General features: G+C 38.5%; 2 pseudogenes; both read left to right on the forward strand.

The window, feature by feature from the left end:
* The first annotated feature begins 2198 nt into the window (after nt 1-2198).
* LOC143546722 (uncharacterized) lies at nt 2199-14340 on the forward strand (annotated as a pseudogene).
* Nucleotides 14341-22492: 8152 nt separating this feature from the next.
* Nucleotides 22493-59622, forward strand: LOC143546723 (F-box/LRR-repeat protein 12-like; annotated as a pseudogene).
* The last annotated feature ends 12467 nt before the right edge of the window (nt 59623-72089 follow it).

The following is a 72089-nucleotide window of genomic DNA, read 5'->3' on the forward strand; positions in this document are numbered from 1 at the left end:
ATTATGATTTCCTCGGTTTTGGAAAGGTTTTCTGGGTTGCCTTCGCTCAGATTTTGACTTAACAACAAAGTTCTCAGTGTATTTCTTGTTGAAAACATTTGAAGGGCTCTTTGGCTTTTCAGCTTCCAAACCCTTTGCCAACCTTTTTCTTTCTCTTTGGGTTAGCCAAAATGGTTTCTTTGGTTTCTCAATTCTTTTGGACTTGAAATCCGGCTTACTGGCAGTGGAGTGAGTTTTGCGAGACATTTTCTTAGGATGACTCTTAGGAAATGTCTGACCAAACTGACTCTTAGGATGACTCTTAGCAATGTCTTGCAAGATGAGACGGATTTCCACAGACAAAGCAGCACTTTCTTTGGTTGCATTTATAGGCATCTTGCTCACTGAGATATGAGGGATAAGGTGATGTAGTTGGGTTAACATGTTGATGACCTCTATCTGACTGATAATTGTAAGCAATTGAATGATGAGTTGCAAAATGATTTGATTGCCTTGGTTTTTGTCGAGAGTAGTAATAGGCACTATCAAATTGATCTTGATATTGAGAACTATTGTTATAATTTGTATTTTGAGAAAATGAAGTTTTCTTAGGTGGTATGTATTTACAGGAAGTGCTTGGTTTTTCATTCACAAAACTATTTTTTCTTTTATCAAGTTATCAACCTTATTATTAGTTGATAAGTAGCTTTGACTAGTCTGTTCATTAACCTTGACTTCAATGGTTTCATCAAAAACAGTTTCACATTCTGAATCAGAAGAGGAACATTCACTTTCATTGCAAACATTTATACAACTGTAATCACTTGATGATTCACAAAATACATCCTTTGATCTAGACATTAAACTTCCTATCATTGATTCACACACTTTGTTACAAACAGGATTGTTAATTGATTTTGTTAGACCCACACGGGATTCAAAACGGGGTTCTAACTCTCCCTTTGGTTTACAACCCTGGTTAACCTTCCCACAATCACCACTTACATCACCTGCTACACAAGACACGTTGACGTTAGACTTAGCAGATGATGAAATTTGAGCTGTTGATGGAGAGACAGCTGAAACAAATTTCACTGGTTTTGGTAGTTTACCAATACTATAGGCCATCTCTCCATCAGGAGAAGTATTATAGCTAAAATGGGGTAGGCAATTGTAATTATCATTCATTGGTGGAGGCACCGTTGAATAATCATAACGTAGTCCCGGTTTAACTTTAGTAACTTCTCTGAGCTCTGATAAGATCATCTAATTGTTCAGATGATGCTTCAAATCTTTCAACTTGTTTTTCCTTTTCTCTTTTATCAGAAAGATCAGGTTTCAACTTTTCAATTTCATCTTTTAGTTTATTTATTATGTCTTTGTAATAGATGATATTGTGCTCTCCTTGAAAGATTTTAAGTTTAAGATTTGCTACATCATCGTGATGTGTTTTGATCTTTTCAACATATATCTTATCAGCCTTTACATACTCAGCATTTAGTTGACGAATTTTTGCATTTTCTTTCAAAACTTCGTCTTGAAGATATTTATAATATGTTACCTTATTTACGCAAGCTTGAGTGCACAGATTTCTTTTTACCTCATCAGATGGTGTCACATCAGAACTTGTAGTAGCAGACGAAGAAGCTTCGTTGTTTATGAAAGCCATGCCAGCCATGTTGAGAGGATTTTGCAGCTCTTGGAATTGGTCATCCCAATCCACACCAACTTGGACCTCTGATTGGGAGACAAGGGCCTTTGAGTTTGAGCTTGAGTTGCCCTTGTGTGGATGACCTCCAATTCTTTGAGATGAGCTGCTTTGTAGAAACACCTCATGCCTTTTTCCTACAGCCTTGCTGTTCTCTTCCTTTGTCACCTCAGTCACACGAATATCATTGGCAAGTTTTGATGGATTCGTGCATTCTCGAGAAAAATGACCCATTTCACCACAGTTGTAACATCGCAGCTTCGACTTGTCAAACCCAATCCTTTTTCTGTCAGAATCATTGAAGCTGTCTTTCCCGTACGTCTTCATGAAGTTTGTAGCTCTCTGCACCGCCATTGCCATTTGGTACTTGATATCCATCTTTTCAAGATCCTTTTGATTGATATCTCTTAAATCTCCAGCTTCAAATTGTGGTGGCAATAGATTTCCTTGCATCAACTCTTCATGGCTTGACAGAAAAGCGTGAACTATTGCATTGTTGGAGTCATTTAACATGGGTAGTGCTTCACAGAAACTTGAAGGTTTGCTTGGTTGAGGTTTTGAAGATGAGGAAATCCCTTGATCTTTTAAGGCTTGGGCAACTGCACTGTCGACTGCCTTTTGAAATGAACTTGTACCGGAAGAATCTGATTGATTACTAGTTGAGATGAATGCTGTTGGTTGTGAAGGCACACTTAGGGAGTACTTAGGAGTGGTCACAGGATACACATTCTATTGAGTCTTGCTTAAGAAAGCAGTTGGCATTGAGGAAGCAGAACTCACTCCAGCTTGATTTCTAATGCACAATGTACAAATTCATTATATTGATCTCGAATGAGAAGCTAATGATTAAACATTTGCTTTTCTCTCTCCCATTAGCTTTTTTATTTCTAATGCACAATGTACAAATTCATTATATTGAGCTCGCTGTATTGCGTCCAGGGTTTAAAAGTGTTGTGATTTTCATTTTCTCGTTTCCTGTTTCCAATATTACAAGCCCTAATTCCCGAGGCGTCTGAGAAGCAACTTAATTATTTTCTGGGGTGGAGTGATGTAAAGAAATCAAAATCGAATCAGGTGCTCTTTTAAAATGGATCTGGAATGTCTAGTTTCTTGTGGGTGAATTAGTGCTGCACTTACAGAATTGTTTGTACGCACGTAGCGTGATCCATAATATACATTGTTTTAAAGCTGCTCGATAAGGATAAGTACCGAACGGTGAATCAATTGAATCATTTGGGTGACTCTGGGTTTTATTCCTGCTCTCATTTCCCACCTAAGCCCAATTGACCAAGAAAATTCGTAGGAGAAAACGTAGTGGGGCTGTTGAGCCCAGATGCCGCTAGCTATCGGTAGTATTATTTGTTCATGCTTTTCTTTTTGCTAATATCGATGTTTTAATTTTCTATTTAATTGTATTGTGCTTTGAAGATTTAGCCCGTCTCGAAGGTGGCTCTATCTCTTAATTTTCCTATCCCGTTTCCATCATTTTCGCTTCTTATAAATTTGCTAATTTGACTCTTTAGTATTTGCAAAATTTCATAGGGCTTTAGCATATTGAAGATAAAACATACATGATAGTAAGAGAAAATAGGAAGTTATGTGCATTAGTGTATGTGCTGGATTTCTTCTTTAGTAGCAGGGTTGATTTATATAATATCCGAGAAAATTTATATTTCAATTTGAATTTTATCGCTAATTATTATCTAATGCATCCTCTTGTTTGTTGTAACAGATCACGTGGATACGTTTCAGTTTAGCATCTTTTGGTTTTAATTTCTGCATTAGGTTCTGAATGTCTTAAATACATTCAAAACGGGTTTTTACTTGGTTAGTTATTTACTTTCGTCCATCTAAAGGCTTAGAGGTTGTAGGGCCAATATTCTATATTGTTTTTAGGATTGTGTATGTCGTTTAGGTTGGTTTAGTCGGTGTATTACGTACTCGGTACGTTTATTTTGTATGTATTGAAGAAATGGGGACCCTATAAAAGGGGCACTTTACCATTTCTTCAATGACTTCAACAACTCCAACAACTTTAAGAAACCCTTTGGAAATAAAACTCTCTCAACCCACTTATCACTTTTCTCTCTTTCATGATAAACAAACTAAGATCCGAGATCCGAGTGTCGTTGGTGATTTCCACTAACCAACAACACGGATTGATCCGAGTCAAGTCTTGAAATCCATTTAGAGAACCTACAAGTGGTATCAGAGTTTTCGGCTTGACTTTTTGTGGTTTTCGGGTCAAACTTTTTGGATTTTGATCTTAGTTTTTGTTGGATTTGAGGTTGATTCCGTGTTACTCAACTCTTTTGGAGTCCCTTTCACCTTATAAATATATGAGAATCACCAAATCTAAGTTTTTAGTATTTTAAATTTTTGTGTCTGAGCTGAATATTCGGCTTAAAAACTCAGATCTAGGCCGATTTATTGATTTTTAGACTAAAGTCTTTTTGACATTTTGGAAGTTTGGGTGTTATATTCTCAAAAAAAAATAATAATAATAATAATTGCATCGGGTACTGTAGCAGTCGCTTCCGAGGTACTGTAGCAATCGCCGGGGGGGGGGGGGGGTACTATAGCAATCACATCGCCGAGGTACTGTAGCAATCGCTTCGCATGGGTACTATAGCCAATCGTTTCGCTTCGCACGGGGGTACTGTAGCAATCGTTTCGCTTCACACGGGTACTGTAGCAATCGCATCCCCGAGTTACTGTAGCAATCGCTTCGCATCTGGTATTGTACCATAAAGTGAACCACAAACCGGTATATCATGACACTCTCAGAGTTGGCTTCTACCATCAAGTCTTTTGAAATAATGGAAGATAAGCTCCAAATAAACAATCGTCCAAAGAACATAAAGTTGGGACAAGTGTTGCAGGTGAAAGCAGTCATCCATGTCCTATCATTCCCAACACATCACCTTGCGATGAGGTAAACCACAACTTATGCACGCATGCTTACATTGACAAGGTTACATATTATAGATATCATCAAAATGAAGTCTTAAAATAAAATGCAAAACTTCGACAGTTAAATGCTGAATATGTAAAAGCTGACAAGATTTACATTGAGAAAATAGAAACTCATCGTGATGATCATGCAAATCTGAGGATTAAAATTTTTCAAGAGAAGAAAGAAGTAATATATTATAAAAACATAAATTCTAAATGAAAGATGAAATTGAAAGCTTAAAACTTGATGCTTCTAATAAAATAAAAGAAGAAAAAGTAATCCAAGGATTTTAATCATCATCCGAGAAGGTGAATTATATCATTGGAGCCCAGAGAAGTACTAAGCTGAAAGCGGGGCTGGGGTATGATTATACTGCTGTGCCTCCACCTTTAAATGATAATTATACCATCTTACCCCACTTCAGCTATAATACTACTCCCGAGGAAGAAATGTCATATGGTGTTGGTAGAATACCAAAACCTGTGAAATTTGTCCCTCCAGTTTCTCAAACTGCTGCTCCAGTCCCATCATCTGATAAATCTAACATCAATGTATCTTTTGAAGCTGGTTGTGTAGAAGAAAGTGGGTCGGTGGAAACGAACACGAGTTATGATTATGAAACCGTTTGTGATGAAACTTTTGGTGAAAAATGTGTCAACGAAAGTAGGCCTGTTGAGGTGAACATATCAATTTTTTCATCATCAAGTTGTGAGACTGAGGATAATTCAAGTGAAAATAAAGTTTTTGAAAATGAAAAGGCAAGTACTTCGTGTAAATATGTTCCACCAAGTAAACGATCATTTTCACAAACAAATCAATTAAGAAACCCCAGTCATACAACTTCTGTGATAACAACTAGTATGGTCATTATCAACAAACTTTTGATGATCCATATTATACAAATGTGTTTTATAATCATGTTCCTTTCCAAGGATCACTTTTCCCACCGCACACACCACATTATAGTTTAGATGAGTTCTATGGCACTTCTAGGAGAAAGTGTTGTTTTGTGTGTGGTCACTCTTCTCACCTTGCAAGACATTGCAAGCACTGGGTTCAAACAACAGCTTGATATTCAAAGGCGGCTTAGTCAGTCCCCAAAAGGAGCTTTTAGTAGCCCTGATTCAAGGACTGATCAAACTGATAGTGAACCTAGTGAAATGGATGTGAGATCCAAAGTAAATAAAGTAAGACACAAAAAGAAACCTTTTTGGAAAACCAAGAAGGATAAAATCCAAAAGGATCCAAGACTGTAAAGTCTGAGGATTCACCAAAAATAGTTTCAAAATCAAGAACAGAAAAGTCCAAAATTGACAAAACAAGGAACAAGTTTTTACTTGGATTCTTAAGGACTGTTCTTCATCATGTGAAGCTCCACCAAGAAATAAATGGTTCAGGAAATAAAATCAAGTTTGGTAGGTATACAGTCAACCTTCCCGGGATAAAAGTATCCCGAGAACCCATGTCTATTTGAACGCTTAGTGTATGCAGGGTCAATCAAGAAGGACTATCAATAGTATTAGGTACTTAGATAGTGATTGCACCCGGCATATGATGGGAGACGAACCCTTTCTATTTGATGCTAAACCATTCGATGGCGGATTCAAGTCTTTCATAAGCGACATGGGAGGACAAAGTTCAAGGAAGGGAAGCCTTGTTTAAATGGTTCAACAACAACTTTTTGAGCGTTTCTCAAACTAACCTCGTCCAACTGTATCTCTCAAGTGATGGATCCAGCATCAGCTGTTGGGTCTCTGTTTGAATCTCTTCAACTTTGTTATACAATGTGATAATGCATGCTTAAGATAGTCCATCTGACAATAACTTTGCTGACCTTTTCACTAAAACCATCTATCATGCTCGATTTGACTTTCGGGTCGAATAGATCGGCATGATCGATTTTGATTAAAACAACCTATTTATCTTTTTGTATATAAAATTGTAAATATTTTTCAAATATGTCACAATTTTAGAGGGAGAAAATGAGTTAAGTTTAACTCACCAAAAAGATTTTCAATTCATCTTATGAAAAGCAAAAACAAGTCATTTGATTTACCAAAAATATTTTATATTACTTTTAAGAAAATTTAAAAGGAACTGTCCCGTTTAGAGGGAGCTCCTGCTTAGAGGGATTTGGATAATTAAAATTTTCAAATTTTGAGAAATTGATCCGACCTTTGGAAAATGATAGTACATTGATATACAATAATCCTAGCGCATGAAAAGAGTAGATCAAAAGTCTACAAAATCACTCACAGATGTATAGATAGGCTTGACAAACAAGTAAGTGTCGGGTGATATAAACCTAAATTCCTCCCGGTACTAGTAGATACACGATAATGAAGCGGTTGCATGATTCTGTGAAGTCATATTCATGAAGGGAGAATGTAATTATACATGTCATACCCAAGCCTCTCTTTACCTTATCACAGTTGTCTTATGAAATAAGTGTCAATTTTTAATTTCTATTGAGTCAAGTGTTAAGAAAAGAAAAAAGAAAAACAAAAAGAGTCAGAAAAGAAAAAGAAAAATCAAGAAAAAGAGTAGAGAAAAAGTCAATCTTAGGGATTTTAATTCTGCTTTATTTCTTAATTTTTTTTTATTCAAGCCTTGGACTTTCTCTGTTTGTAGTCATACAAGATATGATTGTTAAGTCCCTGAATCTTCTGCTTTATTTTAATCTTTATAGATCGAGTCGGTGTGCAAAAATAAAGAATAAAGTGTCAAGTATGTTAATAAGTTTACCATGGTTGAATAAGACTGGTTTAAGTCAAGTTGAGGTGACATGTTAACACAAAGTAAGCTCGAGATATGATGGAATAAGTAACATGTCTGATTAAGTGGGGACCACATAAGCACCGTGCCTAATTGTACATTAAACATATCACTTTAGCATCAAAACACTTGTCAAGTTAAACAAACGGACAATATCTACAGTCGGTGATGAAATTGTGACATAATAATATCAAAATGGAAACGCGATATAGGGCTTTGCAAATCCATATGATTAGATGTTGTGATCTTTCTCACAAAAATATTAAAATCATTAGGAAATTTTGTAAATATTATTGATATATAATATTAATTTCATCTTTAGTCCTATCTTTTATTGTTTATTTTATTTTGTTTTATTTTAATTTCAACTTCAAAATGTTATGTATATATTTTCGTTATTTTGAAAATGTATGAAAATGCCAAAAAGATTTTAAGTTTTTATTATGTTCGTACATATTTTGTTAAACTTTGTTTCATTCAAAATCATGTGTTTTGTTGTCAACGTCATTCATGCAAAGTTCGTTGGAAATCTGGGAGTTAAACAAATCATTTACAAGTTGATGGACTGAAATTGGGAGGGCCTATGAACGATTTCTTTTTGACCCACGAGAGGGTCTGTGAACGAATCTTATTCGTTTTAGCTTTTGTGCAGTTGTACATGGACATGTGGATCAAAATCAAGTCTACTTGAAGTTACAAATGCTGAAGCGCTTAAAGGAAAACGAGAACGTGAAAGTTGGTGATTGAATCTAAAAAGTGAACTGAATTTATCTGAATACAAGGAAAGAAACTAATCGGCACAAGAAAGTCAACAAGAGAAAATTAGATGTCTAGCCTCCCCCCTTTGATCCAGAATAAAGTGAGCCTTAAATAAGAACGTAACAGCATCAACAACCCATTTTGCTGTTAATCATCAGTATCATCATTAGGAACGTATCAACAAAAGTTACAGTAAATGATTAAGACCAGCTTGCGATGAACATTAACCTCCTAACTCTGACCTGGCCGTTTTTAGTAATCAAAATGCTATATATAAAAAGAAAAATTGATATTTAACTAATTAAAAAACATGGCCTATCCATTCAGGAAAACTATGTCTTTTTATCTAAATAAAACTTATTTAGGAATTAGAAATATCTTGTTAACAAAACAGTATATAAATTTCATAATGAATAGTTAAGAACTTCACTAAATTTACTCTCTAAAATGTTCCACATAATATTCTTGATTCCTGGATTAAAGTAAAATATCCAATCTTAATCACAAACCCTCACTCATGAGGAGTCTAAGAAGCAGCTTTCCGCGTCAATTGATGTCTCAAAAAGGTATCAAAATCGAAGCATGTGCGTCTTTCACTGTCGATGGGTCCATGTATCATTAATATATATATACATATTTTTTTGAATTTTTACTTGATTTTCGTACTTGTTCTTAGATCGATTTCAGTATTAGCACTTTAAAAATTTATAGATCTAGAATGTTTAATTTCATCTGGATGGATTGGTAGCGTGATACGTAATGAGTTGCTGTTAGAAACAATATTTCAGTGTGGGTATATTCTCCATCGATCTTGATTTACCAAAAAAATTTTATATTACATTTAAGAACATCTAAAGGGAATTGTCCCGTTTAGAGGGAACTCCTGCTTAGAGGGAGTCGGATTATTAAATTAATAAATTTTGAGAAATTGACCCCACCGTTGGAAAATGATAGTACATTGATATGCAATGATCCTAGCGCATGAAAAGGGTAGATCAAAGGTCTACAAAATCACTCACATATTTGTAGATACGCTTGACAAACAAGTAAGTGTCGGGTGATATAAACCTAAATTCTTGCCGGTACTAGTGGATATACGATTATGAAGTGGTTGCATAATTCCGTGAAGTCATATTCATGAAGACAGAAATGTAATTATACATGTCATACCCAAGCCTCTCTTTACTTAATCACAGTTGTATTATAAAATAAGTGTCAATTTTTAATTTCTATTGAATCAAGTAAAGTGTCCAGAAAAACAAAGAAAAGAAAAACAAAAAGAGTCAGAAAAGAAAAAGAAAAATCAAGAAAAAGAGTCGAAAAAAATTCAATCTTAGGGATTTTAATTCTGCTTTATTTCTTAATTTATTTTGATTCAAACCTTGGACTTTCTTTATTTGTAGTCGTACAAAATCTGATTGTTAAGTCCCTGAATCTTCTGTTTTATTTTAATCTTTCTAGATCGAGTCAAGTGTGCAAAAATAAAGAATAAAGTGTCAAGTATGTTAATAAGTATACTGTGATCAAATAAGCAAGGTTTAAGTGAAGTTGAGGTGATATGTTAACACAAAGTAAGCCCGTGATATGATGTAATAAGTAACATGTCTAATTAAGTGAGGACCATTTAAGCACCGTGCCTAATTGTACTTTAAATGTATCACTTTGGCATCAAAACACTTGTCAAGTTAAACAAACGGACAATATCTACAGTCAGTGATGAAATTGTGACATAATAATATCAAAATGGAAACGCGATCTAAGGCTTTGCAAATCCATATGATTCCATGTTGTGATCTTTCTCACAAAAATATTAAAATCATTAGGAAATTTTGTAAATATTATTGATATATAATATTAATTTCATCTTTAGTCCTATCTTTTATTGTTTATTTTATTTTGTTTTATTTTAGTTTCAACTTCAAAATGTTATGTATATATTTTCGTTATTTTGAAAATGTATGAAAATGCCAAAAAGATTTTAAGTTTTTATTATGTTCGTACATATTTTGTTAAAATTTGTTTCATTCAAAATCATATGTTTTGTTGTCAAGGTCGTTCATGCAAAGTTCGTTGAAAATCTGGGACTTAAACAAATCATTTACAAGTTGAGGGACTGAAATTGGGAGGGCCTATGAACGATTTCTTCTTGACCCTCGAGAAGGTCTGTGAACGAATCTTATTTGTTTTAGCTTTAGTGCAGTTGTACATGGACATGTGGATCAAGATCAAGTCTGCTTGAAGTTACAGATGCAGAAGCGCTTAAAGGAAAACGAGAACGTTAAAGTTGGTGATTGAATCTAAAAAATGAACTAATCGTGTTTGAAGACAAGGAAGAAAACCAGTCGGCTCAAGAAAGTCAACAAAAGGAAAATTAGATGTCGAGCCTCCCACATCTGATGTTTCTAAAATTTGCTGTTGATCTCAACCCACCGCAGGTCCGAGTGTGGCCGTGCGTGCTGAACGGCTTGTAGTGTCTGAAGGCGAGGCAACTGTTGGTCGGGTTGTACAACAGACTGGCCAAGCCGGAAGTGGAGTTGGAACTAGCTTGGGTCCTAAACATAAAGTTCAACCTTAGGTCCAAGCCGGTGGTGGTGACGAAGGAGATGATGGTGATGATAAAGAAAGTGATGATGAGGACGAAAACGAGGAGGACAACGTCCATGAAAGCTTTGATGAGGATGATGATGATGATGATGCAGGTGGAGATGGAGGGGCTGGTGCAGTAGGAGGTGGAGGTGGAGTTAACACTCAATCACCTCCACATTCTCAAGAAACTCATCAAGACCCTGCTGAACACGACTCAGCAACAAAAGTTAGGCAGGATGACTCGCGAATTGACGATTTATATAAAAACTTTTTTCCTGCAGGTAATGTTACAGGGATGATGGATGCTTTTATTGAAGCTGGAATAAGCTTGGAAGACTTCATTACAGGAATGCATGACGATTACATCAATTACTCGCCAAATCCTGACACTCCACCAGCTCAAGCTTCAGAGGCTCCCGCAACAGATCCCGTCTCCGAACCAGCCGCCGACTTGACACAAGAACCACCAAAGAAAAAGAGAAAGACTCACATAGTGTCAAGTCGTGCTAGTGCCCACATGCTCAACGACCTTTATCATGATGATACACTGATCGTCTATGCAAAGTATGATAAGAGGAGTAGCTGTTGGGCCATCAGAAGATATAGCGGAGATCTTATCTACCTCGACCACCACGAGCTGAAGTCATTACCAGAACTTGACATCAACTATCTGAGAAAAGCTATGGGCCGAGGAGAGTGTGAGAATACACTGGAAGGCTGGGTCAAAACTCATTTGCATCATCAATCGAAGGTGGACTACAAGGACTTTGAAGTAAATAAGGGTCGCAGGTTCAGGAACCCAAGAGAGATAGTTCAGGAACCCAAGAGAGATAGTTCCAGCCACGGACCATGTGGAGATATAGGGCACCAAAAGACTATCACGAGATATATCATGGCAAGCCCTATCTTCCCAACACTCTCCGAGACTTCATTGGTTGGGAGTTTGATAATACTACAAGTGAGGCCGTCATCCACTGCCGTGATATGCACGAGATTCGAGTATTTGACGAGCACGAGCTTATGGGTCTACACATTGAGGATGTGAAGAAGCTCTACAATTCACCGCTAGGGACCGTTGAGGATTTGTGTCGTTAGACCGGATAGTTGAAGCCTTTAACAAGTTCGTCCGAAGACTTGTTGATCTTCCACTAACCGAGGACGAACATTTGGTCTACGACACCGACGGGTTCCAATACTAAAGACTAGAGGGAGATTGTTAGGTCCCTTTTTGTGTATTTGGTTTTTTGTATTGGTTCGTTTATGTATTTAGGCTCTAGATGTTCACTTTTGTATGTAATTGACCCAAGGGAAATGGCCCAAGGAAAATTGTAATCAAGCCCTTTGGGCACTTGGAAATAATATAACTTCTCATGCATGCTCCTCTATAAATAGGGAGCATGCCATGAGAAATAAGAACCTTTTGCTAAAACCATCAAACTTTCACACACTTACTCTCACTGTAGTTTTCTCTCTCTCTCTCTCTCTAAACCTGAACATAAATATTCTCAAGATCCGAAACCACTTAGGTGACTTTGAGTGATTTCTGCTAGCACTAAGTTTAGTTGATCCAGAGATAGTTGTTAGATCCACCCTCCACGGGACTTACAATTTTATTAATAGAAATCACACAATTTGATGGATACAATCATGCCACATATATTCATACATGGAGAAGGTTAGCTATTAAACAACGCAAATTTAATTAACCCAATTTTAACTTAAAGGAATTATCTGGATTAACAAAACGATCAACACTTAATGTCGATATTTTTTAGTAGATTCTTGATAGCCAAGAGCCTTTACTATTGTAGTTCATACTTCATACGACTTCCTTAATTGTTATGGGGATACTTCTTCTGCCATTTGTGACCGGATCCTTTTATGACATAATATATATTTGTTATGAATCTAATGGACCAATTGGACGGCTCCTTCCATGAAGCTCAACAAGTAGACAAGCCCATGGGATTGATGAAAGAATCCTCGTCGAATATAATGCTAAAGAGAAGGAAAGCAGAGGTTCATGGATAATATTTAATGTGAATTTTATCGCTAATTATTATCTAATGCATCATCTTCTTTGTTGTTACAGATCATGCAGATACTTTTCAGTTTAGCATCTTCAGATTTTAACTTCTGCATTTTGTCCTGAATGCATAAATCTACCCTAAAAGGTTATGGGAAAACCTTTTTGCGCAAGTGTCATGTTCTATACACATATGCTGATTCACATCCTCTACAATTGCTGAAACCAATATGTCTTGCAGATTTCATCTTTAACAAACAATATCGATATAGATTCAAACCAATATACGAACAACGTAGCAGCTATATATAGAAATGGGTGTAGGTTCTCGATGTAGAAAAAAAACGCTCATGTCTTACAAACCTCCCTGATGACCCTCTGTATCTAATCTTTAAAAAACTAGACTCTATTCATGATCGGAAATCTTTTGGTCTAACGTGTCATCGTTTTCTTGATATTCAAAGTTCAAGTCTTGAACACTTGGAAAGCCATCAAATACTTTGGTTAGGATACCCGTATACTATTCGTGTATGTATTGTTTCCTTTGTACTTGATAAGTTGCTTAACCATTTTAGGCAATTAGTCATTGTCCCTGACTGAATGAAACTTTGTCACAGATTCAGGTTTAGTTCTCTTGCAAAAATATGGTGTTAAATTACGTTCTTTGCATCTTGAGTTTTGTTGTCAAATCACCAATGTAGAATTTTCTTCCACTGCCTCTGGCTGTTCATCTTTGTCGGTTATTTATCTTTCATGTGGCTCTATTGAAGACAGTGGATTAGAAATCTTAGCAAAGTCATGTAAGTCTTTTAAAGAAGTGAGCCTTGTTTGGTTTTATAAAATAACTGACTGTGGAATTCAGTCTCTAATCCAAAGTTGCCGTCAATTTTAGAGCACTCAGAATAACAGGCTGCAGAAAAGTTAATGGTAAAGGCTTTAAAGGGTGTTCTTCCACATTAAAGGCTTTAAACGTTTAGAGGCCAACTCTTGTGAGCTAATTTTTATAGGTTTAGCAGATGTTGTAAGTGGAGGGGGGCTGGAATATCTAAATCTTGGTAGTTTTTGGCAAAATAGTAACACGGGACATGCACTTGCGGCCATTGGTTCAGGACTTGCTGCAAATCTTATAATCCTTAGCATCTGGGGGAGCCGTTTTGTTGAGGATGATGCAATCATAAGCATCTCAAAAGGATGTCCGTTGCTTCAAGAATGCGACTTAACATATTGTAAAAATATTACAATCTCTGGTAGGGAGTTGATTGGATTGTATTGTCGAAGTTTGGAGTGAATCCATGTGAGCGGTTGTTCGATGCTCTGCGATAGAGGATTACTAGCTCTCGGCGGCGGCTGCAAACACCTAGATGTGATATACATGGGAGACTTCCCGCTAATCACTCCATCCGGGATCCAACTTTTTAATATACAACGTGCGAATGTGGAGATTAAGATGGAGCCAGGTGTGAAGAGTATTCTCCCTAGTTGGGCTTTTAAAGTAACTCCCTGTGCAGGATGAAGGAATATCAAGTTTGGAGGAAGGCAGGCAAAGGAATTACAAGACACAGACGTCTTTATGTTATTGTAGACATTAAAAATTGTGTTATGATTTCTTAAACTTGAGTCTTTTGTGAATAAAAATATTGAGATCAAAAGTTAAATATTGCGAGCAAGACACTGGGTGTTTAATATTTTGTTGTGTTATATGGTTTTCTTCATTTGGGTCGCAGTTCAATTGATTACCCATTATGCATGTAATACTAGATCAGATTTGCAATCAACACAATGTTATATATAAGAATGTAATATGCACTTGTGTTATTGTTATTATAATTATACTTATTAATTAGGATGCACGTCAATGGTTACTCTAACCGCCGCACCCTTTCGCAAAGGATACAACATTTAGGATTAGAATTATATAAATTCTTCTCATATGTAAATAAATACGTACTTTCAGATGCATTCCTGGATATGATCTTGATGTAGGTTCCGAAACTGGATCCGACAACGAACGGCTTTGTTCTTGATAAATGCTCGAGACGGGTACGGTAAATCAAACAACCGAACATAAATATATAAAGCGATAAAATAAATGAACGATCTCGTTATCTGTTGAAAGATTTGATATATGATAAACGAACCGACCCACCCAAGGTGAGCTCCCCTTGGGTGGATGACTTACACCATGGAAAACACAGACATACATATGACAACAAATGGCTATATATAGCCAAATAAAACATAATCTAGAAGCTTTCTGATGTGTTGTAAAACACACGTATTTTCCGCACGTTTTATCTACATATTATATTATATTTTATATGTTTTAACTCGTTTTCTATAGGTTTTACATACATTTATTAATCTTGTAGGTTTTGGGTGAAAGAAAGAAAGAACCCGAGATTTTGGAGCAGTTTACGAGCATTTTACGCATACGTTTTCAAGTAAACAACTCAAGGCCTGACCCGTATGCATCATGGAGGCCCAAGACCCTATTATATTATAACATAAAAAAAATTAAAAAACCCTAGGCACACAGCAGTTGGCCGATCGCAGCTGTTCCAGCAAGGGAGGAAGGAAGAAAAAGTTTTTTCAGCTTAGGGTTTGATCGTGTGACGGCTAGGGAAGGAAGAAGACACAAGAACCAAGCCTCGGGGACGTTTCTCATCAGTTGTAGCAGCCAAGAACAGCCCGGAATTCATCCATATCCTTTCTTTTCATAACATTGTTCATCATCTTTTTATACTTGTTCAATTGATTACTAGTTTTGCGATTGATTGAAAGATTGAAGTGTTTATGAGTAGGATTGATTGTTGAATGATTTTTGAGATGATTGGTATGAGTTTTATGGTGTTTTTATTGAGTATATGCTACTGTCCAAATAATATGTTAGGCTAATCTTGTTAGTTCTACCTAGGAATGATGATTATTGTTAGGTTTTGATAGGTTTTATGGATTGTTTGATTGATAGACTTGAATTGTTATTGTAAAGTTTGATTTAGACATGAAATAGGTTGTGTTTAAGGGCTGGAAATTTTGGTGATTCATTGCATAAACCCCGTGCGTTGATTGATTAGTTTTGTATTGATTGATCGGTGCATTGTTTGATTCTAGACTTGGTGTTTAGGGTTTGTTTGCGATAGGAACAACCGTAGGGTTTTGTTGCATGATTATTTGGTTAAAGTATAGTGGTTAGGCACCTTCTTAGAGACCGAGAGGTGATAAGAAGTTAGGGTTGTCTCATTGCCTTTACATGCTAGAATAAGGATTGCGCGAGAGGGAGTTTGTTTCTTGTCAGGTTTAGGTGTTTTGAGCGACTAGTTGATCTATTTTGGTTTAAGTTGAATTGTTCCTCTATCCTTGGTTGTGTAGTATTCATTTCCATTAGGGTCGAGTGTTGGTGAGATCGAGAGGTGATCCTTCATTAGAACATGTTAGCAATTGTTTCCCGGTTTGGTCGTTTTAGCCGATTTTGAGTAGTTTAGGCTTGTTGAGTGAGACCGAGAGGTGATCCAGTGAGCCCGAGCGATCCTTAGTCGTGTCATCTTTAGGGACCGGTGTCTTGAAGTCATTCAATCCATTAGCTTGTCAGGCCTACAATTTGATTCAGGCCTACAATTTGATTCAGACCTAGATAGACGTTTTTCTCCATCCTAAGTTAACACAGTTAGTTTGTCGTTAAGTTTTCTATTTTTGGTAAGTTTTGTTAGTTAGTCCAGTTAGTTCAGTTAAGTTAAAAGAAATCAAAAATCAATATAATATTATTCTAAAGTAGGTCTTGTCTAGGGTCAGTAATCGTTAGCGTCTTACGTGTCCACGTGTTCGATACTCGGACTTCCTAGGTCTATACTACTTGGGATCGGTACACTTGCCGGTTGTGTGTGGTTTTAGGATTTTCATTTTAATATTAAAGCTTAGTGAAAGTCATTATTATAGGGTTATTAGAGACACATCACTTTCCCGTTAAACTTAAACGTGTGTCGAAGTTCTTGTTTCGTGTTCGGTTGTGCTCGCCGACATTAAATATTATCTTGACCATAAATATATAACCGGTTTCGTACTTTGATATCGCAAGTCACATTTTGGCCTTACAACCATCCCCTTGAGTTGTGATATCAAAACTTTGTCAAACCGTGTCTCGCATCTTCACAAGTCACCCGATAAATCGAAGCCTCTTCGTTTCAATTCACCCCCTCAAGGTATGACCCACCTATATTTAATGTTGAAGTAGTTCTCGCTTGTATATAGGCATGAGATGAGCTTGAATTTCCACAAATCAATCTTGAATTACCGGCTTCATCGATCAAATGAACAAAACTTATTATTTCGTTTGAAGTTCACCTTTTGGATACAACTTCTCGAATGCCTTAGAAATAACAAGCTTTGAACACGGTTAAACAAGACGAAACCCGAACAAATTTTGACTTTCTTCAATTTGGTCAACTCGAAAAATAAACGACTTCTAAACAGCCCAAAGATAATTAAAAATAGCAGCCTATGGTGGAATTTAATGAAATGCAGCCCACATAGCCTCAGCCCATATTAGTTTTGATCAGGCCCAAAAGAAAATTATCAACCCATATTTAATATTCAGCACATGTCAACACTAGTAAAGCCTAAGATATATATGTCACAAACCCTAGAAGCCTCATTACAGATCAGTTGCTGCAGATATCTTGCCAGAAAAATAGTCACCGGTGCCGCACTTGCCGGAAAGACGTTTTCCGGCAGCCGTTTCCGGCAACCACAACGCCGCAGCCAGGCCATTAGAGCCGTCTCCGCCTTCTTCCACATATCAAAGCTGCCTTAAGCAAGTGTTCCGATCGCCGCTGCACTGATCTAACATTTACCGGCCCACCATTGCCGGAAACTGTCCTCCGACCAGCCAACCTACAGACGCCGCCATCCCTTTCCATCGTCACTAAGCGCCACCACACCATTCTTCCTACAACCATCTCTTCCAACCTACCTCACTGACCACCGGATGTCACGCCGCCGCCACCGGAGGTGGTGGCTGGCCTTCCGGTCTTCTCTCCTTCCTGACCGTCACTCATGGGTTTGTCATAAAAACGCCTTTTATCTCATAGATCCAGAGAAATAAAAGCATAACTTAATGAATAAACAGATTTCACAGTTGACAACCACAAAACATACGAGTACCGAGAGTTCATCATCAAAAACCCAAAAAAACTTCACAAAAATCCTAAAACAAACCTCAAATCAGCACTGAATCTGGATCTACGAACACGTGACGAACTTCGAACATCTTTATTTCCCGAAATCTTCACACTTTATTTCCAACTTTGTTTCTAGATCTAGAAACCTTATTTTCTAACTTCAACGGGTTTTAACGTCTCGGTTCGGGTAATAGCGGAAATAGAACCCGAATATCAAGAACAAAGGTGAATCATAAGATTCGACCCCGCTCTAATACCAATTGTGGGTCCCGAAACCGGATCCGACAACGAACGGCTTTGTTCTTGATAAACGCTCGAGACGGGTGCGGTATAAACAAACGATCGACCGAATATATAAAGATAATATTGAACGACTCCGTAACCGGTAACAAAAGATTCATAATATTAAAACAAACCGATCCCACCCAAGGTGAGCTCCCCTTGGGTGGTTGTTTACACCATTCAAAACACACACATAAATAAAGACAAAGTTCCTATTTATAGGCTAACACATAACTAGAAGCATTCTCTCGTTGAAGTTAAACCCGTGTCGAAGTTCTCGTCTTGTGTCCGGATTTCTTGCCGACAATAATTATTATCTTGACCGTGAATAGATAATAGGTTTCGTACTTTGATATCACAAGTCACATTTTTGGCCTTACAATCACCCCCTTGACTTGTGATCTCAAAACTTTGTCAAACCGTGTCTCGCATCTTCACAAATCACCTGATAAACCGAAACCCCTTCGTTTCAATTCACCGGAATAACTAGCCCATCAGTCTCCATCAAACACTGTCATCGTCACCAACCACCGATGACCTAGCACCGCTGGCAACCTTTCTGGCCGGAAAAATTGTTCTCCGGTTAATACCCATCATCGAACACCCCTTTTTCTTGTTGATTTTAAAGCATAACCAATAGATCTGACTTTTATCAGTATCGAATCTTCATAAAACTTCACAAAACAACTAAAATGAACCACTCAAAGCTGAACCGAGATTTAGAAACCCGAGACGAACTTCAAACACCTTTATTTTCTCGGATCTTCAAACTTTATTTCCAAACTTTTAACTTTATTTTCGAAACTTCAACGGAATTAACATCTCGGTTCGGGTAATAGCGGAAATAGAACCCGAATATCAAGAACAAAGGTGAATCATAAGATTCGAGCCGCTCTATTACCAATTGTAGGTCCCGAAACCGGATCCGACAACGAACGGCTTTGTTCTTGATAAGTGCTCGAGACGGGTGCGGTAAATCAAACTACCAAACATAAATATATAAAGCGATAAATTAAATGAACGATCTCGTTATCGGTTGAAAGATTTAATATATGATAAACGAACCGACCCACCCAAGGTGAGCTCCCCTTGGGTGGATGACTTACACCATGGAAAACGCACACATACATATGACAACAAATGCCTATATATAGCCAAATAAAACATAATCTAGAAGCTTTCCCGTTAAACTTAAACGCGTGTCGAAGTTCTCGTTTCGTGTTCGTTTGTGCTCGCCGACATTAAATATTATCTTGACCATAAATATATAACCGGTTTCGTACTTTGATATCGCAAGTCACATTTTGGCCTTACACTTGAATCTTTTAGCATTACACCACCCACATATTACCTGCACCAAGTATCATTTTAAACCCCAACGATTTGGTTGTGTGGCACACACATCAACCACACCAGGACGTCCAGTTGAGGACCGAAAGGCTCAAAGTATAGTTATAATAGTAATGGTACTATAAAAATCTTTGGAATTTAGATTACCAAAATTTGGTTGGTATGCTTTTATAATTTTACCGTGTCTGACTATTTTCCATGTAATCTATTTGCTGCAGCTGAAAATGAGCCTTCATTTAGAACCTAACAACAATAACTCTTCATCAGCAAAATTGAGTTATTGTAAATGATAAACAACAACTTGTGATCAACATGAACCTCCTACCTCTGACCCGAGTCGTCATTAGTAATCATTGACATCATTTGTGTTTGTATTTTTATAAAAAAAGTATAATTAATATTTAACTAATTGAAACGCGTGACCGATGCATACCAAGTAATTAATTGTGTCTTCTTTACCAATAACTTATTTAAGAATTAGAAAATATCTTGTTAACAAAAAAAAAAAGTTGCATAAAGAATAGTTCTTTTGGTTATTAAAATACCAATGATCCCCTTTTTAACCTATATATGTCATGTTGGTAAGTGAGTTTTTATAAACGCTAACCATCGGCGGATTTAAGGGAGGGTTTGACCCTCCGGCTGGCCAAATTTATTGTTGATCGGAGTGAGGGTAAAAGAAGAATTTATATGGCTTGACCTTCTCCAACATCTTCACAGAGTGAGAACTTAAAGTTAAAAAGAAAAAGTAGAGATGTTGTGTTTGAAAATTTTTCGGCATGCGGGTGTTCAAGCGGCAGTCTCGAGTTGTCTGGAAAAACTGTGAATAGAGTGAAGACGACAAAATGGCGTGATAGTGTGCTGCTTCTGTTAACCTAATAATACTAAATTGGGTTTTTTTAACACTATGGGTCTTTTAAATGGACTAGTTTGTTTATTTTAATAAGCCCAAATTCAGACCCAATATTATGTTAATAGTTTGTTCTTTTTCACTTTTATCCTAGCGTAAGCAAAATCAGTAAATCACAGAAGCCGTTCTCGTTTGGCTTGTGTAACTAGTGTTTCTTTTCATTTATTTTTCTTTGGTGGCCTTTAAAGTCTCAAATCAAAAGTATGAAGTAAGTACGACTATTGTTTTTAGTTTTGACTTTTAAATTTGTATTTATTGTTTTAATAACCGTAGGAACTGGGAATCTTGTTATTTGGTTATATTTTATTGTATTTAATTTACAAGATCAATGAGACAATTAATATACATGATCTAACTTAGAGAGGGCACTGATGCAAGTGTTGAAAATGAGGTAATTCTATGTAAGTGTTTAAAACAAAGCATTTCCATAAAGGTTTCATGCTATGGGGCCTCGAAGATCCCAGTTACCGGCTAGTGGTAAAAATAAAAAAGGTTATTGGTGTACGCTATTGAATTACAAATCCAAAACATTTATATTACGACCCCTCAACTAAAATTTTCTGGTTCCACCACTGACGATAACACATCTCTAATTCTACTCACAAGTTTACATCATTGTCCACTACTAGATTCGATCTTAGTGTCACTAGACAACAAGGCTTTTGTTTGGTTGTAACTTCACTGATTTTACTTACTAGAATATACCACCAGTTAAAGACAGTCTAAATATCTACCACATAATGAGAGGTGTTCAAAAGAGAACTAAAAAACGTTAGAATAGAAGAACCTCATAATACACTTGTAACCGTCAAATTTTCTCTCTCCCATTAGCTTTTTTATTTCTAATGCACAATGTACAAATTCATTATATTGATCTCGTAGAATTGCGTCCAGGGTTTAAAAGTGTTGTGATTTTCATTTTCTTGTTGCCTGTTTCCAATATTACAAGCCCTAATTCCCGAGGCGTCTGAGAAGCAACTTAATTATTTTCTGGGGTGGATTGATGTCTCTAAAAGAAATCAAAATCGAATCAGGTGCTTCTTTCATTTTATTCTGGTTCACTTTCTCAAATCGATTTCAGTAATTGTTCTTTTAAAATCGATCTGGAATGTCTAGTTTCTTGTGGGTGAATTAGTGCTGCACTTACAGAATTGTTTGTATGCACGTAGCGTGATCCATAACATACATTGTTATAAAGCTGCTCGATAAGGATAAGCACCGAACGGCGAATTAGTTGAATCATTTGGGTGACTATGGGTTTTATTCCTGCTCTCACTTCCCACCTAAGCCCAATTGACCAAGAAAATTCGTAGGAGAAAACGTAGTGGGGCTGTTGAGCCCAGATGCCGCTAGCTATCGGTAGTATTATTTGTTCATGCTTTTCTTTTTGCTAATATCGATGTTTTAATTTTCTATTTAATTGTATTGTGCTTTGAAGATTTAGCCCGTCTCGAAGGTGGCTCTATATCTTAATTTTCCTATCTCGTTTCCATCAGTTTCGCTTTCATAAATTTGCTAATTTGACTCTTCAGTATTTGCAAAATTTCATAGGGTTTTAGCATATTGAAGATAAAACATACATGATAGTCAGAGAAAATAGGAAGTTATATGCATCAGTGTATGTGCTGGATTTCTTCTCTAGTAGTAGGGTTGATTTTTATAATATCCGAGAAAATTTATATTTCAATGTGAATTTTATTGCTAATTATTATCTAATGCATCCTCTTGTTTGTTGTAACAGATCACGTGGATACATTCAGTTTAGCATCTTTAGGTTTTAATTTATGCATTAGGTTCTAAATGTCATAAATCCATTCAAAAGGGGTTTTAACTTGGTTAGTTATTTACTTTTGTCCATCTAAAGGCTAAGAGGTATCTTTTGCTGACGCTTATCTGGGACATTCTTTTGCACGAGTGCCATGTTCTGTACACATATGTCGATATAGATTCAAACCAAGATACGAAAAACTTCCAGCTAAATATAGAAATGGGTATAGGTTCTCGATCTAGAAAAAAACACTCATGTTTTACAAACCTCCCTGATGAACTTCTGTATTTGATCTTCAAAAAAATAGACTCTAATCTTGACCGGGAATCTCTTAGTCTAACTTGTCATCGTTTTCTTGATATTCAAAATTCAAGTCTTAAGCACTTGGAAATTGAATTCTTACCATGGTTAGGAAACTTCTATAGTGAAATCGATTCCCTTACAGTTGATAAATTTCTTAACCGTTTTAGGCAATTAGAGTCATTGTACCTGTCCGGGTGCGACAATGTCAATGATTCAGGTTTAGTTCTTTTGCAAAAGTATGGAGTTAAATTGCATTCTTTGAGTCTTGATTCTTGTCCTAAAATCACCAATGTAGGATTTTCTTCAATTGCCTCTGGCTGTCCATCTTTGTCGTTTATCTATATTTCATTTAGTTCTATTGTGGACAGTGGATTAGAAATCTTAACAAAGTCATGCAAATCTTTGAAAGAAGTGAGTCTTGTTTGGTGTGATAAAATAACTGACCATGGAATTCAATCTCTCACCCACAATTGCCGTCAACTTAGAGCACTTAGAATAACAAGATGTAAAAATATCATTGGTGAAGGCTTTAAAGGGTGTTATTCCTCCTTGGCTTTTTTAGAGGCCGATGATTGTTCAATTTTTACGGGTTTAGCTGATGTTGTATGTGGAGGGGGGCTCGAATATTTAAATCTTTTTTGTGGGTGGCCAATTAGCATCAAGGGACGTGCTTTCGCGTCCATTAGTTCAGGACTTGCTGCAAATCTTAAAATACTTAATCTCTGGGGGTGCAGTTTTGTTAGGGATGATGCTATCATACACATCTCAAAAGGATGTCCATTGCTTCAAGACTGGAACTTAGATGTAAGATCCCGAATCCTGGGAATCCTACAGTTGGTAATCACATCCACAATTTCACAAAAATTTAAAACCAAACCATTCTTTGTATTTAAAACCAATTCAAAGTGAATAACAGTGGAAAAAGTTTAAGTATTAAAAGTCCCAAACACGAGTACAAGTGTCCAAAATCGAATGTAAATAAAATATCCGCTCTATTTGAAATCCTTGACCATAAATGGCTTCAACCTTCCGAGTAGTCTCCAGCACGTCCAAGCAGTAACCTTCAATCCTTAACCTGAAAGTCAAACTAACATACACACAAAGTTAGCTTGAGCTGAGTGAGTTTAAGTTTTCATAAACAATATTTAATACTTTATCTCAAAATTATAGTTCTAAACAATAGAGAGGATAATAATAAAATAATTAACATAGCTCACCAAATAATACATTCATCGTCGAACACGCGTACACGGGCCTCTCCACCACGAGTCGAGACTCGAGTAATATATGTGACCCGGACGCGGTAAGACCTAAGCATGTGACACGAGCCTCTCCATCACGGGTCAATCCCGAGTAATATATTTGACACGGTCACAGCTTACACATCCAAGCAAGTGATACGGGCCTCTCCACCACGGGTACATCCCGAGTAATATATTTGACCCGATCACGGCTCAACATTCAACATTCAACATTCAACATTCAACGGGCCTCTTCACCACTGGATTTTAAAACCCGAGTAATATATTTGACCCGGACGCGGTTAGACCTAAGCATGTGACACGAGCCTCTCCACCACGGGTCAAACCCGAGTAATATATTTGACTCGGTCACAGCTTACACATCCAAGCACGTGATACGGGCCTCTCCACCACGGGTACATCCCAAGTAATATATTTGACCCGATCACGGCTCAACATTCAACATTCAACGGGCCTCTTCACCACGGGATTTTAAAACCCGAGTAATATATTTGACCCGCTAGAATGATGATCACGCGACACGGGCCTCTCCACCACGGGATTTGAAAACCCGAGTAATATATTTGACCTAGACGTGATCACTATGCACACACACATCAATAAGCCTACTCACATCATTCTTAGTCACGAGGAACTAACTATCATCGTACAACCGTAGGCTATAAGGTAACACATACTCATACCTCCATACATACATACATATATATATATACATATATATATATACATATATATAAACATCCCAACATGAACCAAGTAAATAGGTCTACTCGTATTCAATTTCTACCAAGTCTATTAACATCCTCGAGTCTAGACCATCTAAAATGTATGTAACCTTAAAGGATACAAGACCATAAACAAGTCTAAAATATCCTAAAGCATGTAAAATAATTCAAATATAACTTTCAAAATGCACAATCACGAGTGAGACCATGTAATACCATTCAAACAGTTGTAACGGGTAAAATCGTATAAAATTGGATTTCGGTGTGTATGCTAGCCCAAATCGTAAAAAGAGTAAAAAGGGCATCATGAACTCACCTGAAATCAATTGAACACCTGCAACGAGCTAGGAAACCCCTAAGTGCACACTCACAAGTAAGGGCCTGTAAATAGTACACAACGCGTTACTAAACTAGACCGTAAGAACACTCTTGCCTAATGGGCAGTTCAAGCCCAACACTTTGGTCCAGGCCCAACACGTTTGGCCCATGCCCAATTACTTTATCTCAGCCCCAAAAACCTTTCAACTAACCAAATCCACCGGTTAAGCCTAAAACGAACTTATCGATTAATAACGAGTAAAACGTGTAGATTTTAGCATGCGAAGTTGCATTTAATTACATAGGATACCCTTTGAAATAAATTATTAAATTTTAACCAGACTTAATAAATGTCTTAGGTTTATAAAAATATTTTTATTATATTTTTCTATTGGACAAAAAAATTATAAAAATTCCTCCAACACAGCAAGGTACGTGCAGCTATTTCAGTGCGCAACAAAATGGTTTTATTTTTATAAAATTCATTACCAAACCAAATTAAACGATTCCAATTGGGTTTGGTTCCTAACTCAAAATACTAACTTCCAGAAATTGAACCAACCAATTTGGACCTGTCGAAAAAAGGTTATGACGTTGGGAAGACAGACCAGAATCCGTCATCCCGCATCAGCTTTGACACTCGATTTTATAAATTCATAAAAATCATTCAAATCTCGTCCAAAAATTACGTATTATACCTTTCTGGAAACTAAACTCAAAGTAGAACGTTATGGAATCAAGAATCGATCAAAAACAATGGATTAAGATCGCGTTACAGACCCTACAATAAACGTATACAAATCTGTCAGCAAACTGTTATCATCAAAACTCAATCTTAACGACCAATAAGCGCGTTAATATGATCAATTAAGGGGTAAAAGACATGGGGAATCAAAAAATCGACCTTGAATTGAAGTTTTTACGGTTGAAACATGGCTGCACAGAAGAAAATCGCCAGGGGAGGCTGTTCTTCGGCCGATCGCAGCTGGTAGGAGTTAGGGTTAGGGTTTGTTTTGTTTTATGATATAAAAACAAAGTTACATCCAAGTCCCTCCAAATTGAAGTGTAAGGCAAAATGGAAGGAAAATTAAATGGTTTAACGTACCGAGATGATGCAAAGGCTTCCGAGAAACGTCGGATAAATTCCGAGAATTATACATACTCTACAAGCTTTAATTCTTGAAATCAGAATTAACGGGCGTTACATTAGAATTTGTACAGATTTTGATCTCTGGATGGGAGTCAATTGGATTGAATTGTCAAAGTTTGGAGAGAATCCATGTGAATAGATGCTTAAGGCTATGCGACAGAGGAACTAGCCCTCGATAGGGGTTGCAAACACCTATCTGTGATATACTTGGGAGACTGCCCGTTAATCACTCTATCTGGGATCCAAATTTTTAAGATACAAAGTGCAATGTGGAGATTAAGATGAAGCGTTGTATGGAGAGTTCTCTCCCCAGTTGGGCATTTAAAATAACCCCCCCCCCCCCCCCCCCCAAAGGATATGTAGGAAGATCAAGTGTTCAGGAAGGGGGGCAAAGAAATTACAAGACAGACGTCTTTATGTTACTTTATATGTAGACTTTGTTTGTTCTTTATATTAATGCGAGCAAGTAATAGGTTTTGAATGTTTTGTTGTGTTATATTGAATGTTTTGTTGTGTTATAATGCATGCTTTATTCATTTGTCTTGTGGTTGAATTACTAATTACTTACTATGTTTGATAAATGCATGTAGTTTTTGTTCGGATTCAGAGATGCTGGAAATAAAAAAGTTGTAACTATGGCTAATCACCAACTAATTAGCCTTATAAAAACATTATGATTAATAATAATAATAATAATAGTAATAATAATCTGATAACTGAATTCAAAATTTGTAATGTCATCGATATCCCCTCCTGATTAAAAGTTTCTTAACATATAATCTCCCCCTTTAATCTAGAATAAAGTGAGCCTTAAATAAGAACGTAACAGCATCAACAACCCATTTTGCTGTCAATCATCAGTATCATCATTAGGAACGTATCAACAAAAGTTACAGTAAATGATTAAGACCAGCTTGCGAGGAACATTTACCCTCTAGCTCTGACCTGGCCGTCTTTAGTAATCAAAATGCTATTTATAAAAAGAAAAATTGATATTTAACTAATTAAAAAACATGGCCTATCCGTTCAGGAAAACTATGTCTTTTAATCTAAATAACACTTAATTAGGAATTAGAAATATCTTGTTAACAAAACAGTATATAAATTGCATAATGAATAGTTAAGAACGTCACTTAATTTACTCTCTAAAATGTTCCACATAATATTCTTGATTCCTGGGATTAAAAGTAAAATATCCAATCTTAATCACAAACCCTCACTTACGAGGAGTCTAAGAAGCAACTTTCCGCGTCAATTGATGTCTCAAAAAGGTATCAAAATCGAAGCATGTGCGTCTTTCACTGTCGATGGGTCCATGTATCATTAATATATATATACATTTTTTTTAATTTTTACTTGATTTCCGTACTTGTTCTTAGATCGATTTCAGTATTGGCACTTTAAAAATTTATCGATCCAGAATGTTTAATTTCATCTGGATGGATTGGTAGCATGATATGTAATGAGTTGCTTTTAAAAAACAGATTTCAGTGTGGGTGTATTCTCCATCGATCTTGATTTAGGATTTACCGCCCAACCTAGCCATTTAATCTTACGTGTAACACAAATAAACAAGGAATACGCAGGAACTATCGATAGCTCGTATTTAACGATATCAAGATTCTGATCGAATAGGAAATTTTATTAATTGAAATCGCACAATTTGATGGATACAATCATACCACATATATGCATACATGGAGAAGGTTACGTATTATTAAACAACTCAAATTTAACTAACCCACATTTAACTTAAAAGGAATGATCTGGATTAACCACACGATCAACCCTTAATGTCGATAATTTTGTAGTAGATTCTTTTTAGTATTACATTTAACGACATATATATACATTTTTTTTGAATTTTTTCTTGATTTCCGTATATGTTCTCAGATAGATTTCAGTATTGGCACTTTAAAAATTTATCGATCTAGAATGTTTAATTTCATCTGGATGGATTGGTAGCGTGATATGTAATGACTTGCTGTTAGAAACAAGATTTCAGTGTGGGTATATCCTCCATCGATCTCGATTTAGGATGTAACACCCAACCTAGCCCTTTCATCTTACATGCAACAGAAATAAACAAGGAATACGCAGGAACTATCGATAGATGGTATTTAGCGATATCAAGATTTTGATCGACTAAGAAATTTTTGTTAGGTCCCTTTTTATGTATTTAGTCTTTGTGTTGGTTCGTTTATGTATTTAGGCTCTAGATGTTCACTTTTGTTAGTAATTGACCCAAGGGAAATGGCCCAAGGGAAATTGTAATCAACCCCTTTGGACACATGGAAATAATATAACTTCTCATGCATGCTCCTCTATAAATAGGGAGCATGCCATGAGAAATAAGAACCTTTTGATAAAATCATCAAACTTTCACACACTCACTCTAGTTTTTTTTTTCTCTCTCTCTCTCTAAACCCGAACGTAAATATTCTCAAGATCCAAGACCACTTAGGTGACTTAGTGTGATTTCCGCAAGCACTAAGTTCGGTTGATCCAGAGATAGTTGTTAGATCCACCCTCCACGGGACCTACAATTGGTATCAGAGCTTCGGCTCACTAGTTGAGGGTTTTTGGATCTCAACCTTGGGTTTTGATCTTGGGAATAGAAAAGAAGTGTTGTTGACAAGAAAACTCACAAAAACAAGTAAAACAAGAAAAATACAAAAAGATTCGACTTCAAAGTTCATGGTGAAAAATACAAAAAGATTTGACGTCTTAGAATGTGTTCTTGGTGAAAAACAACAAGTGTACTTATTCCAGATCTAAAAGGTTTGGGCTTAAAAGCGTTAAAAATTGGTGTTACGGGTTCTTAAAATTGTTAAAATTGATAAGTTAAAAATTTCGCTTCGCATGGCATGAAAATCAGTGTACCACCCTTTGACCAAAACTGATAAGATTAGGTGGACATATCCCAATAAAGATTTCTTCTAGAAAACTAAATTTTTTCGTATCAGAAAGTTTTTCGCTTCGCATAGGTTTTTCGCATCGCTTGGCTTTTCGTATCGCCAAGCATTTCGCTTCGCATCATAGCATTTCGCTTCGCATTAGAGCGTATCTCTTAGCATGAAACAGTTTCTCTTTGTTTGAAACTGTTTCGCTTCGCATCAGAGCTTTTCGCTTCACGTGGCCTAAACTTTTTCGCTTCGCTTGGTGAATTTTTTTCGCTTCATGTGGAGACTGTTTCGCGCGAAAAACCTGTTTGTTGAGAATTTGAGTTGTTTAAGGACTTTAGGTGTTTGAGAATGCTGAGACAATGGCCAGTACTGATTCTGAACTATTGAAGGGGTATCTGTTGTTAAAAAACCAAGTGGGAACACCTACAAAGCCTCCAAAGTATATGACCTTAGATGTTAACTTTGTCGACTTCAAATGGAGGTTCATGAACTATATCTCGTTGACTGAATCTGAGTTAATGAGATGTTTTGAACAAGGTCCTCATGTTCCCGTGACTGTTACACAAGCTGGGGAACAACTAAAGACCCCTGAAAATTATGATCAAAATGATAGGGACCTGTTAGCACAAGACAAGAAAACATTTCTCATATTAACCGTTTGTCTTTCGAATGAGATTACTGAGACTCTACGTGAACACAGAAGTGCCAAGGGTTTGTGGGATGCTTTGTTGAGAAGGTTGAGGGCAATGCTGAAATTAGGGAAAACAAGAAAGCCCTATTGAAAGAAGAATTCAATATTTTCAACCATCGTCAAGGTGAAGCTGTGTTGGACTTGGTAAAAAGGTTTGAGAAGCTGATGGTAAGAGTCAGAGCGGCTAATGTCAACATCACCAACTCTGAGGTCAATCACAAGTTAATGAACTCTTTGCTGTATAGTTGGAGCACCAACATTGTGACAATCAACACAACCACTAATCTGAATGCCATGCCAAACATTGATTTGATTTCCACTATCAAGTCATTTGAAATGGACGAGTAAATGAGAAAGAACAATCATCTGAGTTCTCTGAATCAAGCTGGAGTGGGTACTGCATCTTCAATGCCAACTGCTTTTATTAGCAAAACTCAGCAAAATGTTTACCCAGTGACTACTCCAAAGTACTCATCTATTGCTCCACAAGAAACAACATTTATCTTAACCGGGAATCAGTCTGCTTCATCTGCTTCCAGTTCATTTCAAAAGGAAGTCGATAGTGTAGTTGAACAAGCATTGAAGACCCATGGGATCACCTCATCCTCAAAACCTCAGCTAAGTAGAAGTTCAAGTTATTGTGAAGCTCTCCCAATGCTGAATGATTCAAATGTCTCATTGGTTCATGCATTCCTTTCAAGCCATGAAGATTTGATGAAAGGAAACCTGTTTCCACCAAAATTTGAGACTAGGTATCTTAAGGACATCAATCAAAAGAACCTCGAGATGATGGATATCAAGTACCAGATGGCTATGGCAGTTCACAGAGGCATAAACTTCATGAAGACGTACGGAAAAGACAGCTTCAAAGATTCTGACCGTAAGAGAATTGGGTTTGATAAAGATAAGCTTCGATGCTACAATTGTAGTGAGATGGGTCATTTTGCAAGGGAGTGCAGAAATCCTCCTAAACCGGTAAACGACATTCGTGTGACTGAAGTGACCGATGAAGAGAACAGTAAGTCAGTCGGGAAGAAGCATGAAGTACACAAGTCAAGCGGTTCAACTCCAAGAATTGGAGGTCATCCGCACAAGGGAAACTCAAGCTCAACCTCTAGAGCCCTTGTCTCTCAAACAGAGGTCCAGATTGTGGATTGGGATGATCAATTTCAGGAGCTGAACAATCCTCTCAACATGGCTGGCATGGCTTTATCTTCCAACAATGAAGCTTCTTCATCCTCAACTGTAAGTTCTGATGCATCACCCATCGATGAGGTAAATCACAATCTTTGCACTCAAGCATGCGTAAATAAGGTTACATATTATAGGTATCTTCAGGACGAAGTTTTGAAAGAAAATGCAAAATTTCAACAATTAAATGTTGAATTGTTAAGTCTGACAAGATTTACGTTGAAAAGATTCAAACTCATCGTGATGATGTTGCAAATCTTAAACTAAAATTTTTCAAAAGGAGCATGACGTTAATTATTATAAAAACATAATTAATGATTTAAAAGATGAAATTAAAAAGTTGAAACTTGATGCTTCTGATAAAAGGGAAAAAGAAAAACAAGTTGAAAGATTTGAAGCATCATCTGAGAAATTGGATGATCTTATTGGAGCCCAGAGAAGTACTAAAGTGAAAGCGGGGCTGGGTACGATTACACTTCCATACCACCACCTCTTAATGATAACTACACCAGTATGCCCCACTTTAGCTATAATACTTCTCCCGAGGAAGACATGTCATATGGAGTTGGTAGAATGCCAAAACCTGTGAAATTTATTCCTAAAGTACCATAAACTGTTGCTCCAGTTCAATCATTTGATAAATCTAACTTCAATGTGTCTTGTGAAGCAGGTGATGTAATCAATGGTGATTGTGGGAAGGTTAACCAGGGTTGTAAACCAAATGGAGAGTTAGAACCCCATTTTGAGTCTTGTGTGGGTCTAACAAAATCAATTAACAATCCTGTTTATAATAAAGTGTGTGAATCAATGTTAGAAAGTTTAATGTCAGGGTCAAAAGCTGTATTTTGTGAAACTTCTAGTGATGAAAGTTGTAAAGATGTTTGTAATGAAAATGAATGTTTTTCATCTGATTCAAAATGTGAAATAGTTTTTGATGAAACAATTGAAGCTAAGGTTGATGGACAGAATGGTCCTAGCTGCTCATCAACTGATTATCATGTTGAGAATTTGAGAAATCAGAAATCAAATTTTGAAAATGAAAAACCAAGCACTTCCAGTAAATATGTGCCACCTAAGAAAACCTCATTTTCTCAAAATACAAATTATAACAACAGTTCTCAATATTATGATCAGTTTGATCGTACCTATTACTACTCCCAACAGAAACCTAGGTATTCGAATTATTTTGTTTCAAAATTTTCAAATGTTCATAATTATCAGACAAAGAGAGGTTACAGACATGTTAACCCGACTACATCAGCTTATCCCACATATCTCAGTGACCAAGATATCTATAATTGCAACAAAAGAAAATGTTGCTTTGTTTGTGGTAATCTGTCTCATCTTGCAAGACATTGCAAGAACTGGCACAAGCAACAAAGAGATTCAAGAAATGCGTTTGGTCAGGCATTTCCTAATATTGATCCCAAACCTAAGAAAATGACTCACCAAACTCAATAATCTGCCAGTGAGACAGATTCAATATCTGAAAATATGCAAAAACCGAGAAAACCATTTTGGCTAACCCAAAGAGAACAAAAGAGGTTAGCAAAGGGTTCGGAAGTTGAAAAGCTAAAGAACTCTTCAAATGTTTTCAACAAGAAACACACCGAGGATTTTGTCATTAAGTCTAAACCAAAGCGAAGACAATCCAGAAAACCTTTCCAAAACCGAGAAAACTTTAACTCAAGTTCCTCGAGGGATTGTTCTTCAGATTCTGATTCTCCAAAAGATTATATTTTTAAGAATCATAAAATCAAATTGGGTGATTTTCTGTTTAATTTTCCCGAGACAAGTTCTTCTCAGGCCCTTCTACTAACTAGCTGTTCATGTGTGTAGGGTCAGCCTGGAAGGCCTGTCAATAGTATTTTGTACTTGGACAGTGACTGCACCCGACATATGACAGGAGATGAGTCCCTGTTGTTTGACATTAAACCATTCGACGGCGGACATGTGTCCTTTGCTGGTGACATAGAAGGAGAAATCACGAAACAAGGCAAGGTCTCCAATGGTACATTGACCTTTGATGAAGTCAATCTTGTGGAACAGCTCAACCACAATCTGCCCAGTGTCTCTCAAATCTGTGATAAGAAATTCTCTACCCTTTTTACAGAAAATGAATGACTTATTCTTAAACCAGGTTTCAAAGTCCCTGAAGAGTGGATTATGTTGCGTACTCCGAGGCATAATGATGCGTACATTCTGGACATGAGAAGTAATTATACAATGCGTACAACTTCATGTTTGATGTCCAAGGCCTCGGAGAACGATTCATCTTTATGGCATCGACGTTTAGGTCACGTAAACTTTAAGAACTTGAACAAGTTGGTTAAAGGTGACCATGTGAGGGGTTTTCCTGTTAAATCCTTTCATTGTGTTGAAAAATGTTTATCCTGCTCAAAATGCAAACAACACAAACTCCCTCACAGACCCAAAACTGTCAATTCTATAAACTCCACCCTTCAACTATTACATATGGATCTCTTCGGTCTCATCCAACCAATGGCAATAGGTCAAAAAGCCTATTGTCTGGTTATTACTGATGATTTATCGCATTTCAGTTGGACTTTTCTTCTAGGGCATCTCACTTTCTGCTCAGATTTATCGTGTTGGTTGAAAATTAAAAAGACAAAAGAGTCAAGTGTATCAGAAGTGACAACGGAACTGAATTCTGCAACAAAATCGTCAACGACTTCTGTCACAACAATGGGATCCTTCGTCAATTCAGCGCACCTTACACTCCCGAACAAAATGGGGTGGCTGAAAGACGAAATCGTACATTGGTTGAAGCCGCTAGAACCATGCTGTCATACTCCAAACTTCCTTTGTTCTTCTGGGGTGAAGCCATCTACCTGCTTTACTCAGAATCGTGTGTTGCTGAATAAATGATTGATTAAGACACCTTATGAAGTCTTTTATAGAAAAAAGCCAAGGGTTAACTTCTTCAGGACGTTTGGATGTCCTTGCACCGTGCCTCAGAAAAATGTTGCTACCACTTCCAAGTTCACTGAAAAGGCGGATGAGTGCTACTTTGTTGGCTACTCTGCAGACAAAAGTGCTTATCGCGTCTTCAACAAGAAAACACGAGTGATCCTGGAATCGTACAATATTGGTTGGCAAGAACTGAACCTTACAGATGCACACACTGGTCCAAATTGGATGTTTGACTATGAAGGTCTGTTCAAGCAATTTCGAGGAATGTATACAGCACCGACTGTTTCTCCTGTTCCCACCGTTGTGACAACACCAGCTCAAGCTCAAGCTGATGATGATCAGTCAATCCTGATGAGAGGTTTGGAAGATGTCGAAGTAGCTGCACCTGGACCAGTACTTAATGTTCCACCCGTGGCTAATCAACCAGCCCCGGTACATGAAGTACAGCAACCAGCAGTTACTATCGAAATGCCCACAGTCGAAGACGCCTCCGATTCAGATACCGATTCGTATGTGTCTGCTGACAATGTGGAAGATCATGTTGAAAATGTCCAGACTGATCAAGCGGTGGATCCTCCAGCAGAACCAAGTGTAGATGAATCAGTTTTCTACACCTCCCTCTGAAGAAGAAATCATGGTAATGCTGAGGAGACTGATCAAGCAAACGTGCAGAATGAACAACTTCAGATTGGAGCTTCTGGAAGCACCGACTCAACTTTCGTTCCAGCAATTGTCGTGCCTTTCTACGAAAACCTATGGGAGGTTCCCATTGCATAAGAACATTTGGTTGATCAAGAAGAAGGTGCAAGTGATCCTCAACCAAATGCTCTTGTTAATGTGACCACTGTCTTTCATCCCATAGAGAGCTTATCAATCGAGCTTGAGGCAACACCAGTCGAGCTTGTCGAGCAAATTCCTCAGTTGCCGATCCATCGTCGACATCCGACTGAGAACATCATTGGAGATCCGTCCACTGGCATTCAAACACACAGTACCTCTGGTAACATTAACAGATGTCTTTTTGCTTGTTTTATTTCACAAGTTGAGCCCAAGGACTACAAAGTTGCATTGAAAGAAAACTCTTGGGTGGAAGCCATGCAAGAAGATATGTTACAGTTCAAGAATCTGAATGTTTGGAGGCTAGTGAAGAAACTATAACATAAGAAGCCGATTGGAACAAAATGGGTGTTCCGGAATAAAAAGGACGACAAGGGGGTTATCATAAGAAACAAAGCCCGGCTTGTCGTGCAAGGCTTTTGGCAACGTGAAGGACTTGATTACGATGAAGTCTATGCACCGGTTGCCAGATTAGAAGCAATTCGCATCTTTCTGACATATGCCTCGTACATGAACTTCGAAGTGTATCCGATGGATGTGAAGATTGTTTTCTTGTACGGGAAAGTAAAGGAGGAAATCTATGTCGGCCAGCCTCCAGGTTTTGAAGATCCAGATCATCCTGACCATGTTTACCGAATTAAACAAAGCACTTTATGGTCTCCACCAAGCACCCCGTGCCTGGTATGCCACACTGGCAGATCATTTGGTGAAGAATGGTTACAAAAGAGGAGTCGTCGATGTAACGCCCGTTAATTCCGGTTTCAAGAACTAAAGCTTGTAGAGTAGGTATAACTCACGGGACTTAACCGACGTTTCTCGGGAGCCTTTACGTCATCCCCGCTACGTTAAAAACACTTAAACTTCCTTACAAGTCGCCAAATCTTGCAAATTCGAGGGACTTGGATGAAACATATTTGTAATATATCATAAACAAAAAAAAAAAAAGAGAACCCCAGCTGCCGCTATTGTGATCGGCTGGGTGCAGCCCCCCCTCCCTTCTTTGCTTCGACTTTTTGATCGATTCCAAGCTCCTAGAAGTAGTTCAAGGTATGTACTACAATCTCTAACACTCTTTTTGTTCACCCCTAATCGTTTTGATGCTTAATTTTGCCGATACTTCTCGTTGGACAGATTTTCGGCCAAGGTGTAATTGACCCACTTCCCATGGATAAAAATTAGAGTTTCCGGTGTAGAAAGATCTCCAGGTATGGCATTTACATCATATTAAAATTTCGTAGCCATTGGAGGCGTTTAGGTCGGTCAATCGATTTTAGTCCGAAAACTAGGGTTTACCGGGTGTAGGATTGTCAATTGTTGAGTTTGATGCGTTAATTGATCGGATGACCGACCGAATCAGTTTGTACAGCCCTGGGGGTTTTAGGGCTGTGGAAAAATTATTTTTTTGATGCTCGGGGCTGTTGTGGTTAGTGCTTCCTTCGTCAATCGAGTCGGCGGTGTGCGAATTTTCGTTTAAATGTTAAAGTAAGAGTTGTAAAAAGGAACCGTCAACCCTATCAACTTGGGTGACATAATCTTGATGAATGAAAAGACTTAAAATGGAATTTCGTCCATTTGGGGCTGATTCGTTTAAAAAATGGTTTTAAGGTTTATTACAGGCACATTCGACCCGATTTGATTACCCCTGGGCCTTGGCCAAGTGTTGGGCCTTGGGCCATGTTGTTGGGCCTTGGGCCAAGTTGTTGGGCATTGGGCCAAGTGTTGGGCATTGGGCCAAGTGTTAGGCCTTGGGACAAGTTGTTGGGCCTTGGGCCAAAGTGTTGGGCTTGAACGGCCCATTAGGCAAGAGTGTTCTTACGGTCTAGTTTAGTAACGTGTTGTGTATAATTTACAGGCCCTTGCTTGTGATTGTGCACTTAGGGATTTCCTAGCTCGTTGCAGGTGTTTGATTGATTTCAGGTTAGTTCATGATGCCCTTTTTACTCTTTTTACTTTTGGGCTAGCATGCATACCTAAGTGTTTTCTTACACGATGAAATGTTTTTAAACGAATTTATATAGGCTTGCTAGCATATGGTAGGCCTTGGGATGTTAAATATATATATGTATATACATTATTGCTTGGCCTATATTTGGCGATGTTGTAGTCGTTTCGACTACTGATGTTGTGTATGCCTACTTTGGGTTTGCATGCACTGATGTTACGTGTTTGGGTTGTACGTTTGCTCGACCCTGATGTTATACGTGGATGTTATATATATATACTGTTATATATAGAGATGTAATTGAAAGGATGTTTACATATACATTTTGTATATGTATGTATGAGGATGTTTAGTTTTCGGTATTGATGATTTGATGGATGCACCCTTTTACTTTTTAAAACCTTTGGTATGACTATCATAACTATTATTACTGATATTATTTACTTAAAACTTGAACTCACTCAGCTTAGGCTGACTTTGTGTGCATGTTAGTGTGAGTTTCAGGTTAGGAAGATGATGCCTTATCGATTGGACGTGCACGAAGCTACTTGGACGGTGAAGGGCATGCAGGAATTGAAGTTTTACTATTAAACATTTATTTTTAATGGTTTTTATTTAAAGATAACTATGTTGATTTTGGGCAAAATTCCCGGGTTTTGGGAACTTATTTTATTATTTATGTTTTCCGCTGAATTATACTCTGAATTGCTTATTTTAATGAAATGAATCATTTTTAAGTTTAAATATTTTTACAAGTGTTTTCAATGATTACCAACTGTGGGGTTCCCAGAGTTTGGGGCCTTACAAGTTGGTATCAGAGCCTTGGTTCGAGGGATCCGAGCATCCCCGAATGCTTGGAGTTGAACTGTAAGAAAAGAGACCAGTATGCCCACCGCTAGTAGCTGCATGCCAAGAGGTAACTTTTAATTAATTAGCCATTCCTTTAAATTTAAAAGTTCCCGGTATATGATTAACTGTTTAAGTGTTAGATGGAAGGCTAACGAGGTTAGGGGTAGGGGGTGGTTAGGACGGGCTGGTAAAGTAAATGACTAATTACACTTGATCAATGTCATTAGCAGTTTATCCTTAGCTTACATGTTCTAATTACCACTTGTACTTGACCGTGTTAAAATTCTGTCTTTGTAGGGATAAGTCATGGTTAATACTCGAGCAGCTAAGAGAGGTGGCTCTAGTGTTCGTGGTCGTAAGCCACGTGCCGAAGCCGAGAGTGAGGTTCCTACTTCCCAGCAGGAAACCCCGATTTATGAGGAGAGGGATAACCCCGCCTTAGTTCCTGCTATGCACGCGGCTATCGCGGATGAGGTTTACCAGGTGCTCCATTGCGCCATTCCTGAGATAGTTGCTGAGACCGTCAGGGCCATGGAGGAGTCACTGGTTGGTAAGGGTTCGGATAGGGGAAGGAAGAGTACGGAGGTACAGGTCGAAGAGGAAGAGGAAGTGTGTGTGCCGAGTGGGGATGAAGATGAGGTGCGGATAGTTAGTGTATCGACCAGGGGTTGCTCGTATGGTGACTTTAAGAAGTGCAACCCCCTTCCTTCGATGGTACTAAAGACGCTTTGGCAGCGCATTAGTGGGTGAGAGATATGGAGGCCGTTCTGAGGGTTAGTAAGTGCAAGGGGGATGACATGATCACTTATTCTACCGCCTCGTTTCGTTCCGAGGCATTATGTTGGTGGGATAACTTGGCGCAAGCTATGGGTGATCGTTCGATTAGGAGGATGACGTGGGATGAGTTGAAGAAATTGGTTCTTGATCAGTTTTGTCCTCCGCATCAATTGGATAAGCTAGAACAGGAATTCTTGACCTTGGAGGCTGGTAGTATGTCGCATCGGGAGTATACCACCAAGTTTAACAAGATGGCTCTTTTATGTCCCGATTTGGTTACTCCCGAAACCAAGAGGATTAAGAAATACGTGAAGGGGCTTCCGGTGGATATTCGTAGGGGTGTGTTGACTACCGAAATGAACTCTTTTCACTCGGTGGTCACTCTAGCAGGTACACTGTATGATCAGAGGGAGAAGTTACCGCCGCCCGAGAATAGGAAGGCATGGAACTCAAATTCGTATGGTAAGCGGCCCAGGGGAAGCAATTTTAATCCGTCTGAGAAAAGGGTAAAGACTGAGACTTCTGAGTTTAAAAGGGGTGCGGCGTTCGGTAATTGCAAGAAGTGCAGGAAGCCGCACAAGGGGGAATGTAGGATTGGGTCTGGCACTTGTTTTCGTTGTGATAAGGTAGGATACCCCATTTCGAGTATCCGACATTGACCTGTTTCTGTTGTTAAGGTCTGGGTCACTTGGCATCAAACTGTCCTTCCAGTAAGGCGGGGGGGGGGGTGGTGGGGGGGTCCGGGCAGGGGACTTCCTCGAGGGGGAAGATGGATGAGAAGCCGAAGGCCAGGGCGAGGGCCTTCAACATCTCCAAGAAGAAAGCAAAAGAGGATGCGGATGCCTTCTCAGGTACTTTTTCCTTATTTAGCTTTCATTCCACGTTATAATTTCTTGTTCCTTTGAAATCGTATGTGTTAACCGTGTAGCTAAACAGTAGTATAATATCGTCCCAGGTACTTTCCTACTAGATGAGTTACAGGCTTCAGTTTTATTTGATTCGGGCGCCAGTAGGAGTTTTGTGTCTACCGCTTTCCGTTCCTTGTTGAATAAATCACCCGAGCTCGTAGTCGATGGGTTTGAGGTTGAGGTCGCCGTAGGAAAATCCGTTTTCGTGTCTAGGGCTATTTAGGGTTGTTCCATCGAGTTTTCTGGTTATAGATTTCCGGTGCGATTGTATTTGATGCCGCTTGGTTGTTTCGATGTGGTGCTCGGGATGGATTGGCTTGCGAATGTTGATGCTCAGATCATTTGTGGTCAGAAACTCGTTCGTCTAAAGGCCCCGGATGGGACTCGAATTACGGTCTTCGGTGATCGGGATGTTGCGACGCCACATATTATATCCATTCTTAAGGCGGGAAAGTTGATGCGGCGAGGGTGCGAGGCGTATCTGGCGTATGCTATGAATGTGAATACCGAGGTGGCTACCGTCGGTGATGTTCCTATTGTTCGGGATTTCCCGAATGTAATTCCAGATGATTGGTCAGATGTGCCGCTGGATCGCGAGGTCGAGTTCCAGATAGACCTTGTACCGGGCGCCAAGCCCGTTGCTCGAGCTCCCTACCGCCTAGCGCCGAATGAAATGAAGGAACTTATGGCTTAGTTGGAAGACTTGCTCGATAAGGGCTTTATTCGACCAAGCATCTCGCCTTGGGGTGCCCCCGTCTTGTTCGTTAAGAAGAAGGACTGTAGCATGCGAATGTGCATTGACTACCGTGAGTTGAATAAGCTCACTGTTAAAAATCGGTACCCGCTCCCAAGGATCGACGACTTATTTGATCAACTCCAAGGGGCCAATTGGTTCTCGAAGATCGACCTTAGGTCCAGGTATCATCAGCTGAAGATTCGGGAGGAAGATATTCCTAAGACTGACTTCCGCACTCGTTATGGACATTACGAATTTCTGGTGATGTCTTTCGGTTTGACCAATGCACCGGCTGCGTTCATGGATCTTATGAACCGGGTGTGTAGACCGATGCTCGATCGTTCGGTTATTGTGTTCATCGACGACATTCTTGTGTACTCTAAAAGTGAATCCGATCACACCGGTCATCTCAGGGAAGTGCTGGAGGCTCTGTGGAAAAACAAATTGTATGCGAAATTTTCTAAATGTTCCTTCTGGTTACGTGAGGTTCAATTCTTGGGTCATGTTATTAACCCGAGTGGTATTCTGGTTGACCCTGCAAAGGTGGAAGCCGTGAATGAATGGGAGTCTCCTAAGTCTCCAACTGAAATCCGTAGTTTTCTGGGTTTGGGGGGGTATTACCGCCGCTTTATTCCCGATTTTTTCTAAAATTGCTTCTTCTCTGACCACGCTGACTAAGAAGAGTGTTAAGTTCGTTAGGGGTACGGAACAGGAGGAGGCTTTTCTCGAGTTGAAGAACAGATTGACGCATGCCCCGATCTTAGCTTTACCTGATGGCACTAATGATTTGGTGGTGTATTCTAATGCCTCTTATCAGGGGCTTGGGTGTGTTTTGATGCAGCGAGGTCGAGTCATCACTTATGCCTCACGGCAGTTGAAGCCTCATGAGGTGAATTATCCTACCCACGATTTGGAGCTGGCGGCGGTGGTGTTTGCACTTAAGTTATGAAGACATTATTTGTACGGTGTTCCTTGCGTTATTTATACCGACCATAAGAGTTTAAAATACTTCTTTGAACAAAAGGAACTGAATATATGCGTCAACGACGATGGTTGGAGTTGATTAAGGATTATGATTTGGATATTATGTACCACCCCGGTAAGGATAACGTGGTGGCCGACGCGTTGAGCCGGAAGGAGAGACCGAAGCCAATTCGTGTAAAATTCTACCAGCTTATTCTCAAACCCGACATTTTGAAACAAATAGGCAACGTCCAGAATGAAGCATTGCAGGTGGAATGGATTATGTCAGAACGTGTTTGGGGTCAGGAGAAATTGTTGTAAGACGTCGGTGACGGGGTGAAGTATAAGGATAGTCGTTTATGGGTACCAAGGTATGGGGGATTCAGAGATAAAATTTTGGACGAGGCACACAAGTCGCGCTATTCTATTCACCCGGGCGCGACCAAGATGTACCAAGACTTGAAGAAAAATTATTGGTGGCCTGCGATGAAATTTTAGGGGGCTCAGTACGTGAGGAAGTTTCTGACGTGTCTACAAGTTAAGGCCGAGCATCAGAAGCCATTTGGGAAACTTCAGTCGTTGGAAATACCTGAGTGGAAATGGGAGCATCTTACTATAGATTTCGTGACTAAGCTGCCTCGTATTCCTAAGGGTAATTATGACACCATTTGGGTAATCGTGGATAGATTGACCAAGAGCGCCCATTTCTTGTCGATTCGAGAGACTTTTAATACTGAGCAGCTGGCCGATGTGTTTACTCGTGAGATCGTCTCTAGGCACGGGGTGCCAGTATCTATTGTTTCGGATAGGGATACGCGTTTCACCTCCAGGTTTTGGAAAAGGTTTCACGAGGAGATGGGCACCAAACTCCTCATTAGTACTGCTTATCACCCGCAGACGGATGGTCAGTCCGAGAGGACCATTCAGACTCTCGAGGATATGTTGCGGGATTGTGTTATCGACTTTGGTGGTAGTTGGGACCGTCACTTACTGTTGGTGGAGTTTTCGTATAATAACAGTTATCACACCACGATTGGGATGCCACCGTTTGAGATGTTTTATTGTAGGAGGTGTAGGACTCCAGTCTGTTGGGGTTCCATTGGTAAAAAGCAGTTGCGTAGTTTGGTGGTGGTCGAGGCAACGACTGAGAAACTCGACAAGATTAAAGCATTTATGAAGGCCGCGCAGGATCGTCAGAACTCTTATGCATATAAAAGGCGAAGGCCTATTGTGTTTGAGGCTGGGGATCGAGTTATGTTAAAAGTTTCTCCCTGGAAGGGCATTATTCGTTTTCGTAAGCGGGGGAAGCTCAGTCCGAGGTTTATTGGCCCGTTCCGTATATTGGCTCGAGTCGGTGAGGTAGCATATAGACTGGAATTGCCCGAGGAGCTCGCGGGGATTCATCCTACTTTTCACGTGTCCCATATGAGGAAATGCCTACCGGATAAAGAGGCCCATGTGCCTCTCGATGATATTGAACTCGATAGTAAGCTGAACTACGTTGAACAACCAATTGCTATCCTTGACCGTCAGGAGAGGCGTTTGAGGAATAAGGTGGTTAGACAGGTGAAGGTGCAGTGGAAACACCGTAAGGGTTCCGAGGCCACTTGGGAGTCCAAAGACGAGATGATGAAGCATTATCCGCAGTTGTTGCTGTCGCAACGGGATTCGGGGACGAATCCCATTGTAAGGGGGTGGACTTGTAACGCCCATTAATTCCGGTTTCAAGAACTAAAGCTTGTAGAGTAGGTATAACTCTTGGGACTTAACCGACGTTTCTCGGAAGCCTTTACGTCATCCCCGCTACGTTAAAAACACTTAACCTTCCTTACAAGTCGCTAAATCTTGCAAATTCGAGGGACTTGGATGAAACATATTTGTAATATATCATAAACAAAAAAAAAGAGAAACCCTAGCTGCTGCTGTTGCGATCGGCTGGATGCAGCCCCCCCTCCCTTCTTTGCTTCGACTTTTTGATCGATTCCAAGCTCATAGAAGTAGTTCAAGGTATGTACTACAATCCCCAACACTCTTTTTGTTCACCCCTAATCGTTTTGATGCTTAATTTTGCCGATACTTCTCGTTGGACAGATTTTCGGCCAAGGTGTAATTGACTCACCTCCCGTGGATAAAAATTAGAGTTTCCAGTGTAGAAAGATCCCCAGGTATGGCATTTACATCATATTAAAATTTCGTAGCCATTGGAGGTGTTTAGGTCGGTCAAGAAAACTAGGATTTACCGGGTGTAGGATTGTCAATTGTGGAGTTTGATGCGTTAATTGATCGGATGACTGACCTAATCAGTTTGTACAGCCCTGGGGGGTTTAAGGGCTGTGGAAAAATTATTTTTTTGATGCTCGGGGCTGTTGTGGTTAGTGCTTCGTCAATCGACTCGGCGGTGTGCGAATTTTCGTTTAAATGTTAAAGTAAGAGTTGTAAAAAGGAACCGTCAACCCTATCAACTCGGGTGACATAATTTTGATTAATGAAAAGATTTAAAATGGAATTTGGTCCATTTGGGGCTGATTCGTTTAACAAATGGTTTTAAGGTTTATTACACGCGCATTCGACCCGATTTGATTACCCTTGGGCCTTGGGCCAAGTGTTGGGCCTTGGGACAAGTTGTTGGGCCTTGGGCCAAAGTGTTGGGCTTGAACGGCCCATTAGGCAAGAGTGTTCTTACGGTCTAGTTTAGTAACGTGTTGTGTATAATTTACAGGCCCTTGCTTGTGATTGTGCACTTAGGGATTTCCTAGCTCGTTGCAGGTGTTCGATTGATTTCAGGTGAGTTCATGATGCCTTTTTTACTCTTTTTACTTTTGGGCTAGCATGCACACCTAAGTGTTTTCTTACACGATGAAATGTTTTTAAATGAATTTATATAGGCTTGCTAGCATATGGTAGGCCTTGGGATGTTAAATATATATATATATATATATATATATATATATATATATATATATGTATATACATTATTGCTTGGCCTATATTTGGCGATGTTGTAGTTGTTTCGACTACTGATGTTGTGTATGCCTACTTTGTGTTTGCATGCACTGATGTTACGTGTTTGGGTTGTACGTTTGCTCAACCCTAATGTTATACGTGGATGTTATATATATATATATATATATATATATATACTGTTATATATATAGAGATGTAATTGAAAGGATGTTTACTTATACATTTTGTATATGTATGTATGAGGATGTTTAGTTTTCGGTATTGATGATTTGATGGATGCACCCTTTTACTTTTTAAAACTTTTGGTATGACTATCATAACTATTACTACTGATATTATTTACTTAAAACTTGAACCCACTCAGCTCAAGCTGACTTTGTGTGCATGTTAGTGTGAGTTTCAGGTTAGGAAGTGGATGCCTTATCGCTTGGACGTACACGAAGCTACTTGGACGGTGAAGGGCATACAGGAATTGAAGTTTTACTATTAAACATTTATTTTTAAAGGTTTTTATTGAAAGATAACTATGTTGATTTTGGGCAAAATTCCCGGGTTTTGGGAACTTATTTTATTATTTATGTTTTCCGCTGATTTATACTCTGAATTGCTTATTTTAATGAAATGAATCATTTTTAAGTTTAAATATTTTACAAGTGTTTTCAATGATTACCAACTTTGGGGTTCCCGGGGTTCGGGGCCTTACAGTTGATCAGACCCTTTTTGTCAAGAAGGTTAAGGGTGACCTGATTCTAGTCTAAGTGCATGTTGATGATATTATCTTCAGGTCCACGAATGAGAATCTGTGCAATGAGTTTTCAGTGATTATGCAATAGCGATTTGAAATGAGTTTGTTTGGAGAAATGACTTTCTTTCTGGGTCTTCAAGTTGAGCAAAAGACGGACGGTACTTTGATTCATCAAGAGAAGTACGTTCACGACATTGTTTAAAACTTTGGGTTTAAGGACTCAACTGCTTTCATGACTCCAATCGCTACACGACCTGTTCTCGCTCCTGATCCATCAGGAAAACCAGTCGATCAACACCTGTATAGATCCATGATTGGTTCACTGATGTATCTCACTGTAAGCAGACCGGACATCATGTTCCCTGTTTATCAGTGTGCAAGATATCAGTCAGACCCAAGAGAATCCTACATGACTGCTATCAAGCGCATTTTCAGATACTTGAAAGGAAGACCACGTTTGGGACTTTGGTATCCAAAGGAGTCCTCTTTTGAACTTCATGCTTACACCGACAGTGATTATGGAAGTTGCAATTTGGATAGAAAATCAACATCGGGTGGATGTCAATTCCTGGGAGATCGGTTGATCTCATGGCAGTGCAAGAAGCAAGTTACTGTATCCACCTCCACAGCCGAAGCCGAGTATATAGCTGTATTCTGTTGTTATTCCCAAGTCATTTGGATCCAGCATCAGCTGCTATATTACGGTTTGAATTTCTTTGATACGACGATCAAATGTGATAATGAGGCGGCCATTGCTATTGTTAAAAACCCGGTCCAGCACTAAAAAGCCAAGCACATCGACATCCGAATACACTTTATTCGTGATTGTTTTGGTCGTAAGCTTGTGAACATAAAAGGGTCCATACTGATTTTAACTTTGCAGATCTCTTTAAAAAAGCTTTTAGTCGTGCCCGATTTTTGTTTCTCGTTGAATCGTTGGGCATGATTTCTTTTCAGTAAATTTTATCTTTTGTTTTAAAATTGTAAATATTTTTCAAATATGCCACAATTTTAGAGGGAGAAAAGTTGAGTTATGCCTAACTCATTGAGTTATGCTTAACTCATCAAAAATATTTTCAATTTACTTTAAGAAAAACAAATTTGAGTCATGCTGCCTGACTTTGTTGGCGGAGTCAGGTGCAGCAGGATCTTGTATGTATTCTTGATCATGTGGAGGTGATTGAGTGTTACCTCCACCTCCACCTCCTGTTGCACTGCCTCCAGCGTCTCCACCATCTCCACCATCATTATCATCATCATCATCATCTTCATCAAAGCTATCGTGAACATTGTCGTCCACATCATCATCGTCCTCATCAACATCACTGTCTTCATCATCGTTATCTTCTCCTTTATCAACCCCACCAGCTTGGGCTTGCGGTTGTTCAACGTGTTGAGGACCCAAGCTGGTGCTAACACCACTGACGACTTGGCTACCCTGTTGTACAATATGACCAATTGTTGCCTCGCCCTCTGAACCAACAACCTGAACTCCTCGCATAGCCATACTCGGTCCTGCGGTAGGCTGTGATCCACCAGCCTGAGAAGTCACACCAGACCTTCTCTAACTCCTAAAAGCCGTATTAAGTCTATCCTCCAAACCATGAAAATCATCCTCATGAATACCCATAAGGTCTGAGGCAGCTTGATACTTGCTCACCAACTCTTCATTCGTCTTCAATTGTAACTCATGTATACGGTCATGCTCCTTAACTTTGGCTTGAATGGACTCAATCTCAGTTTGCAGAGTTGCATTTTCAGCAACCAGTGTATCGAGGGAGGCGGATGATGCTAGCTGATTTTCTATACTTGAGACTCTGGAGTTTGTAGCCTCATTCTCAACATCCCATCTTCTAGTTGCATCTTTGATCTTCTTATTGAGACTTGATCTGAGAGCACTTGCAGTAGGTAAGTTCATCTCAAGTGTAGCTACTCTATCTACAAGCTTCAAGTGGTCAGCCCTGAGGTTACCATTTTTTGTGGATACTTGATCCAGCAAAAGATGTTGATTCTGTTCTCGGGTGTGCAGAGTGTTGATCAGAAGGCGTTGACTCTGTATTTTGGCCTCATTTAGTTCATTCTGCCCTTCCAACTCCTGAACCCTTTCTCTCAACCGCTTTTTCTCTTTCTCATCCTCAATCTCCTTCATCTTCTTATCTTTAATAAATTTGAGGAGCACCATCTCTCTTTCGGCTCTTTTTGCATTTGATTCCTCAAGTGCGACGATCCTATCGAGGATAGGATCGGCGTATAGTGGAAGTGTCGAAGTCTTCCCTCTTGTAATGGGTTTGGGTGAAAAGATAGTGGTTGGTGGGGTGGTGGACAGGATAGGTGGTGAAGTGGTCTGAGTAGGCAGTGTAATGGATTGGATGGGTTGTGATAATGGTGTGCAGGTTGGTGGTGTTGGCTGTTTCTCTGGTGGTGAGGTGATGATGGTTTGGCTCCATAGGCTTGTTGATTGGATGGGTGAACTGAAGATGGAAGATGTGAATATTGAAGTAAAGGTGGGTTCAGTGGTAGTTTATGTGGGTGGTGGTGTGGTGTGGTATAACTCAGGCCCTGTTTGGGTTGGGTGTGCTTGTGGAGGTGGTGTGAATAATTTAGGTGTAGTTTGGGCTGGTTGAGGTGGAGTTGAGGGTTTTGGTTGTGATAGTGGTGGTGAGGTTTGAGGTTGGTCTTAAGGTGGTGAGGGTGGTTTTTGAGGTAGGAAGGTTGAGATAGGTTGGTCCTTTAGTGAGTGCTCGGGTGTGGAATCGGGTGAGTCATGAAGTAAGGTTTTGGTTTTCTTGGCCTCGGCTTTCTTTTGGGTAGTGGGTTTCCTATAGGCTGGGATTTAAATTTTAGCTACATCTAAGTCTCTAAGTACTTGGGCTATGGTTTCCTTGGTAACTACAGGTGGGGCAGAGGGTTTACCTTTAGAGGGAAGCTTGACGACAAGCTTGGAGGACATCTGGGAGTCTCCAAGTCTCTTGATACGCTTCAAGAGAGGCTGCTCTTCCTCCTCTTCTTCCTCAACCTCCTTTGCCTTGCCTTTACTAGAAGAACCACCAACAAAAGGTTTGTCAGTATCCTTCCTTTTCAAGTCATGCTTAGCCTTTGTTCTGCCCTCAGCTGGTTCATCAGATGACACTTGTTCAGCTTCAACCTCAGGCTCAGAATCAACCAATTCTCCACTTTCAACAGAAGCCTCATCCCCAGCAGGCTCTGTCTCTTTAAATAATCCAAATTTAGGACCCGGTCTTGGTCCTTCATATTGATGTCCCCTGCCCTTGGTGCTCAACAGCACACCAAAAATCGATGTCTTGATCTCATTAACGTGATAGGGCTCTGGAAGGGATTTCTTGTCTTTGGCTTTCTTTGACCCTGGTCTTGGAACATCTGGAATCAGATCATCTAGAAGCATCTATACAAATCTCGGGTACATTAGCCAGGTTGCCTCACCCTTAATATTTACCAACATGCACAAAAATATCCTTCTTGAGTAGTTGAACTCCTCCCTTCTTGTTAAAGCAAACATAATACAAACCCAATCGACTCTCATACTATCAAAACCCCCCACGAATATTAGCAAAGCAATGAGTGACTATGTGGAAGAAAAACCTCCAGTATGGTGGGAGGTGTTTCTTCTCGAAACTCCTCCATTCCGTGTCGTATCCCATACTCGTCACAAAATCCTCCAACTTCGTCCTGTCACCCTTTCCATAGGTATAAGTCGGTTCATCTGAGATCTTCAATACCCGTGTTATATCTACTTCAGTTATCTCCAATGCCTTTCCTGCAACCTTGGTAGTGAAGAACAGAGAGTCATTAGCCACTTTGGCAAAAGCCCAGAAATCCAAGACCCATTTGGAATAAATGGCCGGATTGGCAGTGATGGCATATGCAAGAGGTGATTGCCTGAGCCCCTTGACCATTGAAGTGAATACTTTGTCTGCTTTGGCCTTAGGCAACTCGAGATCACAATATAGATTATGACCCTGAAATCAGACCATAAGGTCATGAGAATCATCAGCAAAACAAAATAAGTTACATATATATATATGAATTAAGTATTTACATATTACTTAACTTAATTAATTACTTATAGTTGATTAATTATGTACACATTAGTTTAATAAGTTGAGAGGTTGATTTTAGACTATTTACAAATTATTAAGTCCAATAAGTAAGGTTTAACAGTCCATAGTAGTCCAAGATTCCAAACAGTCTATCAGTCTAAAACAGTCCAGTAGCTAACATCCTTATCCTTCTGAAAAATTTACTAAGTGTAAGTTTTCCGCATGAAACCTATTTCGCTTCGCATGACCAGACGAAGCGAAACAAAGATTCGTTTCGCTTCACATGAACAGGCTAAGTGAAACAAAGATTCGTTTCGCTTCGCATGACCAGGCGAAGCGAAACCAAGATTCGTTTCGCTTCGCTTGAACAGGCGAAGCGAAACAAAGATGCATTTCGCTTCGCATAACCAAGCGAAGTGAAACCCCATTTCATGCGAAAAAGTTCCTTAGTCCTAATTTTAAATCCCTTTTTCTTTCCTCATGGTCATCAAGACCCGAATTTAGTTTCTGGAGAGTTTGGGTCAAAACCCCTTACTTTTACATGGTCAATCGGACCCCATAACCTATGAACAAAAACCTAGATATGCAAACTTTGCACAACAAACCTAATAACTAAAATTAATCATGTTTATCAACACAGATCATAAAGATTTCCGAGCATGAAATCAACACAGATCATGAAGATTTTTCTTAGATCTAGCTGACGGTTCATAAGAACCGCCGTCTCGATGCACGAGAATCCAGAAACAAAGATGAAGAGATGATCCACTGTGTTTATGAAGTTATATCGAGGGAGTTGGATCTGGATTCAACGCCATGTACGATTATGAGTGGTCGGATCTAAAAAATGTAAGATGAAGATGGGGTTTGAAGGATAAAGATGAGAGAGAAGAGAGAGAGTGGATGAAAAGTATTTGGTGAATAGTGAAAGTAAATTTGGTGACCCATATATATAGGGTCAGCCTATCTCGCGATAAGGTCAAAACATCGCGAGTATTCACTGATAATACACTCTCGGTCCTCTGTCTTTAAAAATATTTGCATTTTTAACCCCGAAAAGCATTTACCCACCGAATCCAAGCACTTGTTTATTTATTTGAATTTTCTTTTGTCGGTCCGTGACTGTTAACTTTTGCAAGATCGATCTCTTTGTCAAAACAAAAACATAAAAACAAAATAAATGAAGACAACAATAATAATAATAAAAAAAACTATACTTTAAAATAAGAATAAAAATAAAAAAAATAAAATTAAGATAAAATAAAATAAAGTAAAAATTAAAAATAAACCTTAAAATATTAAACTATACATGTACTTAATATTTGTAGAAAACAAAAACAAAATAAAATTAAATTAAAATATCCTTTTAAATTAAAAATAATATTGAATTAATTTACATATATCTTTTCTTTAGTCAATTTACAAAGAACAATCGCGACATGGAATAATATTGATTTGCTAAGCCCTAGATCGCGTCTCCATTTTGAAATTATTATGACATAAATTCATCATCGACTGCAGATATTGTCCACCTTTTGAACTTGGCAAGTGTTTGATGTTAACATGATACATTTAAGGTTCAATTAGGCACGGCACTTATGTGGTCCCCACTTAATCAAACATGTTACTGATTCCATCATATCTCAGGCTTACTTTGTGTTAACATATCACCTCAGCTTGACTTAAACCTTTCTCATTTGATCACAGTACTCTTATTAACACACTAGACACTTTGTACTTTGTACACTCGACATTTTGTGCTTTGCACACTTGACTCGATCTAGAAAAGTTAAAATAAAGAAGAAGATTCAGGCCTTAACAATCAGATCTTGTATGACTACAGACAGAGAAAGTCCAAGGCTTGAATCAAAATAAATGAAGAAATAAAGCAGAAGTTAAAATCCTAAATTACTCTTTTTCTGATTTATCATTTTATTTTTCTGTTTTTCTTTTTCTTTTCTTGACTCTTTTGTTTTTCTCTTTCTTGCCTTTCTATGAGGCTTTTCTTGAATCAAATGAAAATTAAAATTGACACATATTTCATAAGACAACTGTGATCAGGTAAAGAAAGGCTTGGGTTTGACATTATAATTACATTTTTGCCTTCATGAATATGACTTCACGGAATCATGTAACCGCTTCTTAAACGTATAACCGCTAGCAATGACAGTTGTTTAAGTTTATATCACCCAACACTTACGTGTTTGTCAAGCCTATCTACACATTGATGAATGACCTTATAGCCTTTTGTTCTACTCTTTTAACGCACTAGAATCATTACATACCAATGTACTATCACTTTCCTCAGGGTTGGATCAAATTCTTAATTGAAAATTTTTAATAACCGACTCCCTCTACTAAGGAGCTCCCTCTAAACGGGATAAAACTTTTTGAATTTTCTTAAATAGGAGTAAAGATGAAATTAATATTATATATAGAAATGAAAATCTTTTAGTTAAGTCAAGGGACTTGATTTTTGTTTTAGTCAAAGTAAGTTTGAAATCTTTTTGGTGAGTTAAAGTTGACTCATTTTCTTCCTCTAAAATTGTGACATATTTGAAAAATATTTATAATTTTAAAACAAAGATAAAATTTACTCAAAAGAAATCATGCTCAGTGACTCAACGAGAAACAAAAATCGGGCACGACTAAAAGCTTTGGTAAAGAAATCTGCAAAGTTATAGTCAGAATGGACCCTTTTTATATCGACAAGCTTACGATCAAAACAATCACGAATAAAGTGTATTCGGATGTCGATGTGCTTAGTCTTTGAGTGTTGGACCGGGTTTTTAACAATTGCAATGGCCGCCTCATTATCACCTTTTATCGTGATTCCATAGAAATTCAAACCGTAATCCAGCAGCTGATGCTGGATCCATATCACTTGAGAGCAGCAGCTGGATGCGGCAATGTACTCGGCTTCTCTTGTATTGCCATGAGCTCAACCGATCTCCCAGGAATTGACATCCACCCGATGTTGATTTTCTATCCAAGTTGCAACCCCCATAATCACTGTCGTTGTAAAGCATGAAGTTACAAAGGAGACTCCTTTGGATACCAAAGACCTAAACGTGGTCTACCCTTCAAGTATCTGAAAATACGCTTGACAGCCGTCATGTGGGATTCTCTCGGGTCTGACTGATATCTGGCACACCGACAAACAGGGAACATGATGTCTGGTCTGCTTGCAGTGAGATACATCAAGGAACCAATCATTGACCTATAGAGGTGTTGATTGACTGGTTTTCCTGATGGATCAGGAGCGACAACAGGTCGCGTAGCGATTGGTGTCATGAAAGCTATTGAGTCCTTGAATCCAAATTTCTGAACAATGTCATGAACGTACTATTCTTGATGAATCAAAATCCCGTCCTTTTTTTGTTCAACTTGTAAGCCCAGGAAGAAAGTCATCTCCCCAAAGGAACTCATTTCAAATCGCTTCTGCATAATCTCAGAAAACTCCTTGCACAGATTCTCATTAGTGGACCCGAAGATAATGTCGTCAACTACACTTGAACAAGAATTAAATCACCCTTAACCTTCTTGACAAAGAGAGTTTGATCCACAATGCCTCTTTTGTGTCCATTCTTCACTAGATGATCAGCCAATGTGGCATACCATGCACGAGGTGCTTGGTGAAGACCATAAAGTGCTTTGTCAAGACGGTAAACGTGATCAGGATGACTTGGACCTTCGAAACCTGAAGGTTAACTGACGTTGATATCTTCTTTTACTTTTCCGTACAAGAAAGCAGTCTTCACGTTCATTTGATACACTTTGAAGTTCATGTACGAGGCGTATGCCAGAAAGATACGAATTGCATCTAATCTAGATACCGGTGCATAGACTTCATCGTAATCAAGACCTTCACATTGCCAAAAGCCTTGCACAACAAGCCAGGCTTTATTTCTAATGATCACCCCCTTGTCATCTTTCTTATTTTGGAACACCCATTTCGTTCCGATCGGCTTCTTATGTTCTAGCTTCTTCACCAGCCTCCAAACATTCGACTTCTTGAACTGTAACAGCTGTTCTTGCATGGCCTCGACCCAAGAGTTCTCTTTCAATGCGACTTTGTAGTCCTTGGGTTCCACCTGTGAAATAAAACAAGCAAAAAGACATCTCTTAATAGTAACAGAGGTGCTGCGTGTTTGAATGCCAGCGGATGGATCTCCAATTATGTTCTCAATTGGATGTCGACGATGGATCGGTAACTGTGGAATTTGCTCAACGCGCTCGACTGGTGTTGCCTCTAGCTGAATGGTCAAGCTCTCTATGGGATGGAAAACAGTGGTTGCAGGGAAAGAAGCACTTGGTTGAGAATCAATTTCACTTTCTTCTTGATTAACCAAGTGTTCTGGAGCAATGGGACCTTCCCATAGGTTGTCATAGAATGGCACCACGACGGCTGGAACAGAGGTTGAGTTGGTGTTATCAGTAGCTTCGTTTGGACTGAGATCAACCTGCACATTTGATGCATCAACCTCCATTGCAGGAACTTGATTATCTTCTTCTAAGGGAGGTGTGGGAACAGATTCCACCACACTAGGTTCTGCAGGAGGTAGCTCTGCTTGTTCGACTTGAAAATTTTCTTTGTTGTCGGGTGACACATATGAGTCAGTATCTGAATCAGTGATGTATTCAACAACGGGCATCTCGGTGGTGTCTGCAGAGGGCTGCATATTATTAACCGGGGCTGGTTGATTAGCCATAGGTTATACATTAAGTACAGGTGCAGGAGCAGCTATATTTACATCATCAAGATCTCTTAATAGAGCTTACTTCAAGATAGATTGATCATCAGCAGGTTGAACTGGTGCAGAAACAACAGGGGAAACTGATGGTACAACTGGTGTCACATACATCCCACGAAACTGCTTGAACAAGCTTTCATAATCAAACATCCAGTCAGGACCATTGTGTGTATTGGTAGGGTTCAATTCTTGCCAATCAATGTTGAAAGACTCCAAGATCACTCTAGTTTTCTTGTTGTACACCCGATAAGCACTTTTTTCAGCAGAATAACCAACAAAGTAGTACTCATCCACCTTTTTAGCAAACTTGGAGGTTGTTCCAGCATTGGTTTAGGGTATGGTACAGGGACATCCAAACATTCTAAAGAAATTTACCCTTGGCTTTGTTCCATAGAAGACTTCAAACGAAGTCTTGTTCAATCTTTTGTTCAGAAGCACACGATTCTGGGTAAAATATGCAGCATTGATGGCTTCACCTCAAAAAATCAATGGTAGTTTGGAATATGACCGCATTGTTCGAGCGGCTTCATCCAAAGTACGGTTTCATCGTTCAGCCACCCCATTTTTTCGGGAGTGTAAGGTGCGCTGAATTGACGAAGTATTCCCTTGTGGTGGCAGAATTCATTCACCACTTTGTTGCAGAATTCTGTACCGTTGTCACTCTGATACACTTCACCTTCTTGTCAGTTTGATTTTCAACTAGGACGATGAACCTGAGCAGAAATTGTGATGTCTCATCTTTGTGCCCTAACACAAATGTCCAACTGAAACATGAAAAGTCATCAGTAATAACCAAACAATATGCTTTTCGACCTATTGCCAATGGTTGAATTGGACCAAAGAGGTCCATGTGCAACAGTTGGAGAGTGGAGTTTATGGAATTGATAGTCTTGGGTCTGTGAGGGAGTTTGTGCTGTTTATATTTGGAATAAGATAAACATTTTTCAGTACAATGAAAAGATTTTACAGGTAAACCCCTCACATGGTCACCTTTAACTAACTTATTCAAGTTCTTAAAGTTGACGTGACCCAAACGTCGATGCCATAAAGATGAATCGTTCTCCGAGGCCTTGGACATCAAACAAGAAGCAGAACACATGGAATAATTGCTTCTCATGTCCAGAATGTAGGCATCATTGTGCCTCGGAGTACACAACATGATCCACTCTTCAGGGACTTTATAACCTGGTTTCAATATAAGACATTCATTTTTAGTAAACAGGGTTGAGAATTTCTTATTACAAATTTGAGATATGCTGAGCAGGTTGTGGTTGAGCTGTTCCACCAGATTGAACTCATCAAATGTCAGAGTACCATTTGAGACCTTTCCTTGCATTTTTATATCTCCTCCAATGTCACCGGCAAAGGAAACGTGCCCGTCGTCGAATGGTTTTATGTCAAACAACAGTGACTCGTCTCCTGTCATGTGTCGGGTGCCGCCACAGTCTAAGTACCAAATACTGTTGACAGGCCTTCCAGGCTGACCCTACAGACACGAACAACCAGTTAGTGGAGGGTTTCCCGAGACGCACTTGTCTCGGGAAAATTAAACATAAAATCACCAAGTTTAATTTTATGATTTCTGAAAAATATAATCCTTTGGTGAGTTAGAATCTGAAGAGCAATCCCTCGAGGAACTTGAATTGTGATTTCCTCAGTTTTGAAACAGTTTTCTGGATTGTCTTCGTTTTGGTTTAGGTTTAACTACAACATCTTCTTGACTAGACTTAGTGAAAACCTTTGAAGGGTTCTTGGGCTTTTCAGCTTCAGATCCCTTCGCTAACCTCTTCCTTTCCCTTCGGGTCAGCCAGAAAGGTTTCTTGGGTTTCTCAGTTCTTTTGGGTCTGAAATCCGTCTTACTGGGTGAAGTATAAGTTTGGTTAGACATTTTCTTAGTTTGAGCAGGAAAGTTAGGAAATGTCTGACCAAACTTACCGTTGAAGTCTCTTTGTTGCTTATGCCAGTTCTTGCAATGTCTTGTAAGATGAGATGGATTTCCACAAACAAAGCAACATTTTCTTTGATTGCAGTTATAGACATCTTGATCACTGATATATGTGGGATAAGGTGATATGGTCGGGTTAACATGTTGGTAACATCTATCTGAGTGATAATTATAAACGTTTGAATGATGAGTTGCAAAATAATTTGATTGCCTAGGTTTCTGTCGAGAGTAGTAATAGGCACTATCAAACTGATCATAATATTGAGAATTGTTGTTGTAGTTTGTATCTTGAGAAAATGAGGTTTTCTTCGGTGGCACATATTTACAGGAAGTGTTTAGTTTTTCATTTTCAAAACTAGATTTCTCTTTAGTCAAGTTCTCAAAATGATGATCAGTTGATGAGCAGCTAGGACTAGTCTGTTCATCAACCTTGACTACAATGGTTTCGTCAAAAATAGTTTCACATTCTGAATCGGAAGAAGAACATTCACTTTCATTACAAACATTTGTACAACATTCATCACAAGAAGTTTCACAAAATACAGCTTTTGATCCTGACATCAAACTTCCTAACATTGACTCACACACTTTATTACAAACAGGATTGTTAATTGACTTTGTTAGACCCACACAGGACTCAAAACGGGTTTCTAACTCTCCTTTTGGCTTACAACCCTGGTTAACCTTCTCACAAACACCATTGATTATATCACCTGCTCCACAAGACACGTTGACATTAGACTTATCAGATGATTGAATTGGAGCAGCAGTTTTTGATGCTGCATGAACAAATTTCACTAGTTTTGGTACTTTACCAATTCCATATGCCATTTATTCATCAGGAAAAATATTATAGCTAAAGTGGGGCAAACTAGTATAATTATCATTCATTGGTGGAGGCACCGCTGAATAATCATATCCTAACCCGCTTTAACTTTAGTACTTCTTTGGGCTCCGACATTATCATCCAATTCCTCAGATGACGCTTCAAATCTTTCAACTTGTTTTTCCTTTTCTCTTTTATCAGAAGCATCAAGTTTTAATTTCTCAATTTCATCTTTTAACTCATTAATTATATTTTTATAATAGATGACATCTTGCTCCTTTACAAAATTTTTAATTTTAAGAATTGCCACATCATCATGGTGAGTTTTTATCTTTTCAACATAGATCTTGTCATCTTGGGAGACAATGGCCCTTGTGTTTGAGCTTGAATTGCCCTTATGTGGATGATTACCAATTCTTGGAGCTGAGCTGCTTGGCTTATGCACCTCATGCTTCTTTCCAGCAGCTTTACTGTTTTCTTCCTCAGTCACGTCAGTCACACGAATATCCATTTTCTGGCTTTGACGGATTTGTGCATTCTCGTGAAAAGTGCCCCATCTCACCACAGTTGTAACATCGTAGGTTCGACTTGTCAAACCCAATCCGCTTCCTGTCTGAATCATTGAAGCTGTCTTTCCCATACATCTTCATGAAGTTTGTAGCTCTATGCATGGCCATTGCCATTTGGTACTTGATATCCATCTTTTCGAGATCCTTTTGATTGATGTCTCTCATATCCCCAATCTCGAATTGTGGTGGCAATAGATTTCTTTGCATCAACTCTTCATGGCTTGACAGAAAAGCATGAACTATTGAGATGTTTGAGTCATTCAACATGGGTAGTGCTTCACAGTAGCTGGAGCTTTTGCTTAGCTGTTTCTTTGATGACGATGAAATTCCATGGGCCTTCAAAGCTTGCTCAACTGCACTATCGACTGCCTTTTGAATTGAGGTAGGCTCACATGATCCAGATTGACTTCCCGTTGAGATAAAGGCAGTAGTTTGTGGAGGAACACTTGAGGAGTACTTCGGAGTGTTCACAGGGTACACATTTTGCTAATTGTTGATGTAGTACTCATCCCAGCTTGATTAAGAGAACTCAAGTGTTGTTCATTCTCATCTGTTCATCCATTTCAAATGACTTGATAGTGGAAATCAAATCAGTGTTTGTCATGCCATTCAAATTTGTGGTTCTCTTGATTGTGACTGTATTAGTACTCCAGCTGTACGGCAATGAGTTGTCTTAGAGTTTGGAATGTTAACGCTAGCAGCCCTGATTTTAACCATCAACTTTTCAAACCTCTTAACCAAGTCCAACACACCTTCACCTTGACGGTGGTTGAACATAATGAATTCTTCTTTTAACAGGGCTTTCTTATTTCCCCTTATTTCAGCATTGCCCTCAACCTTCTCAACAAGTGCATCCCACAAACCCTTTGAACTTCTGTGTTCATGTAAAGTCTCAGTGATCTCATTTGAAATACAAACTGTCAAAATGAGATATGCTTTCTTGTCTTGTGCAAATAGGTCCCTATCATTTTGATCATAGTTTTCAGGAGCCATTAGTTGTTCCCCAGCTTGTGTAACAGTCACGGGAACATGAGGACCTTGTTCAAAACATCTCATTAATCAGTTTCAGTCAATGAGATATAGTTCATGAACCTCCATTTAAAGTCGGCAAAGTCATCATCTTGGGTCATGTACTTAGGAGGTTTTTGAGGTGTTCCACTTTGTTTTCTAACAGCAAATACCCCTTTAACAATTCTGAATCAGTGCTAGTCATGCTCTCAGTAGTTACAAACACTTAACGGTCTTTAAACTGTTCAAAAATCAAGCCGAACAAGTTTTTTCGCGCGAAACAATCTTCAAGCGAAACTAAAAACTTAAGTCAAGCGAAGCAAAAAAGACTTAACCCGGGCGAAGCGAAACGGTGAATAGTAATGCACAGTGAAACTGTTTCAAGCGAAGCGAAACACAATTCCAAGCGAAGCGAAACCCCAAGCGATGCGAAAAAGCTTAGTTTCTAGAAGCAGTCTTTCTTGGGATCTGTTCACATAATTTTGTTAGTTCTTGCAAAGGTTGTTGCATTGATGTCCATGTCATGAGAAGCGAAAAATTACTTGTCAATTTTAACAATTTTAAAGAACCCGTAACACTTGTTTTTAACACTTTTCAACCCAAAAACTTCAGATCTAAGGCTAGTATACTTGTTGTTTTTACCAAGAACACCTTCTAAGATATCTTATGAACTTTTTAGCCGAATGTTTTTGTATTTTTGTAGTTTTTCTTGTTTTTATGGTTTTCATTGTAAGAAGCTTTCTTATCCTCTTCTCAAGATCAAAACCCAAGGTTGTGATCCAAAAACCCTCAACAAGTGAGCCGAGACTCTGATACCAATTGTAGGTCCCATGGCAGGTGGATCTAACAATGTTCTTGGATCAACCAAACTTAGTGCTAGGGGAAATCACACTAAGCAACCTAAGAGGTCTCGGATCTTGAGTATTATGTTCGGGTTTTAGAGAGAGAGAGAGACGAGAGAAAGTGAGAGAAAGAAAGTGTGTACGTGTTAGAGAATTTGGCCAAAGGTTCTTTTCTTCTCATGGCGTGCTCCTATTTATAGAGGAGCATGCATGAGAAGCATGTCATTATCATCAATGCCCAATGGGCTTGTTTACATAGTTTTCCCTTGGGCCATTTCCCTCGTGCTTCAAACATACAAAAACATACATTCAATACAAAAGACTAACATATACAAAATGGGGCTAACATAATTCAGTCTCTAATCCAAAATTGCCGTCAATTTAGAGCACTCAGAATAACAGGCTGCAAAAGGCTTTAAAGGGTGTTCTTCCACATTAGTTGGCTTGTTTAGAGGCCAACTCTTGTGAGCTGATTTTTACAGGTTTAGCAGATGTTGTAAGTGGAGGGGGGCTAGAATATCTAAATCTTGGTAGTGTTTGACAAAATAGTAAGACGGGACATGCACTTGCGGCCATTGGTTCAGGACTTGCTGCAAATCTTAAAATCCTTAGCATCTTGGGGGAGCCGTTTTGTTGAGGATGATGCAATCATAAGCATCTCAAAAGGATGTCCGTTGCTTCAAGAATGGGACTTAACATATTGTAAAAATATTACAATCTCTGTTTGGGAGTTTATTGGATTGTATTGTCTAAGTTTGGAGTGAATCCATGTGAGCGGTTGTTCGATGCTCTGTGATAGAGGATTACTAGCTCTCGGCAGTGGCTGCAAACACCTATCTGTGATATACATGGGAGACTGCCCGCTAATCACTCCATCTGGGATCCAACTTTTTAATATAAAATGTGCGAATGTGGAGATTATGATGGAGCCAGGTGTGAAGAGTATTCTCCCTAGTTGGGCTTTTAAAGTAACTCCCCGTGCAGGATGAAGGAATATCAAGTTTTGAGGAAGGGAGGCAAAGGAATTACAAGACACAGACGTCTTTATGTTATTGTAGACATTAAAAATTGTGTTATGCTTTCTTAAACTTGAGTCTTTTGTGAACAACAATATTGAGCTCAAAAGTTAAATACTGCGAGCAAGACACTGGGTGTTTAATGTGTTGTTGTGTTATGTGGTTTTCTTCATTTGGGTCGCAGTCGCAGTTTAATTGATTACCCATTATGCATGTAATACTAGATCATATTTGCAATCAACACAATGTTATATATAAGAATGTAATCTGCACTTGTGTTATTGTTATTATAATTATACTTATTAATTATGATGCATGTCAATGGTTACTCTAACCGCCGCACCCTTTCGCAAAGGATACAACATTTAGGATTAGGATTATATAAATTCTTCTCATATGTAAATAAATACGTACTTTCAGATGCATTCCTGGATATGATCTTGATGTTCTTGAATCTTTTAGCATTACACCACCCACATATTACCTGCACCAAGTATCATTTTAAACCCCAACGATTTGGTTGTGAGGCACACGCATCAACCACACCAGGACGTCCAGTTGAGGACTGAAAGGCTCAAAGTATAATTATAATAGTAATAGTACTATAAAAATCTTTGGAATTTAGATTACCAAAATTTGGTTGGTATGCTTTTATAATTTTACCGTGTCTGGCTATTTTCCATGTAATCTATTTGCTGCAGCTGAAAATGAGCCTTCATTTAGAACCTAACAACAATAACCCTTCATCAGCAAAATTGAGTTGTTGTAAATGATAAACACCAACTTGTGATCAACATGAACCTCCTACCTCTAACCCGAGTCATCATTAGTAATCATCGACATCAATTGTGTTCGTATTTTTATAAAAAAAAGTATAATTAATATTTAACTAATTAAAAAGCATGACCGATGCATACCAGGTAATTAATTGTGTCTTCTTTACCTATAACTTATTTAAGAATTAAAAAATATCTTGTTAACAAAAAAAAAAAAGTTGCATAATGAATAGTTCTTTTGGTTATTAAAATACCAATGATCCCCTTTTTAACCTATATATGTCATGTTGGTAAGTAAGTTTTTATAAACGCTAACCATTGGCGGATTTAAGGGAGGGTCAGGCTGGCCAAATTTATTGTTGATCGGAGTGAGGGTAAAAGAAGAATTTATATGGCTTGACCTTCTCCAACATCTTCATAGAGTGAGAACTTAAAGTTAAAAAGAAAAGTAGAGATGTTGTGTCTGAAAATTTTCCAGCATGCGGGTGTTCAAGCGGCAGTCCCGTAGTTGTCAGGAAAAACTGTGAATAGAGTGAAGATGACAAAATGGCGTGATAGTGTGCTACTTCTGTTAACCTAATAATACTAAATTGGGTTTTTTTTAACACTATTGGTCTTTTAAATGGACTAGTTTGTTTATTTTAATAAGCTCAAATTCAGACCCAATATTATGTTAATAGTTTGTTCTTTCTCACTTTTATCCTAGCGTAAGCAAAATCAGTAAATCACAGAAGCCGTTCTCGTTTGTCGGTAACTAGTGTTTCTTTTCATTTATTTTTCTTTGGTGGCCTTTAAAGTCTCAAATCAAAAGTATGAAGTAAGTACGACAATTGTTTTTAGTTTGACTTTCAAATTTATATTGATTGTTTTAATAACCGTAGGAACTAGGAATCTTGTTATTTGGTTATATTTTATTGTAATTAATTTACAAGATCAATGAGACAATTAATATACATGATCTAACTTAGAGAGGGCACTGATGCAAGTGTTGAAAATGAGGTAGTTCATGAGGTAGTTCTATGTAAGTGTTTAAAACAAAGCATTTCCATAAAGGTTTCATGCTATGGGGCCTCGAAGATCCCAGTTACCGGCTATTGGTAAAAATAAAAAAGGTTATTGGTGTACGCTATTGAATTACAAATCCAAAATATTTATATTACGACCCCTCAACTAAAATTTTCTGGTTCCACCACTGACGCTAACACATCTCTAATTCTACTCACAAGTTTACATCATTGTCCACTACTAGATTCGATCTTAGTGTCACTAGACACAAGGCTTTTGTTTGGTTGTAACTTCACTGATTTTACTTACTAGTATATATACCACCAGTTAAAGGCAGTCTAAATATCTACCACATAATGAGAGGTGTTCAAAAGAGAACAAAAAAATGTTAGAATAGAAGAAACTCATAATACACTTGTAACCGTCAAATTTTATCTCTCCCATTAGCTCTTTTATTTCTAATGCACAATGTACAAATTCATTATATTGATCTCGCAGTATTGCGTCCAGGGTTTAAAAGTGTTGTGATATTCATTTTCTCGTTGCTTGTTTCCAATATTACAAGCCCAAATTCCTGAGGCGTCTGAGAAGCTGTAGGACCAATATTCTATATTGTTTTTAGGATTGTGCATTTCGTTCTAGTTTGCTTTTAGTCGGTGTATTAAGTACTCGGTATGTTTATTTTGTAGGCTTATTATGTAAACTTTGGAGAAATGGGGACCCTATATAAGGAAAACTTTACCCATTTCTCCACAACTCATTACAACTCTTTCACAACAACTTCCGGTTAATAAATTTTCTCTCCATCTTTCTTCTTCTTCCTCCTTTCAAGCAAATAAACCAAACAAACTAAGATCCGAGATCCGAGTTTCGTTGGTGATTTCCACTAACCAACAACACGGATTGAACCGAGAAAAGTTGTTAGATCCATTCCAGAGGACCTACAAGTGGTACCAGAGCTTTCGGCTCAACTTTTTGTGGTTTTCGGGTCAAACTTTTTGGATTTTGATCTTAGTTTTGGTGGATTTGAAGTTGGTTTTGTGTGAAAAGTGGTTACGGGTTCACAAAAAAAAAAATACGGATTCTTTGGTTTTGGTTGTGAAAAGTTTGGTTTTTGAGTGTTTGGATGTACTATTGTTGTTGGTGCAAAGTAAAGTTGATATGAGAATTCAAGTGGTTTGATTTCATGTGTAAAGTACAGTTGTTTATCTGGAGTACGTGCACTTGATTTGGATCTAATCTCACTAGAGTCAAGTTAAACTTCTCATTCGAGTCAAGCTAGAGTCAAGTCAAATTTCACATTCAAATCAAGCTAGAGTCAATTTCTCATTCGAGTCAAGCTAGAGTCAAGTCAAATTTCTCATTCTAGTCAAGCTAGAGTCAAATTTTCATTCAAGTCAGACTAGAGTCAAAATTCCATTCGAGTCAGACTAGAGTCAAAATTCCATTCAAGTCAGGCTAGAGTCAAATTTCCAGTCGAGTTTATTTTGAGTCAAGTCCTTCATATTAAAAAAATCATATTAAAATCCAATCGAGTTCTATAAAGGAATCGAGTTCCTAAAGTCCTTTAAAAAAATTCCATTCGAGTTCCTTTATTATTAAAAAAAAATAATTCATTTCAATTCCATCCGAGTTCACGGATCCTCATTCCATTCCATCCAACTTGGATGATCCACGCACAAATCCATAAATCCTTTCATTCATTCCACTCAAGTATTATTCCAGCCGAGTGATCCTCTAAATTGAGTCGACAGCATCCGGTCGATCCTATTCGAGTCAAATATCACATTCGACTCGATCCGCCATTCGAGTCGATCCGCAGTGAAGAAGGCTCCGGCAGCTAAGAAGGCAGCTCCAGTGAAGAAGACACCTGTAAAGAAGGCGACACCGGAGGCTGCAGTGAAGAGGGGTGGGGCAACCACAAGGAAGGGAAAGAAGTGATGTTTTTAGGTGTTTAGTTTGTATTTTTGATTCTTGATGATCAGATCATGTTAGATGGGAGTTTATAGAGTTTTATGGATGTTTAGAGGTGTTAAAGAGCTGTCATTTTTAGAGGTGTCAAAGAGTTGTCATATGCTTGCTTTATGGCAAGTTGATTAGATGTGTTAAAAAAATATCTCTCAAAAACTAATAGAGTTTTGTTTTAATTTTTTGTTTTAAGTTTCTAGTCGAGTCGGGATTTCGAGTCAAATCGTTTTCGTGTCAAGTCAAGTTTTTCAAGTCGAGTTTCAAGTTTTTCGAGTCGTGTTTCGTGTCGAGTCATTTTCGAGTTAAGTTTCAGTCGAGTTTTTCAAGTCGAGTTTTCGAGTTGAGTCATTGGAGTCAAGTTGGTCGGATCCAGTCGAAAAGAAAATTTTAATAAATTAAAAAAATGTCTTATTATCCTAAGCTTGGAGGAAATCTGGATATGGGAGAAAGCCGAAAGACAATGTTAAAAGGAGAATTCGACATGTTTGCATATCTTAAAGGAGAATCGGTTGTCTCTCTCATCAACGGATTTGAGTCGCTCGTCAGCAAAATGAGAAGTGTCGGTATCATCAATGGTTTGTTTGAGATCAACATGAAGTTGTTGAATTCATTACCTTGCTCATGGTGCGTCAATGTGGTTACCATCAAAAGAACCACAAACCTGTATACCATGACACTCTCAGAGTTGGCTTCTACCATCAAGTCTTTTGAAATAATGGAAGATAAGCTCCAAATGAACAATCAGTACAAAGAAAATAAAGTTAGGACAGGTAAAAAAGTTGGGACAAGTGCTGCAGGTGAAAGCAGTCATGCATGTCCTATCATTCCCAACACATCACCTTGCGATGAGGTAAACCACAACTTATGCACACAAGCTTGCATTGATAAGTTACATATTATAGATATCATCAAAACAAAGTTTTGAAAGAAAATGCAAAACTTCGACAATTAAATGCTGAATATGTAAAGGTTGACAAGATTTACGTTGAGAAGATTGATACTCGTTGTAATGATGTGGCAAATCTTAAACTTAAATTTTTCAAAAGTAGCATGATTTTATATATTATAAAAACATAGTGAATGAACTGAAAGATGAAATTGAAAAATTGAAACTTGATGCTTCTGAGAAAAAGAAACCCGAAAAGATAGTTGAAAGATTTGAAACATCATCTGAGAAGTTTTGGATGATATCATTGGAGCCCAGAGAAGTACTAAGCTGAAAACGGGGCTGGGGTATGATTATACTGCTGTACCTCCACCTATAATACTGCTCCCGAGGAAGAAATGTCATATGGGGTTGGTAGAATACCAAAACCTGTGAAATTTGTCCCTCCAGTTTCTCAAACTGCTGCTTCAGTCCCATCATCTGATAAATCTAACATCAATGTATCTTTTGAAGTTGGTTGTGTAGGAGAAAGTGGGTCGGTGGAAACGGACACGAGTTGTGATTATGAAACCGCTTGCGATGAAACTTTTGTTGAAAAATGTGTCAATGAAAGTAGGCCTGTTGAGGTGAACATATCAAGTTGTTTATCATCAAGTTGTGAGACTGAGGATAATTCAAGTGAAAGTAAAGTTTTTTAAAATGAAAGGCAAGTACTTCGTGTAAATATGTTCCACCAAATAAACGATCATTTTTTTAAACAACCAATCAATTTAGAAATCCTTAGCCATACAACTTCTGTGACAACAACTACTATGGTCATTATCAACAAAATTTTGTTGATCCATATTACAAAAATGTGTTTTATAATCATGTTCCTATCAAAGGATCACCTTTCCCATCGCACCAACCACATTATAGTTCAGATGAGTTCTATGGCACTCCTAGGAGAAAGTGCTGTTTTGTGTGTGGTCACTCTTCTCACCTTGCGAGACATTGCAAGCACTGGTTCAAGCAACAGCTTGATATTCAAAGGCCGCTTAGTCAGTCCCCAAAAGGAGCTTTTAGTAGCCCTGATTCAAGGACTGATCAAGCTGATAGTGAACCCAGAGAAATGGATGTGAGATCCAAACTAAATAAAGTAAATCACAAAAAGAAACCTTTTTGGAAATCCAAAAAGGATAAAATCATAAAGGATCCTAAGACTGTAAAGTCTGAAGATTCACCAAAAACAGTTTCAAAATCAAGAAAAGAAAAGTCCAAAATTGCCAAAATCAAGGAACAAGTTTTTGCTTGGATTCCTAAGTGTTTGTCCCATTTTGTTGTTTTAGTCTTTTGTATTGTAATTATATACATTGGGCTCTAGTTGTTAGTTGGGAATTGTAACGCCCGTTAATTCAGGTTTCAAGAATTAAGGATTGTAGAGTATGTATAACTCTCGGGACTTAACCGACGTTTCTCGAAAGCCTTTACGTCATCCCGGTACGTTAAAGAACCTAACTTTTCCTTCCATTTTGTCTTACACTTCAATCTGGAGGGGCTAGAGTGTAAAATATTATGTTATAACACAACCTAACCCTAGCCCCCATCTCTTTCTGTGATAGGCAGGTAGGAGCAGCCCCAAGACCACCGATTTTCCTTTTTACAGCCAATTCTAAGCCATGAAAACTTCAATTCAAGGTCGGTTTTATGATTCCCCATGTCTTTTACACCTTAGTTGATCATATTAACGCGCTTATTGGTCGTTAAGGTTGAGTTTTGATGATAACAGTTTGCTGACAGATTCGTATACGTTTATTGTAGGGTCTGTAACGCGATGATAACCCATTGTTTTTGATCGATTCTTGATTCCACAATGTTCTACTTCGAGTCTAGTTTCCAGAAAGGTATAATACGTAATTTTTGGACGATATTTGAATTGTTTTATGAATTTATAAAATCGAGTGTCAAAGCTGATGCGGGATGACGGATTCTGGTCTGTCTTCCCGATGTCATAACCTTTTTTCGACAGGTCCAAATTGGTTTTTTCCACTTCTGGAAGTTAGTATTTTTAGTTAGAAACTAAACCCAATTGGAATCGTTTAATTTGGTTCGGTAATGAATTTTATAAAAATAAAACCATTTTGTTGCGCACTGAAACAGCTGCACGTACCTTGCTGTGTTGGTGGAATTTTTATAATTTTTGTGTCCAATAGAAAAATATAATAAAAATAGTTTTATAAACTTAAGACATTTATTAAATCTGGTAAACATTTCATAATTTATTTCAAAGGTTATCCTATGTAATTAAATGCATCTTCGCATGCTAAAATCTACACGTTTTACTCGTTATTGATCGATAAGTTCGTTTTAGGCTTAGCCGGGGGATGTTCAATTGTGTTCTTGTCGGGGCTGTTTGAAGTGACTTTTTGCACCACAATCTTCCTAGGTATGTCCCGTATATCATACTCAAAGATCATGTTCTTAAGTATTCGTTAATTTGATCAACTAGTTGTAGTTTGATTGTTATGTTCGGTTGTCTAGAATTGTTGAGTTTGATGCGTTAATCGGTTGGATGTCCAACCGAATCAGTTTGCATGGCCCTAGGGGAGTCCAAGGGCTGTGGAAAAATTAATTTTCTTGGTGCTCGGGGCTGTTGGGGTTAGTGTTTCGTCAATCGAGTCGGCGGTGCGCGAATTTTCGTTTAAATGTTAAAGTAAGTGTTGTAAAAGGAAACCGTCAACCCTATCAACTCGGGTGACATAATTATAATGAATGAAAAGGTTTAAGATGGAATTTGGTCCATTCGGGGCTGATTCGGTTAACAAATGGTTTTAAGGATTATTTCACGCGCATTCGACCCGATTTGACTATCTTTGGGCCTTGGGTCAAGTTGTTGGGCCTTGGGCCAAGTTGTCGGGCCTTGGGCCAAGTGTTAGGCTTTGGGCCAAGTTGTCGGGCCTTGGGCCAAGTGTTGGGCCTTGGGCCAAGTTTTCGGGCCTTGGGCCAAGTGTTGGGCCTTGGGCAAGTTGTCGGGCCTTGGGCCAAGTGTTGGGCTTGTACGGCCCATTAGGCTAGAGTGTTCCTATAGTCTAGTTTAGTAACGCGTTATGTATAATTTACAAGCCCTTGCTTGTGATTTTGCCGTTAGGAACTTCCTAGCTCGTTGCAAGTATTCGATCGATCTCAGGTGAGTTCATGATGCCCTTTTTACTCATTTTACTTTTGGGCTAGCATGCGCACCTAAATGTTTTCTTATTTGATGAAATGTTTTTAAAAAGATTTTATATAGGCTTGCTAGTATATGGTAAGCCTTGAGATGTTAAATATATATATGTGTATATACATTATTTCTTGGCCTCTATTTGGCGATGTTGTAGTCGTTTCGACTACTGATGTTGTGTATGCCTACTTTGTGTTTGCATACACTGATGTTACGTGTTTGGGTTGTACGTTTGCTCGACCCTGATGTTATACGTGGATGATATGTATATATACTGTTATGTATATAGGGATGTTATTGAATGGATGTTTACATATACATTTTGTATATGTATGTATGAGGATGTTTAAGTTCGGTAATGATGATTAGATAGATGTACCCTTTTACTTTTAGAAAACCTTTGATATGACTATCATGATTTTACTACTGATATCTTTTACTTAAAACTTGAACTGACTCAGCTCAAGCTGACTTTGTGTGCATGTTAGTGTAAGTTTCAGGATTTGGAAGAGGATGCCTTATCGTTTGGACGTGCACGGAGCTACTTGGATAGTGAAGGGCATACTGGAAGGAATAATTGTTATGAATATTTTATTTCAAGGAAACTTATAAAAGTTATATTTACTTAGGATTTTGGGCAAAATTCCCGGGTTTCGGGAACTTATTTCATTTTTCATGTTTTCCGCAAAATTGATACTCTGATACATTTATTTTAATGGAAGTAACGGTTTTTAAGTTTATTTAATTTTACGAGTGTTTGAATGATTACCAATTGTGGGGTTCCCGGGGTTCGGGGCCTTACATGAATGTTTAGGCCCAAGAGAAATAATGTTGTAAAGCCCATTGGACGCATTTGATGTGACTTACTTCTCATGCATGCTTCCCTATAAGTAGGAAGCATGCCATGAGAATTAGGTTGGTTGAATTTTAATAGAAAACCTTTTGAAAACTCTATTCTCTCTCAGCTCTCTCTTTCTCTCTCTCACTCAAACCACCCGAAAATAACATCTCAAGATCCGAGACCGCTTAGGTGGCTTAGTGTGATTTCCGCTAACACTAAGCTCGGTTGATCCAAGACTATTTTAAATCCACCCACGTTGGGACCTTTAAGTGGTATCAGAACTTCGGCTCACTAGTTGAGGGTTTTGGATCACAACCTTGGGTTTTGATCTTGAGAAGAAGAAAACAAGTGTTCTTGACAAGACAGTTCACCAAAACCATAAAACAAGAAAAATACTAAAAGAATCGGGCAAAATCTTCACAAAAGTCTTAGAAAGTGTTCTTGGTGAAGATAACAAAAGTACAAGTTCTAGATCTGAAAAGCTTTGGGTTTAAAGGTGTTAAAATTGGTGTTACGGGTTTTAAAGTTAAAAATTGACAAGTAAAAATTTTCGCTTCTCATGGCATGAGAATCTGTGTACCAACTTTCGACCTAACACTGATAAATTAGGTGGACAGATCCCTAGAAAGATTGCTTCTAGAAGCTTAAACTTTTTCGCATCGCATAAAAGTTTTTTTCAGCTTCGCTTGGAAAAACTTTTTCGCTTCGCTTCACATAGCACTTTTTCGCTTCGCTTCACTGTTCAAGTTTCGCTTTGCATAGAACTTTTTCGCTTCTCATCACTGTTCATCAGAAGTTTTTCGCTTCGCCTGGAACAACTTTTTCGCTTCGCTTAGCTGAACCTTTTCGCTTCGCTTGGCTTCATATTTTTTTTCGCTTCGCTTGAAAAGGTGTTTCGCGCGAAAAAGTTAATTGTCTTAAATTTGAGGCTGTTTAAAGTTTGCTAAGTGTTTGAGACTACTGAGATCATGGCAAGCACTGATTCTGAGTTGTTAAAGGGATACTTATTGCTTGAAAACCAAGTGGGAACACCTACAAAGCCACCAAAATATATGACCTTGGATGATAACTTTGCAGACTTCAAATGGAGATTCATGAACTATATCTCATTGACTGAGACTGATTTGATGAGATGTTTTGAACAAGGTCCTCATGTTCCCGTGACTCGCACTGATGCTGGGGAACAAATTAAGACTCCTGAAAACTATGATCAAGCAGACAGGGACTTGTTAGCACAAGACAAGAAAGCCTATCTCATTTTAACTGTTTGCCTTTCAAATGAGATCACTGAAACTCTTCGTGAACACACAAGTGCCAAGGGTATGTGGGAAGCACTTGTTGAGAAAGTTGAGGGCAATGCTGAAATTAGGGAAAACAAGAAGGCCCTATTAAAGGAAGAGTTCAATATGTTTAATCATCGTCAAGGTGAAGCTGTTTTGGATTTGGTTAAGAGATTTGAGAAGTTGATGGTGAGAATTAGGGCTGCAAGTGTCAACATTGAAAATGCTGAGGTCAACCACAAGTTGATGAACTCATTGCCATATAGTTGGAGTACCAATACAGTCACAATCAAGAGAACTACTAATCTAAATATGATGTCAAACACTGACTTGATATCCACCATCAAGTCATTTGAAATGGATGAGCAGATGAGAATGAACAATCATCTAAGTTCTCGGAATCAAGCTGGAGTGAGTACTGCTTCCTCAATGCCAACTGCTTTCATAAGCAAGACTCAACAAAATGTGTATCCCGTAACCACTCCTATGTACTCCCTGAGTGTGCCTTCACAACCAACTGCTTTCATCTCAACCAGCAATTCATTAGACTCATCAAGTACAAGTTCATTTCAAGGAGAGCACAATGTCATCTATTACAAGGATATATGTTGAAAAGATTAAAACACATCACGATGATGTTGCAAATCTTAAGCTTAAAATCTTTCAAGGAGAGCACAATGTCATCTATTACAAGGACATAATAAATAAATTATAAGATGAAATTGAAAAGTTAAAACTTGAAGTTTATGACAAAAAGGAAAAAGAAAAACAAGTTGAAAGATTTGAAGCATCATCTGAACAATTAGATGATCTTATTGGAGCTCAGAGAAGTACTAAAGTCAAAATGGGGCTAGGTTATGATTACTCAGTGGTGCCTCCACCAATGAATGCTAATTACACTTGCCTACCCCATTTTAGCTATAATATTTCTCCTGATGAAGAGATGGCCTATGGTATCGGTAAACTACCAAAACCAGTGAAATTTGTTTCTGCTGCCTCTCTATCAATAGCTCAAATTCCATCATTTGATAAGTCTAACGTCAATGTGTCTTGTGTAGCAGGTGATGTAAGTGGTGATTGTGGGAAGGTTAACCAAGGTTGTAAACTAAAAGGAGAGTTAGAACCCTGTTTTGTATCTTGTGTAGGTCTAACAAAAACTATTAACAATCCTGTCTGTAATAAAGTGTGTGAATCAATGTTAGGAAATATAATGTCTAGATCAAAGGATGTATTTTGTGAATCATCTAGTGATGACAAATGTACAAGTTCTTGTAATGAAAGTGAATGTTCTTCATCCGATTCATAATGTGAGACTATTTTTGATGAAACAATCGAAGCTAAGGTTGATGAAAAGAAAAGTCCTAGCTGTTCTTCAACTAATCATCATTTTGAGAACTTAACTACGAAGGTTGCTGGGAAGGAATTAACGATTACTGAAGCTGATATAAGATGGGTATTGAAAAAAGCTGACGAGCCAGATTATAAGTATGAAAAGGGAGACAGGAAGAAGTTGGAAGACTTTGTGGAAAGTATGGGATATGATACAGAGTTGAAGAGCCTTGAGAAGAAGCATCTCCCACCATACCGGAGATTTCTCTTCCACATAGTTATTCATTGCTTGCAGATATACGTGGGGGTCTTGATAGCATGAGTACTGACTGGGTCCGCATTATGTTTGCACTGACGACTCGAGAGAAGTTCAATTACTCTCGAAGGATATTCCTATGCGTGTTGGGGAATATCAGTAATGGAGCCACATGGCTTATATACCCGAGGTTCATACAGATGGTCCTGGATGATCTGATCCCAGATGTTCCAAGGCCGGGGTCAAAGAAGGCTAAGGACAAGAAGTCATATCCCGATCCATATCATGTGCATGAAATCAAGACATCAATCCTTGGTGTGTTGCTCAGCACCAAAGGAAGAGGACATCAGTATCAAGGACCAAGACCGGGTCCTAAATTCGGGTTATTCGAGGAGACCGAGACTGCAGGTGACCAAGATGAAGAAAGTGAAGAGATTGAGGAATTGGATGCTGAGGCTGATTCTAGTGACGAGCCGGCTGAGGACCGCACAAAAGCCAAACACGATTTAAAGAGGAAGAAGGCTGAGAAGGGCAAGATTATAGAGCTTGAGGAGGAAGAAGAAGACCAGCCACCTTCGAAGCGTTTGAGGAAACTTGGGGACTCCCAGAAGTCAATCATTTCTTGTCAAGATTCCCTCACAAGACAAACCATCTGACCAACCGAAAATCACCAAAGAAGCTCTAGCCCAAGCCCTCAAAGCATTATACGTAACCAAAATCCAAATTCCCACCTACAAGAAGTCAAAGACATGGAAGAAAACCAACGCCAAGAAAACCAAAACCGTACTCCACGACTCACCAGAATCCTCACCCGAACCTTCACCAACAGACCAACCCATATCAACATTCCTACCCCAAATACAATCCTCACCACCCACACCACCACAACAACAAACCCAACCCAAACCTTCTCAAATCACAACACCACCTACCCAACCAACCTCCTCCATACTCACTTCATCAGTCTTCAGCTCACCAATCCAAACAACAAGCTTATAGATCCAAACCGTTATAACTTCCCCAACCCAAACCATCACACCACCTATGACACAACCAA

Source organism: Bidens hawaiensis, unplaced genomic scaffold (genome assembly GCF_021521415.1).
Source record: "Bidens hawaiensis isolate Kalapana, Puna unplaced genomic scaffold, B.hawaiensis_p1.1 tig00014461_1, whole genome shotgun sequence".
NCBI lineage: Eukaryota > Viridiplantae > Streptophyta > Magnoliopsida > Asterales > Asteraceae > Bidens > Bidens hawaiensis.